The sequence below is a fragment of the Amblyomma americanum genome, chromosome 2, assembly GCF_052857255.1.
Source record: "Amblyomma americanum isolate KBUSLIRL-KWMA chromosome 2, ASM5285725v1, whole genome shotgun sequence".
NCBI lineage: Eukaryota > Metazoa > Arthropoda > Arachnida > Ixodida > Ixodidae > Amblyomma > Amblyomma americanum.
Window position 1 is genome coordinate 54509958 of NC_135498.1, and position 72089 is coordinate 54582046.

The following is a 72089-nucleotide window of genomic DNA, read 5'->3' on the forward strand; positions in this document are numbered from 1 at the left end:
CAGGAGGCGGCGCCAGCCCTGCGCGGCTTTCCTGGTTGCACGCCCTCAATCATGGCTCCAGCGCGGCGCTTTGCAAACAAGCCACCCGCCCGCTGACAATTATTTATTTCCCTCCGGGAGGCCTCCACTAGCCGGCGTGCGTTGTGCAGCCGCTCGCTTCGTTAGGTGCCACTGTGCACCGGCCTGATTAGGGAGTCCCGGATTTGGCCGGCAACGGGACCCCGCGGGACAGCGGGCGTGCATGCTCCTGTAAACGCTGTTCTCCTATTTCCCCCTTCCAGATGCCTTTGTTGTGTGTCCTTTTGATGACCGCCGTTTTCCTTTTCCTCCCCTTTTCCTCCTCCCTGATCATGCACCCTTTCTTACCGGCGCCTTCTTCGTAGCTCCCTCTTCCAGCCCTTCTCCACCCGTCAAACAATTCAGCGCACGCCACGGGCAATCCATGACTGAGTGCTCGTTAACGATGGCGGAAGTCAACGAGCACCTGCCTCTGCTCAGTTTACAGAAAGAAGAATTGAAAGATTGCTTCTTCAGGCCGCGCTCGCGTTTAATTTGGGAACTGAGGCTGTACAGCGGGATTTCTGCGGGTTAAGAAAAGAGGTGCCGGCGTCGTAATATGTAAGGAGTACAACCGCTTGTCCCTTAGTAGGCTAATAATATAATAGGAATCTTGGCTAGGGAGGGTGGGAATTGGATGCCCTGGTGAATCTGGCTCTTGGGTCACGTGGCCCGAGAAGACTTTGGCCGTGTAGGCCTTAATGTGTGCACTTACATTAAGCAAAGGGAGAATGGAAGTGCTGTTCCGGGACATACAACGCCACAATACGCATACTACGCTTCTGGCTGAACTGCAGCGCACTCCTGTTATCATTCACTGTACAATCAACTGCCAAATCCAATGCTTTAAGGAAGAGTCCAGGATTGTATACTTGTGTGTACGTATGAAGATTAAAGACGCCTAGGAAAAAGGATTAGAGTTATGGCATGGACGACAGAATCGGCGCACTCTTCGACACAGGCGTGCGGTGAATGCCGGGCTCTCAAGGTTGGGAGTAGCTCGTAGCCCCCGCATAGAGACAGTTTAACTTAGCATTGCGTTCGTGCTGTGAAATCATGTATTCGCTTAAAAACTGCAAAGCGTAACCATCTCAGCACGAGCCTCCCGTTTTCTCTTTGCAAACTTTCAACCTATCTACGTCACCACACCTTTGCGGAACCATAGCAGTGAGGCTATCTCCTTATCAGTAGAAGCTTTAGTTTCCGGCGTATGTTTTTGAGTTCGACAGTACTTCAGAGCCAACCTCTCAACAACGCTTTCTGTGATACTTCAATAAATAACTACCTATATCGTGTCCTGAGGCCCAAGGCACAATGAATAATGCTCTCTTTTTACTGGATACCTTTTCTTTATTACCTTTTGGATGCCGCTCTCCTCCTTCCCGCGCTGTTTGAGCTATTCGCATTCTCCCTCTTGAGGCTAATTGTACCACATTGAATACTGGGCTTCGAGTTCTCGCAATCTGTTTTCTCATCCTCACCGGAAGTTTCCCCCGGTGTCACCGCTAGCAATTTTCCAGCAAAGTAATCTGTCTGGAACCAAACCCTCTATATTGAAACAGCAGTGGTTGCATTTCGTCACAGCCCGATTTTCTCTAATTAAAGCAAACCGCGAGGATGAGACTCGGGATAAAAAAAGGCGCTTATGCCGTTCTAATTTACTGTTTTACAAAATTGTGAGTTTATAGCGTGTTGTGGGTTGTTTCGTAAGCGATCCAATCGTTGGCATGCTGCCAGGAACATAACGCACTGACACAATGCGAAAGTCGCATTTAGTGACGGAAAAGAGCAGGGCTGAAATCAGCGAAGTGATAGAAATAAACGTAGAGAAAAGGGCTGACTCCCATGTAGGAGACAATGGTGTCTCTGATTGAGGCTGGCCTCTAATTAGACATTGACAGCTACATTTCAATATCGCAAGACCGCGTTTTCTTCCCCCGCATAACAAAAATGCCGGCTGCGGTGTGAATAGTTGTTTCTATAACTTGAAAGCGGAAGTATAAACAAAATTAAAAAAGTTTGTATTTGAGAAAGAGAACTTCGTGTCGCTAAGACGAACATACAAATGAAATAAGCGCAAGTGAGAAAAGCAAAAAGAAAATAGTAATCACCACGCAGGCTGATCAGGTAGAGAGTAACATGCGTCCGTGCTCTTAGTACAATGTGGGCGCTAATTAAATTAGAAGAGAATAACATGGTTTGCAATTAGTCTTTCGGTGGTGTTCAGTTTTTTTTTTCTAATTTTCGAGGCTTAACGGAATAGTCGCGTATTGAGCTGCCAATTTTGAGACTTATCACAAAGATGTTGGGCAAGCAGGGTCTGTTCATATTCATGAGCATTCTTCGCATAATTTCATTCTCCATTGTCAGGAAGGCGGTACCAGCGCTGTTACAGGGGCTTTGCGATTTGGCTTTAGAAAATAAGAGCTTCAAACGAAACGAAATATGCAGGACAAGAATTTTTGGCGCCGTCTGGAGCCCTTCGGGGGTGGGACGCCGTTTTCCGTGATATTTGGAACAAACTCCTTTATCTCGCTTTGTCAGCTTCTCTTATTTCTTGCTGCATGAGAAAAACAAGGGATATGAGTCGGACTCAAATTAAATATTCGCTTTTAAGTTCCTGTCTACCTCTTCTCTCCCTAACTTGGCTGGTATGCGCATGTGGCAGCCCTCTTAAATTCACTTGTAAGTCTTAGTTAAGGATTGACGTCATGAAAAGCATAGTTCACTAGAAGTGTTCAGGTAGAAAATCGTGTGACGCCAACGATTTACACAAAAAGCTTTTTCCTTTTTTGGTCTGGAGGCAGATGCGTCAATTGATTCAGGAAGAAAACTAAAGTCTGAGAGAGAAAGAATTAAAACAGATACATAACCCACCGAATACTCCAGTGACTGAGCCATGCCTAAATTAGCTATCCTGAAGAGTTTTTGCTTTGCCTCATGCGCTCTTTGGTGCGTAACTGGAACAACAAATGAGGAGGCAAAAACCTAGCCTCGAGAATTATTATTACCACATAGCTTAGGCAAAATAGGAAATAAAAAGTGTTATAAATTATTGTTAATAAGAAATTTTTCAATTATTTTTATTACCGAACTGCAAGCCACTCATTTTAGCGCAGTGGCAGGCTTTCAGGAGTCTTAAAGTAGGGCCACCGAAACTCAGAGCGGGAAAGAGGTATGCATGAAAACAAAATCAGTCGAATAAAACATTCAGACAGGCAGATGATAAATAACCAAATAAACAAAACCCTAGCCTTAGCCAAAATTTCAGAAGACATAAGAAAGTCAACGTTTCACTTTTATGTCTGCTTCTTTCATTTCGGTCCCAGAACGCTTACATTCTTGGATTCCTCGACAAAACCACACACCTCCGTGCTTTTACGACCTCGTCTCTCTCTACTACATGTCGTGGGCTATTGGGTACGGCGACAGCAAAGAGATGAGCGCCAAACAAGGTTCCCGTGGTGCAATTGGGGTGGAGACAACTCCCCAACAACTTAGTTATTTTGTGGACAAGGGGAGAAAGCGGCAGCAAACAGCGCATGTGGCAGTCTGCCAGGTAAAAGAAAATTCGGGATATTCATTTATCTCTACTTGGCTCAAAAGTAAAAATGAAAAGAAGTGAGAGGAAAAGGCCACGGTCCCGAGAGACGCCGGGATCTCTCGTAATCAGCCCATGGACGCGTCGACACTGGGTGCGCCACGCGTCACGAAAGCTCCTCGCAGGATCGGTGTTCAGGTGTCTTGCATGTTATTCTTCTTTCAGATGCGTGTGATTTCTGAAGTTCTCTAGCGTCATATTTTGGATGAGCGTTTTGCACTTAATGTCTGCGTAAAAAAAATTGATAAAGAAAATTTTGTATTTTGCCTTTTTCGATTTTCGTGATGTGAAAAGGCGTATTGCACTGCTCAAACTCCAATGAGCAATAACTAAAGATACTGTACTGTGGGATAGTTATGAGATACCTTCATGCGCGCATCATTTTGAGTTGTTTCTCGTATAATTAGAGTATTTGGTACGCGGGTAGTACTGTTCGAGCATAACATCTCTATGGTTTTCGTCAGCGCTTTTCGCTATAGAACGAGGCGTTTTTGTCTCCACAGAGTCCTTTGAAATACATGAAATTAAAGCAATTCCACTTTCTATGCAATCGTATTCAAGAGCGCTTTAACCACTATTGGAATACCTGGAAATTTTTGCGAAGCCCTGCTCGAAAAATGCGCATTTGGCAGCGGGAACATAGCTGACTGTTGATTCAGGCAGCCAGATATCCTAAACAGCACGTATTAATAAAAGGAAAGTATTGATATTGCTGCAATAAATGAGCTTGAAAGATATTTGAGGAGGTTTTTTATTCTTATACACATATCTGTGCATCCTTTGTTCAGGAAACAAATTCTTGTAAAGCACACATTCTTACTTCTTTTATGCATTTTTCGAGAGTAAACATTTTGTATTAGATATAGTTACAATGCGACACGCTGATTTTTTTTTCTTCAGCGAGAACTAGTGTGCGTGCAGTCGAGTACAGATTTTTGGGAAATTACTAGGCATATAAAATCCCGCTCTCGATGAAGAATCGCTGCGCCAGTTTTCTCTGTGTAACTGCATGGATCTTTGTGAAGGTTATCTTAACCTCCCATCTACATTCAGGATGTTTATTTCCTTATATGTCTCTTTCTCCTATTTTGTACTCTAAGAGTGGAGTCACGCTTCTTCTAGCTTACCTTCTCAAGAAATTTTGCAATAAAATTTATCTCTCTATTTCGCTGTTTCATATTATGCTGTATCGTCTCTCTTCCTACTGTAACTGGACATCTCTCGCAGCGGCGTTTTGAGGAGCGCAGGCCTGAGTGTATAATAAAAGGAAGAGCAAGGAATTTAAATGTTGGAAAGGAACACGAGGGGTCACCTTAGCAGAAATTATTTGCCTGGCTCCTGACATCACAGCCACAACTTCTTTTTGCTGTCCTCCGCGGCCTCACTGATACACCGCTGGCACTAGTCGTCTACTGCTCATACACACAGAAAGATAAAATGTTAGAAGGTGAGCTCATAAAACAGTGGCTTTCACAAATAGAGGCTGCTATTTCATTGCATGTCGCCCAAAGGGTTGTGTAAAACTTGTGGTTAAATAATAAAATAAGTACTGTCATTTGAGGAGATCCTATAATAATTCCTGGCTTATAGACTGATTAAAATGGCATATTTTATAGGTTCAATACTCAAAGGTTAGCCACCACATCAGTGGGTGGGACCTTTCCTGTAGCGGACTTAAAAGTGAGATCCGTGCCGAAGAGGGCATGCACTGGGTAAAAAAAAAAAAAACTACGAGAAAACATCAATGAAAGCGTTTTAAGAGTATATTATAAAAGCACAAAGTTTACTTCAGTACTACACAGAAAAGTAGGAAATGTAACCCACACAACTCAAACTGCCAACACACTTAGTGAACAAGATATCTAGAGTTCAAGTAACGAAAACGGAGTTTGTTGTCGGTTTTGGCGAGTGATGATGAAAACGTGGAAACGACTATCAATCATGCAAATTTTTATCATGTACTAGGCGGCGGAAATGAATTTCTGGACAGCGAGTTTTTTTCTTTAGCCACTTCTATAAGCTGGCCCCTCTACAACCTCTTCTTCAAGAATCATTGCTTTTTCTCTTTGTAAGTCCTTTTCTTACTCTAACCTTGTTGGTTTGCTTTAATTAATTCCTCATGAAAAATATTCCTCGCTGTAAGAAAGCCAGGATAGATCCGCCTCCTTTAATGACTCTAAACGAAGTAGAGATACCTTATTAGCAAAGTGACTGTTTCGTGGTCTCATTAAAAAACGGTCGGCGGAATGATGGTTGCAAGAACAAATTATGTGCAGGAGCAAAAAAAAAACCAAAAAATCCAGAACCTTATGGTAATTCGAAACAAAAAAATAACCTGCTTTCTCGAGGACGTACGTCAAGAAATTTAGCGGCGTCTACGACAATACATTGATAAAATAGAAGCAGTTCAATTAAAGTCAGCTTAACATAAAGAACAAAAACTAACGTGTTGGAAGGAGCAAAAAACGGAGTTCGTTCGCTGTTTGCACCGGAGGTCAAAGGCGCAAAAGTAATGGCAATGGGCGAACGAGAAAGATAAAAAAAAAGCCTAATAGAATATCCGCACTTTATATTTTTTTTGTCAAGGCATAGAAAAGCGCTCAAACGGCTCAATATCGGGGTAGAAGAGATTCTTTATTTTAGTAGCGAAGAAAAGAATTCGTTTCGAAGACCGAAGACAAGAGATTTGTCAAGCGGAAACGCCTTTTTTAGCCCTTTTTCTACCAACGTCTTTAAGTCTTTTCGTATAGTGAGGATTGTGACACGTCTTCGGAGTGCGTCTTTGTGACCCTCATGCGTTCTTGTTTACATGGAGCTTTTATGTGCGCTCTCAATGGCATTCGCGGGACGAATAGATTACTGTAGATGACTGATATTTGAAAGCGAATGAAAGTAAAACTAGGCAAAACAATTCTGGTGAAGCGGGTTTTATTGGGGATACGAAAAAAATTGTATCAGCGTCGGCTAAACTGATGCCTAATGAACAGTTGGCTGCATTTCACGGAGAATATTGGCTGTAGGGTCTCCTGAAGAGGAGCAATCGCAAACTATCTTTGTAATACCAATAACCACTAGGCCTATCTAACATTATTCACTTTTGTTTGATACTGCAGAAGATGAAAGGATTATTTACGGGCGAACTTCATGTGAAAAAAAAAAACAGATGGAAGGAATACAGCAAAACAAACCGGACACAGCATGTGATCTCGGTTTGCATGTCTTCCCGAGATCCGTATTTTTGTGGTCTTCTTCACGTGAACTCGCACCAACTCGAATATTATCTTGAAGGCCCACTTCTTTATGGGAAGAGAGCATCGGTAGACGAGTTGTATGTAATACTAAGACAAACCCACCCTCGTGATGCGCCACACAGGCGGAAAATTAAAAAAAACTGTGCTGTTTATTTTCGTAGCAGAAATGAAAATGGGAGCTCTTTATGCACGGCAGTAAAAGTCCTTTTATGCGCTTTAAGAACGCCCAGTGAAGTCCATCATTCTATAGTTGGGAAAATTTCGTTATATAAAACGGTCACGTGACACTTCTCACTGGCGCACAAACCACCCACCACTTCACGCGTTGAAACGTCTGAAAGAGGGTAGATGCACGTGTCGTTTATCTTAATTGTCATGCCATTCATAACGCATTCATGTCAAGACCGTTCTTGCCCGGTCATGACAGGTGAAGGCTTATGGCTCACAATAATAATAATAATAATAATAATAATAATAATAATAATAATAATAATAATAATAATAATAATAATAATAATAATAATAATAATAATAATAATAATAATAATAATAATAATAATAATACTAATAATAATAATAATAATAATAATAATAATAATAATTGGTTTTGGGGAAAGGAAATGGCGCAGTATCTGTCTCATATATCGTTGGACACCTGAACCGCGCCGTAAGGGAAGAGATGAAGAAGAGAGTGAACAGCAATGCCATTTTTTGTGTGTAGAAACAGAATAATAGTAATAATTGGTTTTTGGGGAAAGGAAATGGCGCCGTATCTGTCTCATATATCGTTGGACATCTGAACCACGCCGTAAGGGAAGGGATAAAGGAGGGAGTGAAAGAAGAAAGGAAGAAGAGGTGCAGAATTTCTCAGAATTGCCTCCGGGTTTCTCAAAATGCTCAAGACGAGAATCCGAGATTATTTTTCGGTGTAGCAATGGAGAAACTTGTAGACGGTAACACAATGAACACAAATGTCCCGCGGGCTGCCTCCACGTGTCCCCTGGGGCGCAGCTGGCCCTACAGCTGCTACCTCCGCTTCTGGAAAGGAATGGTTAGGCCACTGTTGACTTTCCGCTACTTATCCGAAGATCGTCTTCTTACTAAACCTAACCCGCCGTTTTCTCCGGGTCGCCTCTCACCAATCCACACAAGTCTGGACTATCACTCCGAACGTACTGCTGATATCTTGGCATTTTCTTGAAGACATGACGTGGGGAATGTTTTCTTAGGCTGTCCAAACACAGAATCGGCATGAACAAACTCTGACGACTGTAAATATTTTTATCTTCGTGCATGCTTCAAGCTGCATAACACAAAACCTAAATGCAATCTAAGGTACTTTATCAAAGTAAACAGTGAGGCTGGTTGGTGCATGATCTTTATTGGTGAAAACAGCGCTTACACGAGACCGAGCTGACGTAAGAACGCAACACGACACTAATAACCATGTTTTATTGCATGGTCGGGACTTGAATACGCGCCGGTTGCGCAAGGAATGAAAGAAACCAAATGTAAATATGAAAGAAAATACAGGTGATCAAACCGTATCTCACAGATGTTTAATTTTTTTTTGACTAAGGGCATGCTTCGCCCTGGTGCTTATTGTTGATTGCTTCGCTTATTTCTCTGGTACGCTTATCGATGTTTGAAGAGTTGGAATAATTAATGATGAGTTTGGGAGCACTTTTCGTTAGATGCTAGACACTAGATGTCTGCTGATGGCACTGTTAAGAAATTCTTTTGTGTCATTGGAGCTGGTCGTTCAAAATTCGACCGGTTTGACCGACGTAACACTGGGCGCATAACGACGGTATTTATTAAACAACATTTGTTTCATTATTTCATTTACTGGGCTTTTCATTTCATTTCGCGTGGGCATTACGGTATTCACTGCTCACTTTTGCGCGCAATTTGTTTGGTACTGACATGAGCACTTTCACGCGAGCTCTTGTAGTAGTCTGCGTGAAATGCCGTGAATATATGGTGGGATGCATATTGGGTGGAACCGCGCTGGGTAACGAAAGACAGACGCAAGGAAACAGCACAGGAGAGCGCTGACTCGTAACTACATTTTTTATTAAAAAACCATATATTTACAGCAACAGTCAAACAAGACGCAAAAAATCCCGCGCACATGCTCAGGGTACAATCTTATACTCTCGTTATACCAACTCGCTCAAGTTTCTCTCATACTACTAACAGCGTAATGCGATCTTTTGCCAGGTCTTTTTTCCGATGTCGGCTGTTCTTGTTTTATGACTACAAGTACTTGCAGTAGCCCATCTGCTACTCTGGATATCAGCCGCATTGGGGCGTTAGCAAATACCTTCTAGGCGATGGCGGGATTTTTCTGTAGTTTTTCAAGTCCATAATGTCTCCGTATTCATAGAACTGAGATTAAAGAGAGTTTCAGAACAGGAGAATCTAACGAATGGGGCTCCCAAGAAAATAACAGACCCCTAGATGAGTACGTGTGCACCCGTGACTTTTGTAATAGGGGTTTTCTCTACGAAGCAGCGCCAGGCTTGGGCGCACTGTTTTCAGCGTCCTTGCAGCGAAGATGAGAAAAATTCAACGAAAAAACAGGCATTACAATGTTGTTTTTTTTCAGGAAGCTGCTTGCTTTTCTGCAGCACTAAAAGATGAGGTTTCCTCTTGTCCATCTTTGTCTTGTGCACAAAGCAGCGCCAGCCTCTTTCGGCAGCCGACGTGTAACTGCTCATTTTTACTTTTGCGCCGCTCTGTCTGCGCAGTCCTTATGAGCGCTGACAGAGAGGGATTATTATTAATAATAATAATTGGTTTTTGGGGAAAGGAAATGGCGCATTATCTGTCTAATATATCGTTGGACACCTGAACCGCGCAGTAAGGGAAGGGATGAGGGAGGGAGTGAAAGAAGAAAGAGAAATAGGTGCCGTAGTGGAGGGCTCCGGCATAATTTCGACCACCTGGGGATCTTTAACGTGCACTGGCATCGCACAGCACACGGGCGCCTTAGCGTTAGAAGAGGACCGATTGGGCGTGCAACGCCTAAATGGAACAGCACTCTGTAATTAACCACCGGGGAACACAAGCTGGATGTGCCTGAGGGGCGTTTCTCCTGCATTTGATACAACCGTAGATAATAATATTAATAATTGGTTTTGGGGGAAAGGAAATGGCGCGGTATCTGTCTCATATATCGTTGGACACCTGAACCGCGCCGTAAGGGAAGGGAGAAAGGAGGGAGTGAAAGAGGAAAGGAAGAAGAAGGTGCCGTAGTGGAGGGCTCCGGACTAATTTCGACCACCTGGGGATCTTTAACGTGCACTGACATCGCACAGCACACGGGCGCCTTAGCGTTTTTCCTCCATAAAAACGCAGCCGCCGCTGTCGGGTTCGAACCCGGGAACTCCGGATCAGTAGTCGGGCGCCCTAACCACTGAGCCACCGCGGCGGGTCAACCGTAGAGCAGTATACGCTGAAATGGGCACTAAAAAACGGCGAACGACAGATCGTGGAAATGACGTTTCATAGCAACCTCTCCCCCTCCTCCCCCTCCTCCTAAGAAAAAAAAAACGTCCCAGCAACAAAACAGCATAGGGAAAAAATAGCGCGGGGACAAAGCAGCACACGCAGAGAACAGCACTTGTCAAAACGGCGTGCTGAAAGAAAACTTCGAAGTGAATGGAGAGCACTGCATGAAAACTGCCACGAAACAGCATAGCGCACAACTGTGCAGCGTTGAGGGATAGTTTACGAGCGTATATGTGATACCTGCACAGCGAAACAGACTAACGGGTAATTTGATTCATAAAAGGCAACAAATCTGTGGCGAAGTTTGGTCTTCCGTATACACTAATACAGGACTGTTGAATGCATACAGCACTCTAACGAATCGTTTTGCCTTTTATGTATTGCAAGCTACCTATGCCTTCCTTGGCGTAGCTTGTGGCATTGCACATTTCCAGAGGCAAAGGCGCTGCTAGTGTCCGCGCAACCTGCCGTTAGGGTTAGTTTGCGATTGCATCAATGCCAATAATGACGTAACGATAGTGTAAGTTCTTATATGTGCTGTTCTGATGCGTGGTGTTTGTTGTGCGCTTGTGCTTCATGGTCCTCATTGGGGACACGATGGGTGAGGGCGTGGGGGAGCGAAGCCAAGACGATAAAAAGAGCGCGGATCAAAACCAGGTACAGGGTATCCAAGAACGCTAAGGCGCCCGTGTGCTGTGCGATGTCAGTGCACGTTAAAGATCCCCAGGTGGTCGAAATTATTCCGGAGCCCTCCACTACGGCACCCCTTCTTCCTTTCTTCTTTCACTCCCTCCTTTATCCCTTCCCTTACGGCGCGGTTCAGGTGTCCAACGATATATGAGACAGATACTGCGTTATTTCCTTTCCCCAAAAACCAATTATTATTAATATTATTATTCAAGAACAAAATGACAGCGCCGTACGACTGCGTTTGTGCAATTTCTTTGGTATTTCTTGTTTTCATCGTCCGAACATCATTTGAGGGAATTGTGGCTTTCAAAAAACTTGCTTTAAGAGCACAATATGAGAGCGTATAGCATAAGATAGGATAGGAGATAATAAGTAAGAATTAGTCAAGACCAGTTACAGGGCACCCAAGAACGAAATGACAGCGCCGTACGACTTCGTTTGTGCAATTTCTTTGGTATTTCTTGTTTTCATCGTCCGAACATCATTTGAGGAAATTGTGGCTTTCAAAAAGCTTGCTTTAAGAGCACGATATGAGAGCGCATGGCATAAGATAGGATAGGAGGTAATAAGTAAGAATTAGTCGCCTGAAAGAAGGGAAGCGAGCGGTGGAGAGAAACTTGTCATAAGCCGCATTTAATGAGACTTCACCCCTGACAAGGGATTCATCGCAAGTTAGCTGGTCGCCGGCGCTCTTTAAGTTCGCAGATTGTTCGCGCCGTCGCGCCTCTTCGCACTTCAGCCCGAACTAAGACAGAAAATTCCGACTTCCCTTGTTGGAGGCGTGTACTTGGCACATAGACCCAAGCTGGCGACACCAGTGGCTGTTCTTCGACGCTGCAGTCTCGATTTATTTTTTCTTGGGCGTTTCGCAGCGCCTTTGTCGCCAAGAAAGCTGTATGAACATTAACAAGGAGGGACGGGGGGGATAAGAGGAGGATGGGAAGTTAATCACGACGCCTCCGCACAAGCTTCCCTTGCAGAGTCAGCGGCGCTCGGCTCTTTTCCTTATTAAAGCCTTTGCTCTTCGTAACCTGCAGTAATTGTTTTTTGCCCCCTTACGTCGGATGGAACTTCTTGCAAAGCCCCAAGCCGCAGACCTTTGGAGAGGGTCTTGAGAAACTGTTCCTGTCTGCGACCAAGACTCGTGCTTGAAACACATTAACGCGAGCGCAAAACTCGAAGGATTCTCGAGACTTCATTTGTCGTAAACTGCTGTGTGTACGTCTGGAAGATGCCATCCGTTTGCGCCATTGAGACACAAATGGAATCTGGCAAATACAATTACTAGCGGAATATTACGCGACTTGCATGAGTGTGCGTGAATACAATTACAGAAGCTTAACTGCATTGTCAGAGGCCGAGATTCATAAGGTGACACCTGGCGATAATAAGAAGAGCATATGTACTTCTCGGTCGCATCTTCATTAACAGTTGTTTTGTGCGATATTTTTTCTTTATTTATTCTCTTTGATGCTGCCACGCGGCCGTCGACTTAATACGTTCCTTTTCTCTTATTAGTGCCTGTTCTGCTGAAAACAGAATGGAGTGACTAACAGTGCCTTACCTTCGTCTCAAAGAAAGGAGAAATTGGAAATAAGCTTAGCCCTTATTTTTGATGATGGTGATGATGATGATGACGATGATGATGATGATCGGGATGATGGATTTTTGTGTCGCAAGGGCATCTGTGGCCAAAGAGTGCCATGGCACAAAGTATTTTCCTCTACTCAAGGGGGGGGGGGGGTCAAAGATTCATTTCCCAAGCATTTCGCCCTAAATAAGCAGACTACCCGACCAGGGGAAATCTTGCAACCATTGTATCACCGGCGGGTACCCGGCAGCACAGAGGATTACAAATTGTTCCACAAGTCTCTTTTTAACCGACATTTCTAAATATCAAGCATTTTCTTTATGGACCTGACCTGCAATTTCGCTTTTCAGCTCTTGTTTGGTCGGTTACCTAGACCAATATAGGTCATCGTAATGTCGTTTAACGCCATGAAAAAACCGCCTCCATACGGATGGGCAATTAGAGCCGCTCCAAGGGGATACTTTATGGGGATCAAGTGTTTTTATGGAGAGCAGAGCCGAACGTTGGGCCAGTTAATAAAGTTCATGATGAAAAAATAGAGCAAAAGAAACATGAGGGACGGAAAGGGAACGACGTATAGAAGCGCGAGTCCATATAAGAAAGTCCATTTAAGTATGTAACTAGAGTCACTAAATAAAGACTTAGAGTACCGTCACTGCAGCACAGCAGTAAGCAGGGGCGGCCATTTTGTTGTTTATCATTGTTGCCAGATTGCCGCTTCGGCGACCTCGCCGCTAACTTTGGCCCGGCCATTTTGTAAACAACGCTGTTAGCCACCCGGCGCTGCGGCGGGGATCGTAGCCGTACGGCATGGAGCCGCTCAGATGGAAACGGTACAGCTGTTGCCTTCAGTTTATGCTTTCGTCGTGCGGAGACACCCCTTGTATTATGAACTTAAATATTCCAGGATATTGTTGATTATTCTGGGCAATTTTTTCTTGACTCTGCGCAATCAGCGTTGCGCTGTTCGTATGTTTTATTATATATTGCGATAGGCGATCGCCTCCTCAGTAGGTGCTGTTGCTATAACACTTCAGGCGTTGTCTTTTAAACTTGCTTTTATTTTGTAGGAGCTAATGTGCCAACACCGCGGGAGTATTGCTAATGGCTCATAGTAGGCAGTGGTCGAATACAATGCTACTACGGGTATCGTCGCGGTTACTCCACACTTTTACTGCAGAAATATACGAGCGCTCCGGCTGAGCAATTCACGGTGATTAAGGCAAGGGTAACCCCGCTGGAGGTAAAATAACGCTCGGCGCACTAGCGACTGCTTCAAACAGCGGCTTAATCTGGAAGCGAGCGGCAGCGAGCCGTTTGCACGCGTATTCGCAACTTGTACCTGATGCAACTCGATCGTCAGCACGCTTCCGGAGTACAGTAATCACTATAATTCCGTGAAACTTTGGGGACTGGTTACAGGGAATGGCATAATCTTGCGATACACTAACACAGACATTCGATATGCAGCGTCGGTTTTCGTGCACGCAGCTGCTCGCCGGCTGATTTTCGGGAAACATACATTTAGCCGCTTCAGGAGACGCGTTGGGCGTTCGCATGTGGACGGACGCACTCCACATAGGCTCCGTGTCTTTTCGAAGATTCCGACCCAATTTTCACGTGGGCCACCGAAAATTTTCGGCTACATCGACGGATAACGTCACCTGGACCACGGCGACACCACTCCTGAGCCGGTAGGCCCATTTTTTGGACTTTTATCGGACTTTCGAGTGGCCACCTGCGGCCGGGAACGCTGTGCCTAGCGTAGGCCTAGCGCGTTCCCGGGGCGGCCCCGTGCGGTGCTTGCGTGTCTAGACATCGGCCAGCATGGAACCCCGGGACGCTGACGACCCTATCATGAATGAACCTACCCGGACCTCGGCCCAAGGTTCGGCGAATATTGAAAGTACGGACGAATCTCCTGCCGCGCCGCCGGTCAATGCGATCCCCGGACTTGGGGACGCAGTGACCGAGGCCATGGAGACCTCGCCACCGCAGCGGGACGACGGGGCCGACATCGACCCACTGCAAGACGAAGACATGGATCGTTGGCAGCTTGTTTCTTACAAACGGCGCCTAAAAAGGAAAGGATCGAAGAAAGGCTCGAAGGGGCCAGGCGATCCCCGGGAAGAAGCAAGCAACAAGATAGCGCCGACAGCCGCAGCTGGCGGAGCAGAAACGCGAGTGAGTGGCGTGCCGCGCTTTCCATTAAAACCACATCTGGCGGGAGCGCAGCGGCAGATCAGGCCACGTCCGCCGCCGCTACCGAAGGATGATATCAAAATCATTTATCGCCCCAAGGGAGGCCTAAAAATCAGCGAAATCCGTGTCGACCAGGCAACGCAAGCCCTCGTCGCGGCCAGCGGAGGAACGATCAAGGAAGAAGACTTCATCATGAGACTCCGGCCCGGATCGAACATCATGATTGCGAGCACGCCCGACCTGGACATCGGCGACGTGCTCAGGAAGATCGAAAAGCTCACGATCAATGACCAGACCTATGCAACCAACACCTATCCAGCCCTACCGGACGACCTGAAGCGTGCGGTAATTCACGGCGTCATGCCGGGGCAATCACCGGCCCTGCTGAAATCGAGGCTGCGGCTTCGATCACAAGGAGTGAAGATCCTGGAAGCGAGAATGCTGGGCAAGTCGGAAACGGCGCTCATCACGTTCGACGGCCCGTATATCCCGCAGTGGGTCATCTACCGATCCGGAGAATTCAAGACCTACCCATATCGTCCTACGAGACAGATCTGCTACGTGTGCGGAGAGCAAGGCCATCGTTCGGACGTCTGTCCAACGCCGAACACCAAGCTCTGCAGGACGTGCGGCACACACGACCCACCAGAAGGCCACCCGTGCAAGGCCAAATGCATGGTGTGCGAAGGCGACCACGTTACCACGGAGTGCCGTCGACGCCTCAAGACTACTGAGGAGCTCCGGGGCAGCACGACCGGCGGCCGGCAGTCCCGGAAACAACAATGGCAGCAGCAGCAGCACCAACTGCCGCAGCAGCAACAACCGCAGCAGCAGCAGCAGAACCCGCACCTGAGTCGAGAGCGCCGACCCAGGTGGCTTAGCTCGGAGCGGGACCATGGCCGCTCCTCGAGCCGAGGCCGTAGCACCGTGCGAGATCACAGCCAGAGCCGATCCAGGGATGACTCTTTCCCGCCGCTAAACCGGTCAACGGCCAAGCCGAAGCAGCAGCAGCAGCAGCCGCCGCAGAAACAACAGAAGAAGGGCGGCGTCAAGGTGAGCTGGGGAGCGGGCTCTCCGAACCCACTGATTCCGTACTCGGATCAAGATAATATTACGCGTAACTCGAAGGAAATTAAAGCTCTAAGAGAGGAGAATGCACATCTCCGAAAAAAAATCGATGACCTCATTAAAGAGATGCAGGCTCAGAGAACAGGGCACGTACCGCGGCCCCCGACTCCGGCGGCCGAAGTGCAACGATCTCCAACCCCCTTAGAAGTGAGCCCCGAAGAATTCAGAACTTTCATGCAGCGCATGGAGGATTTCATGATTCGCACCGAAGGACAGTTCCGACAAACTCATGCAAGATTAGATGCCATGCAGGTCCAACTCAACCTGTCAGAACAGAACATCACATTACTACAGCAAAAAGTTGCGTTGCAGGACCAAAGTTTCCGCAGCCACGTCAAAAGTCAAAATACGCAACGAATAACAAACGAGGCCCGGGACAGGCTCATACACGAGCGCCGTTTCGGAACTGAAGGCTCCAATCAGAACAATGCCCAAAACAATGGCTAAACAAACTCCACTAGAAATCTGGCAATGGAACTGCAGGGGGTACCGCCAAAAGCAGGGACTCCTAATGCAGTTTTTACATACGCAAGGTTCAACACCCGATATAATAGCTTTACAGGAAACTAACACGACACCGTCACTCAGGGGATATACGTGCTACGATAGCGGACGCACGGCAACCTTGGTCAGCAAAAAGTTGGTAGCCATAGCCCATGACCCAATTCCCAACACCAAAATTGAACACTTAGTGACGGAAATTATTCCCAAAAAGAAGCGTAAGGAAAAGAGTGTCTTTCTAGTAAACCTCTATAGCCCGCCTCGCCAGCGGGACGCGAATTTTGATATACTCTTTCTAGGGGCCAGCAAACTTGCGAAAAGCAACTCGTTGCTCATTGTAGGCGACTTCAACGCTCGCGGACAGCAATGGGGATACCCCACTAATAATCACAAAGGTATACAGGTCGAGGACGCGGCGGAAGCGATCCAATGTACCCTCTTAACAGACCAACTTCATCCCACGCGCCTTGGCACTTCGATCTGCCCGGATACGTGTCCGGACTTAACGTTTGTCAGGGGAGTGAAGCACGCAACGTGGGAGAATCTGCTGGAGAATCTAGGCAGTGACCACTATATCCTGAAGACCACGATAGCAGCCACCAACATCAAGCGCAAGCTCGGCACGGCCAAGATCACCAACTGGCCGGCTTTCCGCAAGTCTTGCGCGGACCTGGAAGGGGGGATTACTTCCATAGATGATTGGTGTCAACAACTTAAAGACATCCAGAAGCGGTACACTCAGGAAGTGGATCGCACCGAGCAAACACCTGAGGTGGACCCTCGGCTCATCAGGCTGTGGGAGGCACGTCGAGGACTCACCAAGCGCTGGAAGAAGCAGCGCTTTAACAGGAAGCTCAAGCTCAAGATCGCAGAAGTCACCAAGATAGCGGAGGAGTACGCGACTCAACTGGCCAGGCAGAGCTGGCAGCAGTTCAGTAGCTCGCTGGACGGCACCCTCAGCACGGCCAAAACGTGGCGTATACTCAAGACCCTCCTCGACCCTACCCAAACCAGGGCCGAAAGCGGGAAAGCTATCCGCAGACTCGTCCACACCTTCGAGGGTACGGAAGAGGAACTGCTAGATAAGGCCAAAGAGAAATGCTACGGCACGACCTTGCCTGCGGCATACGCGAAACCATACCTGGGGAAACCGAACAGCCACTTAGACAGGCCGATCACCAGGGAAGAAGTGTTCGCTACCATAAAGGCATGCACGCGCAACACTGCGGCGGGAGCAGACAAGATCCAGAACGCACTCATACGCAACCTCTGCGACGAGGCGGTCGACCAACTGACCACCTTCCTCAACGGGCACTGGGCCGCAGGAACGGTTCCTGAAGAGTGGAAGCATGCAGAGGTCGTAATGATCCCCAAACCGGGTAAGAAACTCCAGATCGAAAATCTCCGACCTATCTCACTCACCTCCTCCTGCCTAGGCAAGCTCTACGAGCGAGTTGTTACTCGGAGGCTCCAAAGCTACATGGAAGACGAAGACCTGTACCCCCACAGTATGTTCGGCTTCCGAGCCCACCTCTCCACCCAGGACATCCTCTTACAACTCAAAGAGGAAGTCCTCACCAACGTCCCGAGCGTAGGCGAGAACGTGGTTATGACCCTCGACATCAAAGGAGCCTTTGACAACGTTAGCCACACGGCTGTAATGGAAGGACTCGACAACCTCCACTGCGGCGAGAAAATTCACAGCTACGTGAAGGCCTTTCTCTCCAACCGCACTGCAACGGTTGGGCTCGGAGACCTTCGTAGCGCTAAATTTTCGACCCCAAACAAAGGCACACCTCAAGGGTCCGTCATTTCGCCACTACTTTTCAACGTGGCCATGATCGGCCTCGCAAGACAACTCGAGAAGATCGAAGGCATACAGCACGCAATATACGCTGACGACGTCACGGTCTGGGTTACCACTGGGTCGCTCGGCCAGAAAGAAGAACGACTGCAAGCAGCGGCTACCTGCGTGGAAGAATATGCCAGTGCACGAGGCCTCGCCTGCTCCACCGAAAAATCAGAACTCCTGCGAGTCCACAAAGGGAAACACAAGGAAGGGTCCCTCAATGTCTCCCTCGAAGGACAGCTAATTCCCGAACGAGACAAGATACGCGTGTTGGGAATGTGGCTGCAGAGCAACCAGCGATGCGGCCATACGCTCGGCCTTCTCAAGCAATCGACCACTCAGGTCGCCAGAATGATCACGCGCGTGTCGCAGAAGCGGAGCGGCATGCGAGAGGGGGATACCCTGCGCCTGGTTCAGAGCCTGGTGGTTAGTCGCGTGGGTTACGCCCTCCCGTACTTCAACCTCAACAAAGGAGAAGTGGATAGTGCAGACACCATACTCCGCAAAGCTTACAAGACAGCCCTGCATCTACCAATGAACACCTCCAACGAAAAACTATTGGCTCTTGGAATTCACAACACCTTCGAAGAGATCAAAGAAGCCCAACTGGTCACGCAGTTAGCTAGGCTCCAGCAGACTCCTACGGGGCGCTCGCTCCTTAGCCGACTGGGGCTAGGCGGAACTGCGGAATTCGAGAATCGTACTGCGAGCATACCGGACGCAATCCGCCAGACGCTAAAGGTTCGCTCCCTTCCCCGGAACATGGACCCCAACTTGCATGCGGCCCGTAGGGCAGCCCGGGCGAGGTATGTACAACAACATCTAGCTACAAAATCCACAACGGTATACACGGACGCGGCTCCGTATACAAGAAGCTCACATAACAGCACAGTGGCGGTAGTTATTGATTCGAACTTAAAGGAATTAGCTAGCGCCTCAGTGAGGGATTGCACGGTAACCGAAGGGGAGGAGCTGGCCGTAGCTCTAGCGGCGGTAGCCGGTTATCGAAGCAACATGTCCCTTACCATCCTTACAGATTCGAGAGAAGCGTGCCGTAACTACATGAACGGCCGCATAGGTCGCGCCGCGCTCCGGCTCCTCCAGAGCGCGACCCCACCAAAAGTCATACATAGCATTTACTGGGTGCCAGGACACACCAACATAGCGGGGAACGAACGCGCCGACGAGGTAGCTCGAGGGTATACGAGCCGAGCTTCCTCCCAATCGGACGATCTACCCGACCGAGTCAGTCCTACGTACTCAGACATTCTCAACTACTATAAGGGGGTACGGATCCGCTATCCGCCGCCTCATCCTGATCTAAATCAACTAGAGGCAGTGTATTGGCGAAGATTGCAGACAGGAACATTCCCAAACCTGCATATCCTTAGCAAGATTTACCCGACGCAATATCGGGACACTTGCCCGTGGTGTGGCAGCAAACCATCGTTGTACCACATCACGTGGGAATGCAGTAAAAACGACAGCTTTCGCAAAGACCCGAGTGCGGAACAGTGGGAGAGCCGGCTCTCCAGCGGCGATCTGGGTTGCCAACAAGGTCTGATCCAGCACGCCCAACGAGCAGCGAAGCTCAGCGGAGCCCTGGAATAGGGGCACCGACCCTGTGAGAAGAAGGGAGATGGACCTCTTCTTTCTCGTCTGCTACTAGCACCTTTCTAGAGCATTAAAAGTCTTTCCTACCTACCTACCTACTTAGCCGCTTCAGCAAGCAATAACATAAAAAAACCTTGCCACCCAGACGCAAATGCTTTCTAATTTATGGAAAATTGCTTATTGAAAACAGAAAGGAGCACAGCTCAGCACGTCGGTCACCGGCAGCACTCGCAGCGTCGCAGCACTAGGACTACCACAGTTGCCCGACTGAAAACGCATAAGCCACAAAATGGCAGCCCCCATGAACCGTCGCAGTGTAAACAAATATCACGTGATGCAAACTGACCAATGATCGTGGCGGCGGCACAGAACAATAGGAGAAGAGAGTGCCGGTACTCTAAGTCTTTATTTAGTGACTCTATATGTAACTTTCATGAACAGCGTTGCCTTCGTAAATAAGTAAGCCCGAGAAGAGAGTCTCACCTCAGAAATTGATCGCCATAATAATTAGAGGCGCCTGTATCGTTACCGCCTGGCTCAAAACTGCGCCGCATTTCAACAAAATCTTTGGGCTGGGGGCATCGACCGTATCAGACTTCTCACTACGCTTGTCAGTAAGGAGTGCGAATAGACACGCGCAAAACAATCAAAGTGCAGCCAACTTTGAATTAGAATTGCAGTCAGTGGAGCAGGCCGTTCGTGACGCCAATACAGCGAACGCGGCATTCGATAGATAGCGTAACGAAAGCACAAATGCCGAGGTAGGAATATTAATTAAAGAAAAAAAACATTAACATGGCGTTTTGTCGACACTATTTCGGAAGGCGAGGATATAAGATGTGGCTCGGAGGTGCTGGCAAGAAGAAAAGAATGTCTCATCAATGCCTTACTATGCGACTCATTGCCGATATTCAGTCGGTGCTTCGTGGAGGACACCGTCACATTCAGTGCGTAAAAACGTGCGTCTGCAGTCGTTCGGTGGGAACACCTCTGAAACAGGGCAGATTACAAGGTGCGCGAAAAGTGATGCCAGTCCAGAGGCAAAAGAGTTGAGTGAAGATCGTTTCTAATTTTTCAACGCTATGGAAGGCATACTATCGCCTTTACTCGCTGTGTGGCCAGCCTGCCCTTGCAATAAGTTTTGGGAGCGCAGTGAGGTTTAAATACTGCTATCACTATTCGTGTGAACTTGTAGGTCTAAGTGCGTAGGGAAGCTGCTGGGTCGAAGACACAGCACTGGTAATTCGTGCTGGACATTTGTTTGACCCACGGTGCAAGAATATATTCTTACACCGTGGCTTGACCGCAGAGACCTTGCTAACCTCTTGTACATGCAAGAGCTTCCAGGATACTACTCCTGCGTTATACGCATAGGAAATATTAATTCGTGAAGGCAAGCCACTGTACACAAAGATCGCTTGCTTTAAGAGGAATTTGGCGCGATTACGCTTGTACCTACAAGGAACTGGCAGACATGTGTAAGCTGTAGCAGCGCGCGGTGTTCGCTTGTAAAATGCTGGCTACGCCTGCAGCGTAGTGTTCAGGAGGAATACGAACGGCCACGTTAACAGCGGCCCCGTGAGTACCCTTCTTTCCAGGAGCTTCCAGTATAGTTCCTGGCACGACTCTCCATCCGCGCGCGCTCTGCCGCTCCCGTTTCCTTCACCTGGACCTCCCCTGCAGTTCCTTCTACAATTCCTTTACCAGTCTCCCGTCCTATTCTCTAGTATGACATTATTTATTCCCCCTACCTAGAGCAGCCCAGTTGTGGTGACCCCTACAACTTAGAGGCAGTTACCGGGCTGCGCTCTCCCCATGCTTCGTCCTCCCATACCTGCCACACTACTTCAAAATTAAAAATTGGCAGTGGTTTAGCTCTGGTTAAACCTGGAGTGACGCGAGAGCTAAAGCTGGCCGAGTGGAACTTGCTCAGTTGAATTGCAAAGTCAGTCTTTAGCCGCTCAGTTTCTCTGGGCGTTCCTTCCTCATCTTCGTCCCACTTGACACGGCGCCTGCGCACAGATATGAAGTACGCAGAAAGCGTAATGGCGCTAAAAGACGGAGACGGCACACACAAGACAGGACTGGCGCCAACTTCCAACTCATTGCGTAAACCAACTTCTAACTTTTTGCGTAAACCACGTCACGCTACAACGAACTAGCTCAAATCAAAGTCTTGCTGGTGGACACGGATGTTGCAGCTCGGTTTCGCCGACGCGCCGCGCCGCCGGCAGCAGCAGCTGCTCCACATCACGTGACCAGCCACCAGCCACGTGGTTGGTCACGTGACCAACCACGGCGCCGCGCCGCCAGCAGCTGCTCCTCACCACGTGGCCAACCCCGTGACAGCGTGGCGGTGCCGCCGCCACCGCCACGGCTTTGACACTCTGAAGGCTCGAAATTCTACCGTAATGTAGCTATCGCTATAATAATCACACGGCGCTGAGAAAGTGCCTTGGGTCATGTTTCGGTTACCGCGTACAATACTGTCCTCTCTCGCGTTCCTCTACGAGGCAATCAAGAAAGAAAACTAAACCCTTTTTCTTCCTGTGCGAAGCGATGTGAGAAGATGCTGATGTTGGGCTGGAGTGAGCATCCCCTGATACCAATGGTAAAAATAATAATAAGACGCAAGGTTATCTGCGCCAAGGACAAAGAAGGTTCTGCAGACCACACTCCTCTACGCAGATGGGAGGAGCACGAAGAGGTTACTGACAAGGGGGCATAGAACTGATGCTGACATCCTGCTGAAAGCACAGGGAAGAGGATTAGAAACCCGAGATAAATATTCACCGACGAAGCCCTAATCGGGTTAGTGCGGTAGCTTTCAAAGAGACGTAGAGTTCTCATTACAGGGTACGGGTATAACTTTCACCTGCTATTGCAGCACATCGCACGTCTGCAAATTTGACCTTTTCCTTTTTTTCTTTGTCTTGCCTGTTTCTGTTCTGCCAAGACTCACCACGACTAGTGATTACCACGGTGGAGTTGCCGGGCATGCCTGATACCAGTGGTAAAAAAAATAATAATAAGACGCAAGATTATCTGCGCCAAGGACAAAGAAGGTTCTACAGACCACACTTCTCAACGTAGATGGGGGAGCACGAAGAGGTTACTGACAAGGGGGCATAGAACTGATGCTGACATCCTGCTGAAAGCACAGGGAAGGGGATTAGAAGCCCGAGAAGCCCTAATCGGGTTAGTGCGCTAGCTCTCAAGGGGACGGAGAGTTCTCTTTACAGGGTACGGGTATAACTTTCACCTGCTATTGCAGCGCATCGCACGTCTGTAAATTTGACCCTTTTATTTTTTTCTTTATCTTGCGTGTTTCTGTTCTGCCAAGACTCGCTACTACTGGTGATTACCACAGTGGAGTTGCCGCGCAAGCAAAAAGGGAGGTTGCTAACATATTGGCTGTATTCAGTGAGCGACCGAAATACGGATGCTCTCGGACGTGTAGAACTCAATTTGGAATTAGAATGGACACACTTAGCGATGTATTAGAATGACCACCTATTTGTTCCTCTCTTCTTTCACTCCCTCCTTTATCCCTTCCCTTACGGCGCGGTTCAGGTGTCCAACGATATATGAGACAGATACTGCGCCATTTCCTTTCCACCAAAAACCAATTATTATTATTAATATTAGCGAAAATTAAGTAATGACCCGTTTTTGGAAGTCATCTGCGATTGAGAAAATGGAATGTCCGACTGAGCAGCGATTGTGTTCAGAATGAAAACAAACTTTAGAACGAAAGGTTCCATGCAAGATGACCGAGGTACAAAGCTGTACGAAGCTGTGCCTCCAAAATGTGCTGAGGGTATGAGCTGATTTGTGAGTTCGAACTGGTAGTAGTGTTGATTGATTGAAAACATCTTTATTTACTGAATATTCGTGGAACACGTTGGTGGGCCGCCTAGTACTGTAGTCCACTGGTTATTGCTGCTGCGCTGGCCCTCCCCACCAGCCAGTACTGACGGTCAGGATCATCGCTGAGCAGAATAGCCTCCCACTGCTCCTCTGAAGGTAATTAACAAACACTGCGTGAAGGTCTTGGGGGGGGGGGGGGGGGCTTCAATTCTACCTGCAGAGTGTATCAGTCCGTTAAGGGTGGATTACGCTATGTCGGACACCGTTTATTCTTAAAGAATTTACAAGCACGAATAAAATAAGTTTTTCAACGAATATTTCGCAGCGAGTTTATTTTTTACGGCGCTAATGAAAGTACTTTATTTTGAAAACAGCAAAATTTAGAACGATAAGTTTCTCGAAAAATGACCAGACAATCGTGGAAGAGTCTGTGAATTTACAGTTTTGGCAAAAGTCACTGAGGCTTTAGGTTGATTACTTCAATTCTTCGAACCAATGGTGAATAATAACGAAATTCTCTGTCAAGCAAATTCGCGGGAACTATAACACCTATTTCTTTGTTTATCTATGGCTGCGTATTGTTACTTCCAGGCTGCCGCACTACTCGTCGCACACCATCCATCGTAAGAGCATTCGCGGCTTGTAGCGGGCGCTCTTTTTATACTCTTCCGTGCCCTGGTATCCGAGTGGGACCATCCCCTCTTGGCACAGCCAGTGCAGCCAATGTGGAGGAAGACACATGGGCAAACATTACGCGAGGAAGTGCAACACGCTGTTTCCTCCAACACTCACGCACCAATGCGATGCGCCTTTATTTTCTGTGTTTATCGATAAGACACAACGTAGCTTACTGGACCGCCTCGATTCTTGCCCTTTCACAGAGGACAAGGTCCTCGGTCCGTGGCCAAAACAGTCGACTGCCGTCAAGGCTTACAAGGCACCGTGTGGTGGTAGTGGTTTTATTAAAAATAATAGTAAAAAGGAAGGAAAAGATTTTTTGCTGGCCCCGGCATCTGCCATCGATACTGCAGCACCTGAGCTGGGGCAGCGGAAATAAAGGATAGCAGGCAGAATAGAGAAATGAAATGAAAGAGGTGAGGGGACAGGAAGAGAGGATAGGGGGAGAAGTAATATGTACAAACTATTTACACAAGGCACTGTGTTGTTTCTTACGAACGACTGCCTTGATTGATAGATTGTGACTGTGTTTCCCGTTCCTTCTCTCTTGCCTTTTTAATCCCCTCATTTCCTTCCCCAGCGCAGGGTAGCCAACTGAAAGCCTTTCTGGTTAATATCCCTGCCTTTCCCCCTCTCTCTTTATCTATCTATCGATAAGACGGCGAATGGCCATGTTTTTTGTTTTTGCTTTCCTCTTTACGGAAGAAATTTCAGCAATGAGCAGCATCCTATGGGGAACTTGCGCTGAACTTTGGGGTGCCGATTGCAGCGCCATAACACACTGCCTAGCGAGAAGAGCAAGCAGTTTTTTGTAGTACTCTTAGTACTTTTTCGCGCCACCTTCAGGCGCTTATTGGCGTGAGCCTCCGCGCTCTGCCGAAGGCGCACGTGCCGTGCGTGAGCTATCTGGGCTACGCCGAGAGAACCTAGGCAATGAATGCTGTCAGCCAAACACGGGTATCTAATCGCGCAGAATGTGCAGCAGCCCAAGCGGCTGACAAAAGCAGTTTTGAGTCACCGAATGGAGCAATTGCAGTGCCACTTTGGCAGCGCAGGTTCCTCATTGAGCATGAAACCCGATTACACCCGTCACACCAGTTGTGCTAGGAGCATTGCCGGACGGAATATACGGCAAGAAGGTTCACCCTCACGCTGGCTTCACCCTCAGCCTCGCTTTATCCGGTTTTCTTGCTCAGCACCTATTGAGGGCCCGGCACTGCGAACCGGGCACTAACAACGCTGTTAGAAAAAATGCATGAATTCCGGCCTTTAGTATTTCGCTAGCACCAATGATTGTAAATAATTTTTTTGGAGACTACGCAAGACTAATGTTTTATTAAAGAAATGTGTTCATTTCACTAAACGTATGCGTAAAGTCTATCAGTGCATGCCGTCTTTCCCTATGGATAGCCCTGAATGAAAAGAAACTGTAGTGACATAACAGATACCATAATTCATTGCACATCGATAGCGATGCCTGTGTAGCATTCGAAGTATGCGCTTTTAGAGGAAAGGTGTATAGGAGTATCTGTTTTTAAAGCGTAGACATCGCTTAGTACATATGCCTGTAGAATTTCGATGAAGGCGAAATTCCAGAGGCCCGTGTACTGTGCAATGTCAGTGCACATTAAAGAACCCGCGGTGGTCGAAATTTCCGGAGCCCTTCACTAAGGCGTCCCTCACAACCCGAGTCGCTTTGGGACGTTAAACCCCCATAAACCAAACCTAAACCAAACACTAACGCCGAGCATTTCAAGACCTTCACGAAACAAAGCATCATTCGCTGAAGCCGGCCACACTTCATGTTAAACCCGCGCCCGTAGATGCCGTAAAAGGCGGGAAGATGGGCTAAGATTGGAACACTTCGTACCTTTAAACGAACGCTTCCTCGTTCTAAAGAGTAATTATTAGAGACGGAATGCTTATGTTGAAGTTACTGTGAAGGAAAAGACGTTATTCGTCATTAAAAATGTTGAATTACCGAAGGCCGAACAAATGCCGATTAACGCAGGCAGTATTGTCCTGATATTGGCATCCGTAACGCTGGACCTGAATCAAGACAGCGTTTATTTCATCTCCTTTAATATGTTTGCGCAGTAATCAAGGACATTGCAGCTGCTTATAACTAGAAATTCTGCCTTCAGCAAAGTGCCGGCCACGAAATGCCGCTCAAAGTTGGCTAATCAAAGAGATGCTCCCTGAGGGGTCTTTCTTCACTTATATTACCACCGTACTTTCAATCAGGACCGGCTGCCATCCGTTCCGAAGCTCACATAAAAATCTCTAGGGCATATGGAAGAAAAAAAAAACATCCGAAAGAATTCGGCTTAAGCGGCCAGTGTTCATCACGGTTCTCGTTTTGAGGTAATTGTTTTTGAGCAGATTTCAATTTAGAGTTGAGCCCGCCGGAAAATTGCCTGCTACCGTCGGCTGGAGCGCGGGCACCGAAAGAGGTCCGCATAGAGCACACAGCCTTCTAATCAAACGTTGAGAATGAGATTACATTTTTTCCTTTCTTTCTTAACATTGCGAAAGACACTCTCGGTTTCAGTAACGTAGATTTTAATGCCAAATACTTACGGGAGATGCGAAGAAGAGGTGGAAAATGCGCATTCATGCTTTTCTGAGCACGTTGCCGAGAGACACTCACAACGCGGCGCTGGAGCAGTGGGAAGTGACGCTGGCCAGCGGCACGCTGGAAGACCAGGAGGCGCTAGTCGCCATCGCCAAAGCGTCGGCGGAAGCCACTGGAGTCTTGGACTGAGGACCCCACCCACAATCCTCCCCGGTCTTCTTTTTACAATTAAATGTTTACTCTCTGTCTCTCTGTCTCGCGTCGACAACCCAGCTTGAGTAATATGAGTGTAACTATACCAGAAAATAAATTCATTGATTTGGGGTTTGGTGCGGATCTGTGCAGTGACCGAATCCTGATCAACGAGGGAAGTGCAGATAAGTTCTGGCAGGAAGCCCGACAGTAGCTGTCATGTGTTTTTATGGATTTTGACAAGTGCTAGCTAGCGCCACTACGCCCTGCGGCCGATGCCTCTTCAATGAAAGAAGTCGTGTTTTTTTGGTATAACGAGTCGTACAGATAACGGATTAAGCTTTGCAACAGGATTTAGGCGCAGGGTGGTCTCTCGCACATGTCAAAAATAGCGACGTCTGAGTGCCTCACCTAAATTTCTTTTCAGAGCCATTCAAACTGTAAAGATATTCGCTTATATGGAAACGAAATGAATTAAAAGCATTTCTGAATGACAAGGGAAACCATGATAGGTGGTCATGCAATCTAATGCAAACTTTCAATTTTGCATGATATCATTTGTTGCTGCGTGGGAGCCGCTGTTGCTCCGCTTGCTGAGCACGCCGTACTCCCATACCACAGTCAAGTTGTACAGCGCCTTTGAGGTGTACACTAAGTGAGACAGTTACTATGCCTTTCGCCTCCTTGAAAGCAATCTTCCTCTTAGCGGACTTTGCTTCGCCTCAGCTATTGGTCGCAGGTTTGAATCCCGGTCACAATGGCCGCATTTCGACAGAGGCGAAGAACAAAAACGTCCGTGTTCTGTGCAATGTCAGCGCACGTAAAGAAGTCCAGCTGGCGTAAATTAATGCGGAGCCCTCCGTTACGGCCTCCCTCGTAGCCCAAGTGTCGCTGCGTTACCTCGAGGCACACACATACGATTAGCAATGTCCCCCTGACAGAATATTTTTGAAACGCTACTATGATCTATAAGCAACTGAGTCCACTGCAGGACAAAGCCATTATGCAATGGACTCAAATTATTCCTGTCTTGAGGCAGCCACGAGCAGATTATTCATCAGGATATTGTGCTTGTCACCCAGTTTTAGTCCATCCTAGCCGCCCTTCACTGCATTCTTTTCTTTTCATATTTTCTTCGTTGATGATTTTATTGACAGCCGGCAGTGGCCATGGCAGTTGCCAATTATTGCAAAAAAATATTGTCTTAATTGAGTGCTTGCAACAACAACAACAATGGTGGGCCAGGGGACTAATTGTCAGAAAAAAGTGCTTGAGTGAACCAAGACGCTCTAGACTCCTGAACCGCTGGCGCATGGTAGCGCCACGTGCCGCAAACCTTAACTCTTGATAGGAAGCTGTGATCCAAAAATGTGACCTCGTTTTCTGCTGGACTGTATATTCACTGAGCCGCCGCTTTCCTCCAGGTTTATACGAGTTAGGTGATGGTGGTTCAGTAAGTTCAGTTGCACCGGGCCGAATGTTTCCGTTTCCCAGGTACACTCTGAAATTATATCTAGAGCCGCACAGAGGGCTTTGAGATATACTATAAATCATGCCCCGTGGAGTCATGCGACATAAATTGTTACCATCTGCTTTCCATAAAAGAGCGTAGATCCCACTCCTGGTAAGCTAATAAGCCGGCTTCGGCGCGAGATAGAGCTCTTCGCACACTCATGTTGACAGCAAGCTTGCCTCCGAGCTAGCCTCGCGCGTGCGTGCACGCAAAGAACCAGCGCAGGCTGCTAATTGCATCAACGCGGAAGAAGAGTGCTCCCCGCGGCGGCGGGAATGCACGCCCGGTTCGTGATCGATGGCCGACGGGAGTGACCACGGACTTTCTTTTCTTTTCCTTTCTTTCTTTCTTTCTTTCTTTCTTTCTTTCTTTCTTTCTTTCGCTCCCTCTTTCTCTCTTTCTTCCTTTCTTTCTTTGTTTTTTGAAGAAACGTTTTGTCAACATGTACTTCGAGCATGGAAGTACATGTTCGTGTGTGTTCTCGCCCTCAATGAAACCTAGAAAAGCAATATATATATATATATATATATATATATATATATATATATATATATATATATATATATATATATATATATATATATATATATATATATATATATATATATATATATATATATATATATATATTCATGATTCACTGACTATTCACTTGTTTTGCTTCTATAATAAGGCCCATGAATTCTCGGAGTATGGTGTTAAATGTGTAAGTAGGGGAGAAGAACAGGAAATGCAAATGAATTTTAAATCAAGGATGCGATTTTGATTTTACGTGGCCTTCCACATTACCAATTTGCACGCTGGGCAACACTGCTCAGCGTTTACAAGGCTGTAGCAATCCGCTCTCATTTAATATAAAAGGCGCTTTTAGAAGGAGCAAGTTTAGTCCTGATAGATGCCACTGATCCTGACAAACTTTCCACAATAAAAGGCACGCACATGCATTACGACACAGGCAGGGGAAACGTACCTAGCTCTTGCATTTGTCTTCCATGCACTCCTTCTCAGTGATGCTAAGCTTTTTAACATTGTCACGCCTGTCTCTTGGTGCATGTTGACCAGGGGTCTCAAACACGCGACCTCTAGGCAGTATGCGGGCCGCCGTTCTCTCAAACGGCCCGCTGGTCGTAACGATTTCATTCTTTTTTGCGAAAGAACCTCACTGATTCCTCATTTTCCTTCTGATGTGTACCGCAGCGGTGGTCTAGTCGTCTGAGCATCCGCCTTGTATGCGGGAGGTGCGGGGATCGATCCCCAGTGCCACCGGGTACCACCGGTGCCGGTGGTACAATGGGCACAAGCTTTTCCCAGGTCTGGTGCTCGGCTTAATTAGGGTGAAACGCTTGAGAAATGGGTCTCTGACCCCACCTTGAGTAGACGAAAAGTGCTTTGTACCATGCGCTCTTTGGCCAAAGATGCCCCTGCCCCATAAAAACCAATCATCATCGTCATCATTTCCCTTCTGATAACATATGGCCGTAAAGAGTTTCTCATAGCCTGGTCGTTACAGCCTACTTCAGTAGTTAGAATTTCTTGATAAGGGACAAGAAATTTGAATAGAAAAAGGTTTTGGTGGACGAGTGGCCTTCCTCGCCAAAACTTCTTGTTCATATTGGATCCTACATCGAGAGCTGTTATATTTACGTTTTTCAGGATCAACTGGGCTGTCTGTGGGTCGGATATGGTGGCTTGGCTTCAGGGCTTCAACCGATCGTAACACCAGAGCCGACATCGCGGCCGGAGTGCGCAGCCGGTGTTTTTTTTTTCTTTGCATCACGTACTCATAAGAATGCAAATAAAGGTATTCGACAAATTATCACGTTATTTTACTAGAACCTGTTCTGCCGCTTATCCATCGAAATGGGCTCAATATTTAACGTGAGTTCCACGGAAAGCTTGTGTGCCTTTCTGCATTCTTTTGAATGGCATGTTGGTAAAGCAGCACCTTTGTGGTTGTGCCGAGCGCATCGCAGGTCGGTTCGGCAGAGCCATCTTGAGGGCCCGTCTTGGCGTCCAGCAAGCAACTGCCCGGTTGGGCGTGGCAGGACATGATGATGATGATCGTGATGAATTTTTATGGTGCAAGGGCAGCTTTGGCCAAAGAGCGCCATGGCACAAGGTAGTTTTCATTGTACCAGGTGCGGCCAAAGACCCATTTCCCAAGCATTTCACGCTAAAGAATCCGAGCACCAGGCACGGGAAAGCTTGTACCCATTGAATCACCGGTGGGTACCTGGCGGCACAAGGGGTCGAACCCCGCATCTGCCGCGTGCGAGGGGGATGCGCAAGCCAGTGGGCCATCGCTGCGCTCCGGACAGTGGTAAGGTGCCACCTGCGAAAAGGTGCCGCAGCTATTTTCGTTGAGGTTCTGGCCCGAGCCTTTGAGGGCCCGAGTGAGGGGGAAGTTGGTCGCACCGGAGATTGGAATGGGTCGACTGGGCCCGTAACAGGAGCCGCTTGGGCAGCCGTGAGACGCTCCGGAAGTTCACGACTTTGCGGAGTGGGTCGCGTCGTTGATGTGAGCGCCATACTCTGAAGGTGGCGTGGGGGTATGAGCAGAGCCGCCGCCTGCGTTCCCGGCCTAGCTGCGGACCACCGTGAGGCGGCCGCACCGGGGTCTTCTGCCATTCCAGAGCACTCAGCCTCTCTTGCCAATCAGCTGTCGCAGATCAATACGCTAAGCCACTAAGCTTAGCTTTATTAATTTTTATTTGCACTAGTCTTTCTCCTCTCCCTTCTCCAGCTATTGGCTTACGTGAGACGAAAGCTTTATAACGTGGCCTTCATGGTAAAATGAGTTGGAGAAACCTGACGTAGGCCGTTCAGCGCCTCTGGGCAAACTTCATGTCTCATTGCACGTCTTTTGTTCTTCTTCAGGCAGACATTACTATCTCTTGTTTACCTTGTCGGAGACCCTCCAAGAAGAAAGGAAAAGTGAAAAAATAAAATTGGAGGGAGCCGGAACCTGAGGGGGTTATAGCGTTCTTAAAGGTGCACTAAAGAGGAATCTGAACGCGTCTTTTTACCGCGGGAATTCGATCTAAACGTTCCGGGCATTCTTAGAAACCTCGAATTATTGTCTTGGGCGGGCGATTGCCCTAATTAAATCAGATTAAACGTCCCGGCTACCGCCTTTTTTTTTTAAACTCAACGCGGTAGGTAGGCGCAGACAACCAACGCGTGGAGTGCCTTTCAACCAGCCCAGTGGCGGCTTCGCTTTCGCTTTTATTTTGATTTTTAGAATTCCGAGAATAAACAATTTCAGTCACAAGCAATATAGCCGCAAATTACGCGCACGGAAATAAAAATACACGTGGCCTCTTTGATTTACGTATCACTCCGCCGATAACAGAGCGGCAATCCGCCACGGGACTGGCTGACGCGTTGAGATTAAAAAAAAGGCGGGAGCCGGGACGTTTAATCTGATTTATTTAGGGCAATCGGCTGCACAGGACAATAATCCGAAGTTTCTAAGAATGCCCGGAACGTGTAGATAGAGTTCTTCAGTACACCTTTAAGCCAAGGAAATATGAGGGAATCAGGGCTTGAAACTTGTGAAAGCAGAAAATTTAGTGGTAAAGCCAACTATAATAACAAAAAAAACTGGAGGATGGCAGAGAGGCTGACTGCCCTCAGTAAAAAAAAGAATGTGTTGAAAGCTATGGTACGGAAACGAAGAAGAAGGAATAGTTTCAGTGATGAATGTACAATCTAAAAAAAAAATTGAAGGTCGTTTTGCGTTGTTAGGCCAAATGTAAATTAGTAGCGCTAGTACTCCTGGGAACTATACATGTTTAGCGTTTTCTACATTTCGTTTTCATTTCGGTGTGCATGCTTCACATTTAGTGTTTTCTTTTGATCGCGCATAGCGCTAGAGGGGGAGGAGGGAGATGACTCTATAGCGGAGCTGGTAATGTCACCAGCCCCGTCGACGAAGAGGATAAAGCTGGTAGCGTGAGACTAAGCGCCCGTGACTCTCAGAACACCCTGGGCCAATACCCACCGTGGGTATGTGCCATTGCTTCTGAGGCAACAACACTCTCGGATCTGCGCTTCGGCCGGACGCTGCCGCTGTCGCTTCCTCGGCTTTACTTCGATAAGCTTTTTAATAAATATGACCACGGTCGTCTTCTTGGCGACCTCCACGATGCCATGCGTACTAAGCCAGGGTGACCTGTGTATAGGGAGAATGAATCACACATATGCACAGTCGTAGAAAAGAACCTTTAGGCTGCGGATTCGCTGAAAAGAATTTAGCCCTGCGTTGCCTCTCTACCCAGTCAGCTGAGAATTTTGTTTAAGCGGATCTACACTCAAGACACAAAAGGAGTCTATATGAAGTAAGCTGTCCCTTAACGCACTCCATTTAAGGGGCAGGGTATGCTGTCCCAGCGCTGAGGTACACGTCCAGCACAAAAAATGCGGAACAATATCGGTTGGCAACGGAAACAGATTCCCTCTTCAAAACATGCGAATTTCCAGCAGTTGAGAAAATTTTAACCGAGGTTTCAGTCTCGTCTATTTGCTAACCTCAGGACCTCCGGCGTCATGCTTAAAAGCCTCCTCCTATTGCTAACTGCATCAACTTACTGTGCTTTACAGTGGGGAATATGCCTCCGTTGTCAAGAGTAAGCATTACATATATTTAATGATCGAAGCCTACTCCGGAGCTTGCGTAGCATGCCCCGCCCCTAAAATTGAGTGCGCTAGATGTCAGCTTACTCTTTTTACTCCCAAATAGGCTTATTAGTGTTAGTGTTTAGCAGGTATATTCCTTCATGCCGGTATGCTTTTCAGTAAGCTCATTATTGAAAACCGCGGAGAAGTAATTTTTTTTTCGCGAATCATTAGCCAACAAGGTAATTTCTTTTGCTGTACACACACAGTCAAGGTGGTTACAACCAAAAGTTGTTGGAAGGCTATAGAGGCGAAAAACACTGATTTCATCGGCGTCTTTGCAAGCATCCTAGAAAAGATATATGCATCTAATTGGGATTGCGTGTATTGCGCAGTGCGTCAGTAAATCCCAAGCAGTATGCCTTTGAAGCAGGGAGAATAAATTTCTTCGGCAGAGTTGCCTTTCACTAATTCTGCGGGTGGTGCACACAGCTACTGGACACGATGTGTCTTGCTGTTGTAGAATCTGAAAACAACTGGAACATGACTGTGCGCAGGAAGAACAAGTGAGCGAGAAATTATTTCGCAGCGAATGAATGTTTCTCCTTGTTGCCTGTTTACCAGCGACTATTTAGATGGTAGTACTTTCTTCGCTTTATATATTTGTTTGCTTTTGGAGCGCGTGCTTACTGTTTCTTTCTGCTTTCAGGAAGTCGTCACAGATATATTGGGTCTGAGCCCTTACATGCCTGGCCATTTTTTCTCATAATCTTACTGAAAAATAAAACTGCGGTTAAATATTGCCGATAGCCTGGAATAAGAATCACGAACATGGTGAAGTTCCAAAACGCCATAGCCATGACGCGTTCTTATAGGCGGCGGTACCGTAAAATCAAGGCGCCATTAAAAGCATACGTTTCGTATTATACAGCACGGGACGTGGTGCTCGAGAGCGGTATTTTGTACGAACTACAGCGCCATAACCTCTTGGGCAACGCTGGCGAAAGTGTTTTCTACGCCTATTTCAGCTGCACAGCTTCACACGAGGGCCGGAAAGAGGCCACTACTGCCAGCGTCATTAAGACGACGGATTCCCCGAAAGCCTGCGAGAACTGGCTACCGGTGAACAACCAATCAGGGAAACGGTAGCTTTGCAATGCAAGGTCCCGTCTGCCCTTCGTCTATTATGAGACCCAGGCCGCCGGCCTGACTCCCCGAAGTGAGCCAGAGGGTCCGTTTAATCTAGGACACGTGCGAAGCAAGTCCATTTGCGAATCTAATCGAGATGCCTAAGGAGGCCATTTCTAAACGTAACGTGCTCCAAATAAATAACGTGCTCCAAATAGAACTGCGGAGTTCAAACCGCCCAGTGAACTTCTCTTGCGACGTGGAAAGTTTCTTCTATATACGTGGTAGATCAAGATGACGAAGTATAACTGCTATTGTAGTTGATGAAAATTCCTACGCGGTTTGATTTACATTGAAAAATTTGTTTCTGAGCACAAAAGCGCCCAAGTGCTTAAAAAAGTTCAAACCCGTGTGAATCCGACGTACGGAGAATGTCAACTCAGACACCATCTCTCATGAGTCCTAAGAGAAATACAGCATGTTCATTCTTTCTGAAGAACAAGCATTTAACATCACTTCGACAATGTCATGCGATAGTAATGAGCTATGAAAAAACATTGCTTCATACGTTCATATTTCCACTCTATAATGAGACAAACGAAGCTGATTCCTTAAGCTTGAGGTTTTTGTTTATGGATGCAGCTGGTACTTACCATTCAGACATGTCTTTCACGAACTTCTCTTGAGAGTTGCCGCGTTCCCTTCCAAGAAAAATTTGCACGCGTTGGGGCATGCGGGTTATTGGAAATTGAAGGTACACGTCCCCGGAGTGGCATCCCAGAGGAGCTCAAACTTAAAGCGCGTAACAGGTCAGCTTTCAGTGCCCTCCTCATCCGCGTCGTGCCTGTGCAGTCTTGAAGGTATGTAGGGGGCGCACACGAATGATAAGGTCGTGATGACGATTTGCCCTCAACCACTGCTTCAGATTAATTTGAAAAATGAAAACACGTAGAAGGTATAGTGACGCGCACAAACAGTCTTTTCTTTCAGACGGAGTAAACACTTGCCAGCTAAAAATGTCCAAGGCTTTGAAGACGGCCGTCCTGGCCGCCGCGGTGGCTCAGTGGTTATGGCGCTCGCCTGCAGACCCGAACGACGCGGGTTCGATCCCGGACGTGGCGGTCGAATATCGATGCAGGCAAAATTCTAGAGGCCCGTGTACTGTGCGATGTCAGTGCACGTTAAATAACCCCAGGTGGTCGAAATTTCCGGAGCCCTTCACTACGGCGTTCCTCATAGCCTGAGCTGCTTTGGGACGTTAAACCATATAAACCTTAAAGCATAAGACTCCCGTCCTACTAGGGTGTGACCAAATGAGAGCATTTGGGAGGAGCTTTTAGGAGGTGCTTTGCTTAGTTTTTACCCAGTGCTTCTTTATATTCTGCGTCGCTAACGGTTTTGTTGAGAATCATTAGCTAACTTTTCAATTGGCTTCAGAATAAAACAGTCAGTTAGAAAGCTGCACATAACTAAAAAAAATTCCAGCTGTAGAGTGTTTGCAAGCAGGTAACTAATATGCAGCTCTTTCACCCGGCTTTAAAAGAAGCATCTAAAGATGGCAAACCTACCAAGTTACAGCATCACACTTTCAGGCCTGCAACAGCGCTAAAGCGAACAGAGACAGTCTTAAAACCGCGGTCCCCGACGGTGTCTGGAGATTGCGGTAACCGCGAGATATGGGCCACAAACTGCTGACGGCACGTGGAAAACGAGCGCCGGCTAATTTTAAAGCACTAAGCTGTGATCATTGCGGCTATTGCAGTTGCCTTAATTCCTCTAAAAACGTTTCGAGGAGCAACAATTCTTCAGTTCCTTAGCTTTCTTTGCATCCTTCTAGTTCACGTTTGATGTCATCTGCTGAGTATGTCACTAATAGGAATGATATGATTTATGACATGAAATAGAAGCCTGACGCCACCGTCATTTCCACCTCTAGTTCTGAGCAGCTGACAGTGACGCAATACCAGAGCATGCGGTCCGTGGCAGGTCAGGAGTAGCTGAGGCATATCATGAGGCCTTGGAAAGTGCAAAGGTCGTCAGCGATAAAGGTTTCAATTTGAAATAATTTAGGCCCTTCAGAGAGTTTCTCGGAGCGCTGAAATAGCGACCCAGCATGTGGAATGTTTCTATTTCAAATGTTTTTTTTTGAAGCTGGTAAAAAAATAACTTCATACTAGTAAAAGATATTTGTCCACAAGCCCTACTGGCGCCTGTTTATGAAGGTGGTATGCAGCTTTCCAATTGGAACTTTGTTCCTGAAGTTTATTGTTCAATGATATTTTCTGTTAGCTTACTTTTACTTTGTTACATTTAGCTCCCACGGTAGCTCAGTGGTTATAGCGCTCGGCTGGTGATCCGAAAGACGCGGGTTCGATCCCGGCCACGACAGTCAAATTTCAGTGGAGGCAAAATTTTAGGGGCCTTTGTACTGTGCGATGTCAGTGCACGTTAAAGAACCCCAGGTGGTCGAAATTTCCGGAGGCCTTCACTACTGCGTCCCTCATAGCCTGATCCGTTCTGGGAGACTAAACCCCCATAAACCTTTGTTACATTTAGTTATTTGATTAATTCCAACAATGAATTAAACCGAGTAAAGGAACTTTCACAACAACTCGGATTGTTTCACTAGTACATGAGGCTCCGTCTATTTTACAACCTATGTTACTTTCAGGTGGGACGCACCATATTACCATAAGCGCATGTAGAGACGGCCAAGACCTCTTTTTCGCTTTTTCTCTCATGGATTATGTGGAGTTCATACCTAACAGACCACTCAAGAAAGTCGCCTAAATGATAACAAAGACACCTGTAGGTATTCATACTTGCCACATATACCAGAATGAGTTCCGGTGTCCCCCTACATGCTTGTTTAGTTTATGGAGAGAGCGCTCACCAAGGCTGCAATTTGTCCAATTGAAAGCTGCCGTTCGCATAATTTAGGAAGACTGCTATGTAAAATGTTCCGAAAATACAAATTCTGTTCCAGAAACGACCAAACAAAAAAAAAAAACAGCGCTCATTCCGGTTGAGGGCACCCGCATCGGAAGACACCAAGGAAATGAAATTTGTCAGTGGAGTCATGTTAATTTTTGTTTTTTTTTATTCCCTTTATATGCCATTCCGCTTCTGGCTGTGGCTATGGATTCGACTGATAGCCAGGATGCATTTATAATGTTTGGCTGCCGCGTTTGTATGCGTGGAACAGAAGCGCTTCCTGCGTTGAGCTGAGGGCTGTGGAGCAGGCGAAGGGGGGTGCAAAAAAAAAAAGGACATCATTTGGAGAGCCACAGTGCCGCAATTTCGCTCCGCAGGAAATGACGCGCCTGCGGGCAGCTCCAGCCTCACGCGCCTTTTTCATTTCCTAACGAGCTGCAGAAGCGCGGGATAATCGAGGTCGTGCTGCATGGGCTCGCAGTTAACGAAAGTGAAAAAAGGCGTCTCTTCCGCACGTGTGATTACACCTGAGCCTTGACTGATCGGTACCCCTTCTTCTTTCCTTTCTGGGGCTTCTCAAGTTCGATGCACTGCTATAGGTTTAGTGGCTGGTCGCGTACGACAGTTCTGCGAAACAATCAAGATTCTTTGTTCCGCAGGCCTTGGCCAGGCAGAAAAACAGAGCGCTTGTGTACAATTTTAGAAGAGCTAGAAGGCGGGCTAGTTGCTTTCTTTTTTTTGCATGGTGAGGGAACAGAGCAAAGGACGAGACACAAGGAACGTAATATTGAAAGACACACACGCAATATAATAATTAATCTTAGAAGCATCAGTAGCAATTAGTGATATCTACCTGTAAGATGTCATTTGCTGGTTACAAGGAGCACTCTGACTATTCTGTGGAAGTTTCGTCGCCGCATAAGTAGACTGTGTCAAATGGGTAAGGCGTAGAATGCAAAATCAACTGCTTGCTACACTATTCAATTTCTAAAAACTTTCGTATTCGTGAACAATATAATCCGGTATTTTCTGTGCTCTCTATCCTTCCACTTGAAAGATCGCACTCGGCTGGTATGTCACCTTATTTTATATCTGTGTGTTCTTAGACTTTCTCTCCAGAACATAAATAGCGAAGCACTAGCGTGGAGAGCCATCAGTGAGCACTAGAGAACCACAGGGGTCGACAAGATTTTATTATTGCATGGAGTGCATTACACGATTATTTATAGATTTCCTTGAGTCAAGTCGCCAGGTTCCGTGTCGGCTTCCTGTGCCCGTGACCGACCAATAATTCGGCAGTCTACAGCCTGCACTGCATGATATGTCCACGTAGAAACGGCACATGTGTCTGCGTGGCATGGTAACAACAATAACAATAACTGTTGTAGCATACATCAGCTCATACTGAATACTTTCACTTCATGGCACCCACACTTTTTTTATTTTTGCGCTGTAGTACATGGAAAAATGCGCGCAATTTTATCTTGATTTACTGATTAGGCATTTCGATAATTCTAGTTCACCTCGGTGTATGTGTCTGTGACACGAAATAAGCGAATGAATGAATGAATGAATGAATGAATGAATGAATGAATGAATGAATGAATGAATGTTTATTTCAGGCGGACAAGTACAAGAAAAAAAAGTACACATCTGTCTAAGAAGCTGACAAAAAGGCACGGATGCCTGACGAGTGTCAGCCTCTCAATACACACAACACCTCAGCACGGGGTGTGAAGAGAAAAATAATCTGTTGCATGCACTAAAGAGCAGAGAACAATGGTAAAGATAATGTGGGCATTGACAAAAAGCGGCCTTGGAGGGTTAACAAAAAATATATATATACAGCAGGCATTCAAAGCAACCGGACATGATTAGGAAGTCAAATTTCTCCTAAGGTGACAACAAATAAGCATTCAACTTTTTTCTGGAGACTGCTAACGAAAATGATTGATTTTCTAACGTCGTAAAGGCAGGGTGGCGATTTAGAAAATCTGGTATAACAAATGATTGCTGTTGCATGCCGTAATTAGTTCGTATTTTACCCTTGTTGTAAGTTGTGTACCTTGTGTCATATTGATGTTCGTTCGGGAGATATTTTTGAAAAAATTGTCTTTCATTAAGCTTGATTGCGTGGAATATTGTAATCGCTGTTTCCTGTTAATGAGGTTTCTGATTGTTAATATATTGTTCTTCTTGAAACAAACCACTTGTCCTTATGGCTCCAAGAATTTAAAACATAGTCTAAAGCCCCGCCTATTAATTGATTAATAATTATTAATAATATTCAATTAATAAATAATTGTTCTCAGGGCCCGAGGGCATTACAGGGGATAGTGTGTTTTTCATATGAAAGTGGAACACAGAAATTAAGCAGCAAGTATACATATAATTTTAAGCGTATATATGAGGCTCACGAAAACAAAGTCAGAAAAAGGTTACATCAAACCAATGAAACAGAAAACAGCAAATAGCAAGGTCGGAACGATAAGAATAAAAAAAACCGAATAAGCATACAACGCATAACGGCAATTTTTGCAAACATGAAAAAAAAGAAAAAAAAAGAGATATGTGGCTCAAAAAGCCGGAATATGCGCCTTTATAACAAGTAAAACAATCGTTTTAAAGAGATTGGCTGGACCACGAAATTAACTAAAAAAAACACAAATACTTGGAGATGCTGCAATTCCTTGGATTTATTAGCAAGTTAGTTAATACAGATCTGAACTCAGACTTATCAGAAACTTTAACTACAGGTCCTGGAAGCGTAAGCCGAATGGTTCGAAAACTCGTCGACATTGCTGAATTTGTGCTCTGACAGCGGCAGAAAACTTTTAAAACAGTAAGCCACCTTTTCTTGAAGATCGTCTATTGATGCGCCTCAGTGAAAAACCAGAGCTTACTTGAGCCACGCGATTCAAAACGTCTTCTCACGAAGACGAGGCTCGTATGTCCTTTTTTCAAACGTTGCAGTGAGAGGCCTAACCACAACCGTGTGCCACAGTAGGCCCCAGCCTGCGCCTACGCCAAGAGCGACTTGCGAGGGATCGTCGCGTCGTGGAGCGGCGGGTTTAATCTCCAATATCTCCGGGCATCGGCAGCGCTGGCACGACAATACCGTGGATGCAATCCGGCTTAGCTGAGCTCCGCGAGGCTTACGGGACTGGCCCGGCGTTGTGTCGGCAGCCGCGAATCCTACCGTGCCGCGTGTTCGAATAAACTAGGCTGACAGAGGGTGGCAGGGGAGCTTTTTTGCATATCCTCCACGCTCCCCCACGGTGCTTGCAGAGTCTCGAAACTGCCGAGTGATCGGGCGAGATTGTTCGACGAGAGCCTGCAACATCACTGCAATACTATGGCTCATATAGTTCCCCGTTTCGCTCTTGCGTAGCAGCACACCCTCTCCTAAGCTGAAAAGCCGATGGTGAGCACTAGGTTTTGGCTCCAGGCCACTGCCGCCAGGTGCGAGCGGATGGAAATTGTGAGTGCGCTATATCATTTTTGAAACTGGTGATTTTGCGGCGAAATCGGGGTGTTATTTTTCTCTTCCCAGTGTTTTCTCGTTTCGGCTATTGTTTTTGCCCTTCACGCCTTGCTGTTGATGCATTTTGCTTTCATGACATGCGGGCATTTCTTGTTGGGCTATAGCATACGCTGCCACGTGTGATCCACTGGCTCTAGGCATCGCCACATTGTGCATCCGAGAATCTATTTGTGGAGGCATCTGTGAGATGGCCGGCGCAGGCTGCATTCTCTATAGTCTCCTCTCCAGGTTCCTTTACGACCGAAAATGGACTGTGTGTTGGTACGGGGCGTATTGTATTAAAAAAAAACAGCAAGGTTCAGTGCGTACTTGGCCATCGGTATGGCTGTAATAGCTGAGCTCTTTTGTGATGCACTAAAGCCACGGTGAGGGCCAGAGCTTAAAGATAATAGGGTGGATGCCAAATGTCGAAGAAATTTGGCTATTGGAAACGCTAGGAATGTAATATTTGCGCCGAACCCAGACTAGGAGGAGAGGGTTTTTTCGCCTCCAACCATTCTTTTCACTGGCCGATTCCTGCACCTTCAGTTTGATGGCGGCTGCAACAATGAGGGTGTCGCGGCCGATCAAGGGCAGCACCGAGTGTGAGAGGAATCTAGGCGTGGATGCTTGGGAGTTTTTAATGAAATCCTCCGCTGGATTCTGAGAAAAGTCTGCAACACAATCTTTTTTTCTTCGCAAGAATAGCGGAATGGATAGAAACTGGCTACCTGTATGACTGGCGTTGACGTTTCCCCCTGAGGCTCACGTACAGCTTAAAGGCTATGTGTACCAAAAGGTTAGGCAATTCAACATCTGTAGAAGGCTAGAGGAAACAACCTTTAACAATCTTGTGAAGAACCTAAAACGCTGTTTATATCGCCTTCGGACGATCATGCAACATGGACGATAGGGACTTTTCAGCCCCTCCCATTTGAGCCAATCAGCTACACTCACCTACTGGCACGCGCATGTGCCCGAAATGGCTAAGACACGACGCGTTTTAGTATAACGTCGTAAGTGGCAATGCTAAGAGGTTCGGCTAGTGAGATCAGTGGCAGGATGAATATCAAAGTTTGCGGATGATACAAAGTTCAGAAATTGCGCAAACCAGCAAATATTGGACATCATGTCAACTAACGAAAGGTCTTCTTTTTATGGGTACCAAATTCTACTAAGCAGGCACCATAGACTGCCAGCACAAGAAATTTAGATCTGCCCATTGGCTCATACACATGGGTCGAAACTGCAGTAAGCAGCCACTGCTAGAGTGAACCACTGTCGCGCACTGGTACCCTCAACGGCGGTGGCGAAACAGTGTTCAGCGAACGGCGCAGCTGCAATGGAATGCGAGTAGTCATTATAGCGTGGGTCAAATAAAGTCAGCAACAGCTGCTGCCTGGTGGAGTGTAAGCACTCGACGCAATGAACTGACCACACAGTCCTAAAAGTTCATTTCACGCTACAGTTTACTTGCGCCATTTTTACAGCCCAAACACGAGATAGAGCGTGTGTTTTAGCACTTGGTATCACCAAAAGCGCGAGGACTTAAGTCGGAGCCCGCGTAAGTGTTTTTCGCAATAATAAAATAGAGCACCAAACTGTCGAGTATGCTGAAGGGCACCGTATTCTATCATCTCGCATGGTTGGGCAACTTCTCTAGGCACATCAAAACGCGCAAAGCCCACTGAGGCGAGCGCCCTTAATAGTTATGAAGAGTGGTACAAGTTATATGGAGCTAGCCTGTACAATATCTGCAAAGGCTGTGGAAGAAGACTACCCAAATAATCCCACGATTCAATAAAAAATCTGTGCGACGCCCTTGTAACGCCGCATGGGAGCCAATAACATCAATCATAGAAATCGGTTGTGTTTCGTACTCTGTTTCGTGCACATGAGACCGTTCTGCTGCTTCAAGATATATTATTGTCATAGGGTTTGGAGTGCGTTGCGTAGTTTCCTCACATACAAATCTTGCCGCAGAAGCTTGGAAATAAAACGCTAAGGCAAAACGGTACTCCCGCGAACAGCTAACCGCTCCTGGAATGAGGCCTTGTTATCTGTGAAAACTCTGCAAAGTAAAGTTTAGCCCTGTAAACTAACCTTCACGGCCGCTTTTCGTCGGATGCCAACAGCGATTAAATTGTTGACACTGTTCATGACTGTGTAAAAGGAAGGTCTGATTGTGTCACGTTCGGAGCCATATTTCTGTGTACCGTTGAAATCTTGTTGACATGTTACGGGGCTAAGACGCAGAACTTTTGAATGGAGAAACCGCGGCGTCTGCGACAGGAATTGCGCCCTCTATTTCAGTGGGTACACCCTAGCGCTACCCAAGGAGCGCACATAATCGGCCTAATACTGGAAATAGATGGTTGTACTCTGGTCTTTTGTAAGACAGGCGTTTGACAATACATTTCCAAATATTGGAACGACTACCTGTGCTGTTTGGGTACCGGTCAAGCTGCCTGTTTTGGGCGATCAAGTAAGAGGTGACGAACGTAATGTCGAATGTTGCGGGTTATGCCCATATGATGCTGCGTAGGTCCTGTCACACTTGGCTAGATTGCGCTGGTTTTATTTCCCAAGATCAAGAAACTATTCCGCGCATATCTGTTGCGACATATGTGCATGTCGATGAGAAATGAAGACAGGAGCACGTAGAACTATACAACCGACTGTGGAATGCATAAACTTTTACCAACCAGCAAGAATGCGGGTGAACACGAAGAAAATCTGCTCGTTAAAGCACCTCGAACCATGTGCAGTTGAAAACCACGTCCTGTTATAGGACTCTGCCACGCATCGCCCATCATTACCTCCACTCATGCCCCACAACACTTTAATATGCATGGCGTGGCAAGTAGTACATAGCAGAGAACCCCATAGCCACATGCGTGCATACGTGCGAGTAGCCATGGCGACGTGCTTCGCTGCGTATAGAGCTGAACCAGAAGGGCGAAAAAAAATTAATGCATAGGTGAACGCAAAATCCGGATAGGATCGACAACGTGAACATGGCCCCGAAGTGTCAGGAGTGGAAAGCAGCAGCTAGCTCGGTTCATGGGTGTTTACCGTCCCAAAGCGATTCAGGCTATGAGGGACGCCGTAGTGAAGGGGTTCTTTAACGTACTTTGACATCGCACGGTATCCAGGCATCTAAAGTTTCTCCTGCCTCTAAACTCGACTGCCACGGCGTGGTTATCGAACCCGCGTATTTCGGGAAAGCAGTCGAGCGCCATGACCACTGAGCCAGCACTGCGGCCTTTTTTTTTTTTTGAAAGCAGCGGTTGTAACTATTGAAATGAAGGTTCCTGCTCCGCCCTGCAGACCTGAAGGCAACCTTGCGCTGTCCAGTAGATAAGCCGAGGCGAGGAGCGAGATGACAACGGAGTGCTGCGATCAGGAGTGCTGCGCCCACGGAGAAGAGGAAGGAACAGGTCGACGACGTCCGCACTGTTTTTTACCAACATCAACATATCTGTGTACATCTTTTCATCATCCTTGGACGCGCAAAAAGGCGGGGGCCGAGATGCATTGTTGAGAAATTTGGGGGTTAAAAGAGCGGACGCCCCAGCAGCTGGAGATAAGTTCTTCGACGGTTGAAATGATTCTCCCTCAGCCATTTCCGGAGTCAATTCGGATCGTTACCGCGCCTCCGAACGACCGCATAGATATATAGCCTCTGCGAGAAACGCGTCTCACGCGAAGAAAATAAAAATGCCAGAGCTGACGGGGCGGCAAAATCCGGGAAGCGCACCTCTCTGGTGGCGCCTTTTAAAAATGGCGCGATTTTGACTTGGTTGCTTTATTTCTAAGCATGCTATAGGGCTCCAAATGGTGGTGCGATTAAAGTTACCAGATGATAAGCAATAAAGTGCGTCATCACCATCAAAGCACAGCGTATGTCATACTTAAATGGCAAGGGTATGGGGGATTTATTATTATTTGCTTACTTGCAGGGTCGTAAAACAAGCATCAACATTTTGCATTTTCGTGGTGGCCTTAATTGCCCATATTTCCTAATCTCGTGCGCACCTCTTGGGGATTTAAACCATACAGAGCTGTTCTATCAAGTGTTATTGAGATGCTTACTTTAATGTTTTTCCTTGTTAACTTAGTAAAATAATGCCAGGCAAAAACAAATTTGTATGCATCCGAAGCCAGCGTTTTTTGTTATCTTACATACATTCTGTTCGGCCTTAGAGAAGCATACAGCACTGCATGTGGCACGGTCCCGAACTTGGAGGTGGGGGAAAGTTAGTTTTATCCTATGTAGTATTTTATATCGTAGTGTTTTTTATTCCGTCAGAAATTGGTTCAAGAGTGATAATTTTTTTTTGATAGGCATACACGAACTGGCTCTAAAATATGAAATGCCCCGCTCAGTGGATAGCAGAGGCAAACGTTACTGCGTGGTCGCCGCAAAGACGAAGTCTAATTTCTCGTGTTTTATATTCGATGCATCTCTCCGGAGCTTTTCGGAAACATCGAAAGCCATGAAAGGGGCGGGGGGTGGGGGGGGGGGGGGATAAGGTTTGGAACATTAAGTGGACTCCATTACTTGCGTCAACATTAAGCGACTGCGCCTGGTATCGGCGAAATTGCATTGCTCATGCACGTGCCTACACTGCGGCGAAAAACAACGACCAAAGTCTACACTCCCGCACTCATTAAAGTAGGCCGCACGGAAGCTACACTGGCTTTGACGCCAGAGCTTCGGCGAAGCGGCTAATGAATCGCCTCACCGAACGCCAGTGGGACAATACTATTAAGCGATGTTCTCGAGGGAACTTCATTTTTCGTCAACCTATTTTTTTGCTCCACTCGTAATTACTGTTTCTTTTTTTTTTCCAATCGTCCAAGAAAGAGGCCCTATCCTTCACTGGCCGGCTGCCGGCGCCGCGTAGTCACTCGTGGCCTGATTGGATACGTGAGGGGCCCATTGAAAAGACGGCGCCTGGGACTACGTCCAACCGACGTTGTTTTAGCTTTGGCCCACCACCAACAATTGCAGTACCTCGATCACGTCGGCTTTGACCACGGCGCGGGATCTGTTCCACTTCTGACTTTTTAGTTCTGACTGTCCAATTGTCCGAGGCCAGTCACGCATCGTGGGCGACGTGACCCCGATTCTGGACTTCAAATCAGTAGGCGAGCAGCAAGGCCACTCATTTTCAACGCTGTCTAATCAATGTCCTCTCTTCCTTTCTCACCTTCTGTCCTGTTTTTACACTGGTAAATCAAAACGTTTAAGCAATAATTGTCGTTATTGGCACCTGGCTGTTGCTGCTTTCTCCCTCTATCTCTCCTTCCTTTTTTGATGCTGTTAATGCGGATTTCCAAACAAAGCTTGTTCCACATGTTAGCTAGGGTTTCATAGCTTGATGTCCGTAACTCTAAGGTTTTTGTTTGCTGTACAAGAAACATTTACAGTAGGGTTTAGACTCGCCCTTTTTGAGGTACTTGCTTGCCACGGTGGCATCTGTCCGAAAGCTCCACGTGTGCTACCTTGGACAATTACCAGCTGGACGCCCCACTCCAGCTGTAGTGTATACAGTGTGTTGTGTGCGCGCTCTCCCTTTCTTTGATTATGGACATCACACGCGCCCGACCTGCACACATATCTTATTGTGTAAATAGAATACTTGTATGTAGTACCTCTATCCACCTATCCTTTCTGCCAGTCCCCTCAGCTTTTTCATTGCATTCCTCCTGTCTGCCTGCTATTCCTTTATCTTCCTCCCAGCTCAGGCGCTTCCCGTAGTGGCGGCAGATGTCAGGGCTAGCAAAAACCTTTTCCTTCCTTTTTATTATTATTATTAATAAACCACAACTACTACGGTGGCATACAATGGCATGGATTCACTACGTGTCTCGCAGCGTTTCCATGCGCTCAAGGTTTTTGCTCTCAGTTAATGTAGGTGAAAAGAGCCGCCTTCGTGTTAACACGAAAGTTGGCAGTCACTCCCTCTGCCAAGTACTAAGACGCACAAACAAAAGCATATTTTCTTACGTCGCACCGTCGTTCATGTAGTGAGAGGCGTTTGTGTATTGGCCGATGTGTTTTTGCAATGGGCGTGTGTTCTTCTTTTTGCCGCACAAAGATAGGGGTCCCTTATGTTGTGTATGACACATACAAAGAAAGACTCTCTCAGCGCCTCATCAGCTGTCGCGTTCCGACCGCCCTTTCCCTCGCTGATCTCAGCCCAACTGGCGTGTACGTTTCGCTCTTTCGTGTACGCAAAGCAAGCCGAGGACTGAAGTCGACCTCGTGAGGTGTCCTTGCATACCTGAGTGCACGCACACCGCGAAAAAGCAGTTGCTGAGATCTGCCCGAGCATTTGATGATGCCTCCATTCTATGAGTTCAAGAGTGCCTCTTTTAGGTGGCGCAGGTACCACTAGAACATGATTATACCGTGTGTTTCACCTCAAATTGTCTGCAATTTTAATAATAGGTCGTTTGAGTTTTAAGAGTGCTTCTTTCGGCCTAGCAATGTCAGCGGTGTAGCGCATCAAAATACGGCTAAGGCGTGCTGGCAAGTAATTCCTGAAAGAAAACTTATTCATGCAAAAAAAAAAGCACAAGATAGACTGCTCGTAAAAAATTTAACTGCCGTTATCACTTCACGAGGACGCAAACTAGCGTAGCACAAAATGCACCATTCCAAATTAAATGAAACCCTGTGTACACTTTAGCAGCAAGAAAATTTTGTTCTTTCCTCTTTTCTTCAAGGTTTTTGTTTGAAGCTGTAACGCACCTTATGCAATCAGCTTTTGCCAAAAAAGGGGAATGATCGCTTGTCCAAACACGCTAGGCCCACCTAGCAAGCGTTTTCCCACAATCAATCAATCAATCAATCAATCAATCAATCAATCAATCAATCAATCAATCAATCAATCAATCAATCAATCAATCAATCAATCAATCAATCAATTTACTTCCATCAATATAATTATTTGCATCAATAAATTTGCATCAATCAATTTATTTGCCTCAATCAAAGTGACGCTCCTCAGGAACAAAGCTGTGGAGCAGTCAACGCTTCCTCATTTACCCTCTTCCTCCGTACTGCTACTGTACAAAAGCAGCGCAGGAGATGTGCCCCTTTGAAATCGCCAAGACTCGTGAAGGTCAAAACGGTTTCAAGATTTATTTCTCTGATTATTTTTGACTTGCCTGGTCTCCCTTCGGTGCATGCTGTTCGTGTCTTTTCTGCTGCTGATTAGCAGTTCAAATTTTATATATCGGGACACGCTTTGCAAGAATACGCGTTCCTCTCACCCGGAACGGGACATTGTGCGGTTTTCAAGGCGCTCCGCGTTATTGGAGTGTACTGGACAAGAACGAGGCCCCGACATGCGTTTCGACGTGCCCGTCTTCGTCTAGCACACATAGAATTCTCTCTCATGGGTCACGCGCAAAGAGATAAAAGCCGTCGTTCGCGCTAGTCATTCCATATTAACATTTGTTTTCTTCTGTGCAGTGCAGGCGAGGTATTCTTCTGCTGACATCAACGTACAGTCTGTTTGTCTGGAGAGATACATATGAAATCAGGTTGCAACCACAGCCCAACAGTGAGGAGCAAAAAACGCGAACAGATAGGGTCATTGTTTATTTCGCGCAACAGTTTACGGCATACATGTTGTTTGATTACTATGAACGCGCCACATTAAGAGGTGGAAATACAGGACGAAGGGCTCGCAGATTTAATGAACGCGGAAAATATATATGAAAAAAAATTACCGACAATTAATGAAATTCAGGCGGTGGTGTATGCATAATAATTGAGTCCGCAGGGTGTGTGCGCCTCCTGTACTCGGCTACAGCTGCCAGAAGAAGCTGCTTGTCGTCTTCCCTCTCCGGTTCTCGCTTCTGACGCTTTGCCCTCGTAGTGACATTCTTGTTCTGATTCAGCTGAATTGGCGGCATCCCTAGCAAGATCTTGCGGTTCCCTTCTAAGTCGCTGAAGCTCAGCCCACCGTGCTGGGCGGGTTTATCAGCTTTATTAAACAAACGTACACTTTGCCAGTTAAGAAATGGAACCAAAAGTTTGACAGAGTCAGTGTCGCTAAAATATCACAAAATATAATAAAAATATTCACAGCGCCTGGATGTAGAAGGCAGGGGTTTTCTGATCTTTTCTGCCTCCGTAGTTTCGTGCTCTTCATTGCGAAAATGTTACCAGCTACTTCAACACGCCTTCTGCATTTCAAGTATTCACCTTTTCGTATTAAGCGCACAAAATTTGCGGTGAGAGCTCGGCTGCTTTATAGGACAGCAAAAACGTTTTTTCAGCGAGAGTTGCGTGGTTCATTAAAACGTGCTCCAATATTCAGGAATACATAAGTTCTTCCATTTTTTTTAACTTAGTCACATTTTCTTCGCACAAAGCACAGTAAATGATAATACATAATTTAACATATACCACATGCTCCAAGGTCGCGTGACTAGTAAGTGGATTTGAAAGTACTGACCAGCACGGCGACGGCAAGCTGTCAGTTTTAGTGAAACAGCACTACTTCACAAGGTCTACCCAGCTCACTGAGTTTGTGTGAAGCTTTACCTTGGAAGTGACGTTGGCCAAACATAGCATAGCAACAATACATGCAGAAATGTATTGTTGCTAACGGTAACATAAAATAAATGTTACCGTTACTGGCACTATGCTATCGCCACAGCCGATGGCGCCTGGTGTTAAACTGCCGCACGCTCTCGCAGTGTGCACTCCACATCGTCGTCTTCATCAAGCTCTATCTGCAGCGCGAATAGATCAGATCAGCTTAACCTCGTTCAGAGCTTCACTCGAATCTAATATCGTCGCCAGACGTGCCGATGACCCAGCAAAGCAAAACCATAAGCCAACCAGGCTAAACACATGCTGTGGCACGTCTACTGGGTTTAGCTACGTTAAAACTCTACCACTTTTTCGCCGTCGAGAAGTGTTCGAAGTCTCCGCGTTTCATTGAAACAAGCGCAGAAAAGTTGCTGCATGCTGACGGCTTACTGTGTTTGCAGGACGGGCGATAAAGGAATAAATAGGTGAATCAAGAGGCGATTAATTATCCTCCGTTTTACTGCCTGCGCGCTGAGCGTCAGCACATATACCAGGTAGTCTTGCCGGGACAGGGTGAAGTAATGAAGGCAAATTGCCGACCTTAAATGCCAAGCGTCGAATTAAAAATTAGTTTATTTTTATTATCCGCTTTATGAAGAGTAATTTGCACGTATAACTTCCGGAAGAAATTTATAGCAGAGCAGCACTTGTTCGTCAAGAGAAGAAAGCAAATGAGACCACAAAACTGCATGGGGTCCTGCAGGTTTCAGAAAGTTTAATCTTCTAAATGCATGCCAAAAATAAAAATAAACGTTCTAATTTGTGCGAAAGGCAACACAATAACGAATAAATTTATTAACCTAGTAAAGAAAAACACAGATAATTTAATTTCGAAACTGCGTGCAACCCCAAGTCTGGCATTAGGATATTTCTGTTTTCGTTAATGAAGACATCTTTGTTGACGCGCGTTCGCCGGAGTGTTTCCAGCAACGCAACCGTGATGAGAATAAAAAGCTGAGAAGAGGAGGACACTGATTAGAGTAATCCTCAGGCAACAGCGTAGGGCGAGATTGGAACGCGTTCCGACCATCTATATTCATCAGCGGCGGCGTAATTTGATTGTTCAGAGGAGCAAAACCTCGGTCGGTGCTCAGGGCTCACGTTTGGAGCTCGTCGCCTGTCCAGAAGGAAATGCAAGAGGGAGACAGAGGGCGTACAGTGCACAGCCGCTTTCAGTACATCATCAAAGCCGCTGCTGTGATTCAGTGGTTGTGGCGCTTGGCTGCTGGCCCTCAGGATGCGGGTTCGATCCCGGCCGCGGATGTCGAATTTCGATGGAGGCGAAATTTTAGAGGCCCGTGTGCTGTGCGGTGGCAGTGCACGTTAAAGACATCCAGGTGGTCGAAATTGCGGGAGCCCTTCTCTACAGCGTCCCTCATAACCTGAAAATAAACCGTCGACTGGGGCTAGTTGGTATAGCATTTTTGGAGTGTGTAGCACTAACTATGACGAAACGACTTGGGAAGGGACCAAGAGACGACGAACCGAATGAGCGCTTAACTTTTAACCGTTTTATTTTTCAGACGGGACAGTCTTTAAAATAAAAACGGAAATGGTTATCGCACACAGTCATAATTGCTTTGATACCAGATAGGCGTATTCTTTTGTGGCGAGTTTGAAGCACTGTCTGCTCACAGATTCCTCTTCTGTCGTTCTCATCGTCGTGAAGGCAGCCCGTCCGTCAAACGCACCAGGAAATAATACGTTTATCTGGCATCAAAGTAATCATGACCGTGTGTGACAGCTCCTTCCCCTTTTCTTTTAAAGGCGGTTCCGCCTGAAAAATAAAAGAGTTGAAAGCTTAGTGCTTGTTCTGAGTGACGTCTCTCTGTCACTGTCACAAGTCGTTTCATCAGTTAGCGCTATCCACTGCAAAAATGCTCATAGCCTGAGTCGCTTGGGACGTTAAACTCCCATAAACCATAATCATCATGAGTCTGTATGCATTGCTTCCAGACAAGAGAGAAGTCATCAGAAATGATGTACGGACCGGTTGTAGTTTTCAGGTAATCACATGGAGTAAGAGAGAGACGTCTCTGGTTCTTGCTGGTGTGCAAGACTTTCTGTGCAGGCGGTTTCTATGGCAACAGCATAGATGGCGCCCACCTAAATTCTTATTCTTTTTTGGGACTCCGATTGTGGCAGCGAAGGTGGAAAGGATGATTTTGTTCGTGATGCGTTATATGCAGCCAAAAAAATTCGAATTCCCGGAAGGAGACAGGCATCGTCAAGAGCGTAGATCTTCAATCCTCAGTCAACGCAGTGCTACGTAGACACAGGGAGACTTAGCAGGGACAGGCAAAGCATATTTCGGTGCCATATTCCTCCACACGGCAGTACGCTAAGCAGCGTTGTGTTGACCCGGTTCCATGCCCTGCGTGCCGTCGCATTCCGCCCGGCATGCCCACATAAGTACCTCGAGGCTGTTTCCAATTATTTTAGTTCGCATTTACTCTTAACTTTTCTTATCTATCGCATTTATGAGTTCGTCATCCCGACAGGTGCCTCTGAGCCTAGATGAGTTTCATGTGGAGGAGTATGTATGGAGCTCGGCAATAACACATTGGCGCTTTTTTTTTTGTTTACAGCCAATTTGGCCGCCTCCTTGCTAAGCCAGTTTGCTGCCGGTCGTTTCTATCCGTGTCTGTTGTTGTCCTTCCCAGACCTTCGCACGCCAAGTTTGCTTCGAGCTAAGCATTTTGTGATCGTTTCTTCTGTCTTTTTTCTTATTCGTTCTTGTGCTTGACGGGAAAAAGGGTAAGGCTGACAAGCGCCAATAAAACTAGCGCTCGCACAAGATCCGTAACTTCAGAGAAGCAACGTCGCTGTCAGTAAATGTACTCTGCTGATAGTCGGGCTGGCCCTCAGTTACGAATTTTTTTATCCAGTGTAAAATCTCTGCATCTGTGTACAGCTTTTTTATATTAGCGTTTCCTAGACTGCACAACTGTTCTTGACTAATAAACTTATAATACGCCAAATCTTGCGAATATAATGCGAAATCCTGCAAAAAAAATGCCCAAAAAGAAGTCCTTAATGATCATTATTTACAACTAGCGGAATACAGCTGAAAGTTTTTTTCATATAATGCGGAGTTTGGGATTATGTTTAATACGTTGCATATTTGTTTACCTGTAGTACATGTTATATCATGCGGTAGGATTTCTGCATACCTCTTGCCTTACTTCCGTTAGTGTGCAAAACCCTTTTAAGATGCAGATGCTGCGTGGAGATGTTCTGGGACTTTGCATAAGGTGAAGGAGCCACTATTTGTGGGGATCTTGTCATCATGACAGCAAGCATTTTGATGCCCTGAAGTACCACGTGGCTAAGGATTTGCTTTACGAAGTATCAAGTAAACAGCAACTTGCTTTCTTTGGACACGTAACTTCGCACTCCGAAACATATAACCACGTCATTGCTCGAAATCACAACAGGCACACGTAACTGTGTCGAGTATCTCTTTCCGCTGCGCGATTCCTGTGGCGATAATTCTTCTGAAGTTTTCCCAAGAAAGTGATAGTGCAATTAAAAAAATTAAACTAAAATGAAACTCCAGGAGAGGTCATCTTGAATTCCACATGACACTTCAAGGAAAGGGGCGGGTCAGAGTAAGCAAATAAATTCCTTGGAGTGCGGATTCTTGGTTTCGGTGCTACCACTGCAGCGCCGATATCATTCCTCACCACTAGAAGCAAACCGATGTCTCTCCAGCAGCATCAACTTCATTACGCATTGCACGCAGTGGTTTCAGAAAAGTTCCTTCAGTCAACGGTGCATCTTAAGGGTGGAAACGCAGTGCAATGATCGTTCAAGAAATAATGAGGTATACGTAAGAATCTGTAGGCGAAGCTGGTTTAAATGGCGAAAAGACGAAACGCTTACGGAGGGGATCCAGTGGCATATTCTGACAATCGGCCGCCTTTTGTTATGTAGTCGGATGCAGCTCGAGAACGCAGCGACTTTTCCCCGTCAAAACACCCCCTTCCAGCCAATGGCGTCGGCGGATTCTCATGACCCTGCTAGTGTGACAAAGCAGGGAGTGGTAGATTAAAAGGAAATAATCCTTTTCCTATAAGGCTGGAGAAAGACCCCTCTCTCAATTGTGGCACTGCTTCCTGCATTGTCACGCTAGCAGGGTCATGAGAATTGGTGGACGCCATTGGCTGGAAGGGTGTTTTTTGACGGAGAAGAGCCGCTTCGTTCTTAAGTTGTATCCGACTACAGATTCCCAGAGGCCAGCAGACGTGAGTCTGTTTTGTAGGCAATAATGAGACAAACATATACTGATTCATCCTTTCCCTCCACGGGTGCTGGTCGAAAAGAGTTTAGTTCTATAGTCTTTCTACCACATTTTGACGGTCCGCAAACCATCTCATAAATCCGTGCTTTGAAATGTGCCATGTATGGGGTAGTCAACCTGATTGTCAGAAAAAAAGATTTGTTCCTATCGCCATAGTGGCTTAGCACAAGGCCGATAATGCGAATCAGAGGGAACTTCCAAGGTGACCAAAAATATAAGAAAACGCCACAGAAATGAGCTTAGAAGGAGAGAGATTACGGCAGCTCAAAATACCCTGATTGAATCCAGAATTCTTAAAATTGTAAAATACATGCGAGGGCGGGTGTCTCGCGGTTATTCGGATAGAGAGTTCATTAGGCAATTGGTGAGAGTGAACCGCTGAACTGAGAGACTGGTTGCGCATGCAGAAGGTTCGTATCCATGCGACATTTTTTTCAGAGCTAAATGCACTCTGGGGATAATTCTGTGAAATTTTTGTTCTCTTCAAAAATTTATCCCGTGACTATTTTTGAATATGTTCATGGTTTTGCTGCTGCAAACGGTGAACTTTCTCTGTGAAAATTGGATTAAAAAGTGTCAACTCCCTAGAATCAAATTTTCGCCGTCTACACATTGCGCGTCGCAAATAGAAATAAAAATGAGAACACGTGCTTTATATGCGACACGTCCCATTACCAATTTTAACCTGAAGGTTTTCTTCTTCTTTCGTTCGGCTCGTACGTTGTGGACTGCTAATCCCGCATTCTTAATATTACTGCAATAGCAGAACCGAGCCATGACTTACCAAAGTTTTGTGCGAGGATAACTGAATTGTCCTGCTCCGGAAGAACATCGACAGCTGAAGAAGTCACAATAACAGATGCGACGCCACTAAAACCAGCAATATCGAAACGAGACAAACATTTACTCTTGCGGAGTCTGAGAGGCCAGACTTGTGGAAGGAATGGAGCTGGAGTCTAAGGGAAAGCTCTCCGTGTAGCGCATTAAGGCGCACACTAAAAACATGTAGCACGCCCGGAGGCACGTTATTTGTCCATGGCAGTCGAAGAGGGGGCATTAGAGGCCTCCGAACTACTTTCGCCCACTCATCATGTCCTGCTTTCACTGGCGCTCGCACCCAGGAGCCTCCTCGTAGGAGACACGGCTATGCTGGCGAGTATCGGGGCGCCTACATGTACTTCCAGCTCGGGTGTATTATAGATGACTGGAGATCTGGTCCGGTACAGTACGGCTTGGCCGGTCACCGTCATCGTGTCATTCCACTCAGACTGCTGAAAGGCAGCAGGCCGACAGTCGCGAGCACATAAAAGCTAGCCGGAGAACAGACCTCTTTTTCCTCTCGGTTCAGCTAGCCTACGATAGGACTTCAATCTCACAGTGCAACCGGCCGGGCTTCTATAGTGCTCGCTTAGCTGTGTTCGCTTTTTATCATGTCTTTGCGTTGGTGTTGTTTTTTTGCTACTTTCAGAGCTCTCAATGTGTATCTCTTCTTAGTTATCGAGGAGGGGGGTGGGGGAGAGGGAAATGCATAAAGGGACCCTTGTTTGAGGTTTCCATCATGTTCTGTGTATTATGATTGTAAATACTAAACTGAGACTGAAATGAGACAGCAGCAGAATTTCGAAATTTCCGTACCGTAACCTGCCCCCTGAAAGCCAGACACAAAATGAAGGCCTTTTCTCTAACCAAGATAATGCTTCTGCAGCTCCCTTGAACGACGCCTCCAGTTACCTCGTGTGCTCTTCTGTATTTCAAGCGTGCACCAGAGAGCATACGTATCGCTGCGTTCATTGGGAGTGACTGCAGGCCGACATGTATACCGACTCTCGCCTAATCCCATTGACGCCACCAGACAGCGCACTTGAAAAAGGGCCTCTCGGCGCTAACACGGTTATTGACTGGCCCCCTAATGATCACTGAGCGACGGATATGAATCCATGGCTCGCGTGCCATTTGTCACCACCCGTGCTTGCCGACAGGCAACAGCGGTGGCGGTGAAGCGTGATCGCACAACGCGACGGAGCGTCGGAAGGAAAGGAGCGGAGGGGATCTGTAGAGAGAGAGAGAGAGAGAGAGAGGAGGACACTTTCGGATTTACCCTTTTCCAGCGAGGCGACCGCAGTCGCCCGTTAATCATCGCGGAATGATATCGGCGGCTTCACTGGCGCTCCCTAGCAGTTGCGTGTGCTGCAGGTTAATAGAACACGGTATAGCCCGGCGGCGGCTCAGCCATGCAAGACTCTGCCTGTAGGGCTGACGTCGCCTTCGCTATAACGCGTAGCCGCAGCGACGGCATTCGTTCTAAGCCGCGCTCCCTTCGTCACGTCCGGAATGACTTATCAAGGAGCCTCGTCGGTCCTACGTGCCGCGCCGATGCAAAGTGATGTCCGCTAACGACACCCGCACGCCTAACCGCTTGCCCCCTGGGAAGCCGAAGTGTTAGCTAGTGCTTGCCCCAATCTATACGGCACCCACGGGTTGCCGATGCTGGGAAGCATGGGGAGCAAAGCAGGAGTCGGCGAGTTTCCTTACGTTCCGTACGATAGCTCGCTATGCTAACGTTGTTTTACTAGCGTTGAGTGGCCCACGTCCAAAACAGCAGCGGGATAAACAGGTCGAGGCTTGGAATCCTATCCCCGCTGATTTCCGCCCGCAAAGTGCAACTGAAGGGAAGGAAGGGATCCAGGAAGCACAAAAGCGCAATATGACACACCGTTTGCAAGGAGACGCCACGCACTTAACTGTTGGTCCAGGACATCGCGCCGGTCTAGAGGCGACCAGATCTGTTAGAAATGCAACACAGCCGGGTAAAACTTTGCTGTCACCGCTTTTTTTATTTTTGAAGCAAAGCCGCACCCTAAGCCATGAACGCTAGTGTTACGCACACATGAATTTGCTTCCCTACAGCCGAGCTGACGCGTGTAGCAGGATAGTTTATCCGAGTTATCCTGGGGAGCTTAGAAAAATATGAAAATAAAAAAAGGCCGAATACATGACGACAAAGATAACCTGGATTCAATACACAGGTTTGTCACATGCTACCGGCCAAAATTCATAGGCTCCTTTCTAAAATCCAAACAGGAGGGCGAAAGCCGCCGCAGCGTCTGACTGGTTTGAAAGTCTGATGTTTGTATATCTCGCACTAACGCGGTGAGCTTACAAAGAACACGAACGTTGAGCCTTGGCCGGCGTATTATAATTCGTCAGGGGTTAAAAATACTCCCAATGATGTCGTATTACAAGAACAACTATAGTTACTGTGTTTTCTCATTATCAACTTGGCACTCCATGCCACAGTTGCTAGAGTGGGGTACGAAGTAGCGCTTAGCCAATCTCCTGTCTCTTCAGCGCCTGAAAGCTTGGGTACCTATGGGAACGAGGGTAGCACTCACGGGTTCACAATAAAAAACAGCGCAAAAGATGGCGCACCAGAGAAAGGAGAAAATAGGACAAGCACTGTCCTGTGTTCTCCTTTCTCTGGTCCTTTGTCTTTAGCGCAGTTTTTTTTATTATGAATCAATACCAACTAGCCCAACTCAACGTTTTGCTGAGCACTCAGGGGCTTGCCATTTCTGCTTCGCTGAACATCACTGCCCATGAAATATTCCACAAGTCTCTTGCTCCTTGTGCAATGTCTGTTGTACTAGTCGCGAGCGACGGCCCGGTAGCACGCGAAGCGCTCGATAACCACCACTAACCCTTCAACGAAGTATTCGCCTTGTTGCTTGCCTTCGCGAGTTCCTGGCTGTTTATTTTCTCGGCCGCTATCACTACCCGAAAGTTCCTACAGAGAGAAGCTGATCGTACATACCGAGTGCTTTTCGAAATCCCACAGGACACAGTGTGCGCAGTCTGCGGTGTTTTTCCTTCGCCGGCACAAACACACAGTGGTGGAACACGTGCCCCGTATAAACATAGGCCCCGATGCATATTGTGCGTTCGCATCGCAGATGGGAGTGCAGGCAAACCAAACTTTGTTCGCGTCATGCCGGCGAGCCTGCCGTCATTCTTTCTGCAGCCGATATTATTAGCACCGAGGGTTGTGTTGGTGAAATCGATTGTTATGTACAGTTCTTTGACTCCTCCCCTCCCCCCCCCCCTCTATTACACACATTGCCTCGTCTGGAGTAGGCGATCACTGACCATTGGTAACATCTCTGCATCCCGGATAGCAAATTTAAATACCTATAAAAGACAGCGTCCACTGTCCGCAAAATGATGTCAGGCCTCAGAATTAGGGGTACCGTTTCGTGTTCCTATTATCTTTGCATATTGCTTGATAATGTGGTTTTCGGTTATAATTAATCGCAAATATAAAGGTCGTGATACTTGTGATAAAATTTTCATTTATCCGAGTAGTCCGCATTATCAGCATTCATCATTTATCCGAGTAGCTCGGCAGGTGCGAAGAACTCCGAGGGAGAGAGTCCTGGAGAGACGCGCGACAAACAAGAAACAGCGAAGAGAGACGCGTGCAGTGAAGACTGACCGTACCCTGACCGAGAAGACATTCCATCTGCAATCGTACATACATTATGTGCCAAAATAAAATCTGTGTTCTGCAATTGCAGACTTCGGTACGGGTTCATCAAAAGGTGGAGAGGAAAGAGAGAAAGAAGAACCTCTGTTCAACTGGGATCTTGAAATAAAATATAAGAGCCCGATGAGAATTTTACACGCCATGACTGTGCTCTCAAAGAGCACGAGAAAAAAATTTCAGTCCTGTTCACTGTTTTCTTACAACAGACGCAAGAAAGCCGTACGTGTCTGGTATCTTAGCATCGAGAACATCTTCCACGGAGGTCCGCCTGATCGAGTTTTTGAAACAAAAGTTCAGAAATGCTGACACCAGCCATTAATTAATTTTTGTATTTTCAACCCAACGTTTCGGCATCAACTGGGTCCCTTCTTCCGGGGTGACTGAAATGCGAGCCAGCAGTGACTGAAATGCGAGCCAGCAGCAGCTCGCACTTCAGCTCGCATTCTTTAGTTTTATTGCATTTTATTCACCGCACTGACTAAGCATTGCACGAACGGCCGCATCCGATCCACTAATGAGCGGCGATAGGAACAGAGGTGAGAAGTGTTTGCAATGCAATCATTTTCGATATCCCACTGGAAAGTTTCCCGCAAATGACTTTTTTTTCCTGTAAAGATTGCACCACAAAATAACTCATGGTATTGTGGTGAAGCTTTATTAAGGCAGGAAGGCGACTGCAATGGTTGCGGGGTCTTTTTTCACAAAACTACAGAAAACGAAAGTGAGAACTGAAAAAAAATGAAAGATAAAATAAGAACACACATGAAAAACAATGTACAACAAAAGTTGGGAATTGTCAGGCAGGCTGCGTAATTGTTGCGTGTCGTGGTTTTAACCCGCAAACAGGAGGCGCCTCGTGGTGCTGTTCAAGACACTCAGATAAACTCTTGCTAGACGAGAGTCGCGAAAATGCCCTCTCAAATTCGTTTTTTCTTGGTTCTTAAAATGGACGTCTTAGGCGCACCCTTTCCAATGGACGCATCTGGTCGCGAAGCAGAACTCTCTCTCCCTCCATTGCCTTTCACCTTTCACCCTATGTCCAAGGCTTTCAACACTCCAACTTCCGTTTGCGCAACGTAGGCAGTTGAGCGCGCTCCGAACTGGCGCTGCGCTGTTCCCAGGAAATTCGGGGTTCAAATTTCCGCCGACAAACGTGCGTGACCGCTCATTTTCGGCGAGGCTTTGCTCCTGCAGCATGATGGCGTTGGCACTCTCATCTATTCACGCACGCACGCACTTACGCACGCATTCACACATGCACTTATGCACGCATGATCGCTTCGATGCTGCCTGAAACTGAGGACTTCTACAGCGCAAGCCTCTCGGGAGGAGGCAACAGAATAAGAGAGCTCATCCTCCTAAACTGCAAGTGGAACGATCGGTAAGTGGTTTGACAACTAGGACAGGCGAGAAAGAAAAGCGGCTGTGCTATAACGTGCGCTGTTTAAGATGTGGTACTGAACGCTGGGCTGCGATCTAACAAATCGATTTCGAAACACGCTGGCAGCTCAGAAACCAGATTTTGTCTTCGTGCTATAACAGTGCAAAAAAGGAAGATATAAGTGGAACTTAACTCGAAGTTGCATTTATAGTTAATAATTCTTCGTCATCAGTCGCCACCGACCAATCTTTCTTTGATAGCTCCAGATGAACATCGCTCTTTACAGGTGCAGGCCTCTGTCTTTTGCACATTCACATCATGCGTGTACTTGTGAATAGTGCTATACCATCGGTAATTATTGATGACCATTCATCATAATGTATTAAACATTTGCGCGAATTCATCTTAGAACCTCTTTGCGGCGCACTCATCTCGGCCTTGCCCGTCATCCTTCCATCCAACAATGAAAGAAAAATATCTTCTACACCAAAACAGTAGCATTCCGGCTGGGATATGGTATAAGTGGAGTTTTATAAAGAGTACGTCCAGACAACAAAAAAAATACTTAGAAGGTCTGCAAGGTCTCCCCCAAAGCACGACGCGTAGGCTCAGGGAAGTTTTAAAAAAACGCGCAGAAACAAATAATATAACGGTGCAGATACGCAAGAAAACAAAAATAACTGAGAATAAGCGGCTGCATACATGACAAAACATCGAGGCTGTTCAGAAATGTTAAAAGCACTTACGCAGCCATCTCTCCTACTCCTTTACCTCCCGATATGTCCTTATCAAAACGGTTGGTTCGAGGGTGTCAAGCATTGTTCGCCCTTCCGCCCCTCTTAAAATTCGACAGATAGGTTCTCCAAGTTCCCAATTCCTTTTCGGGGACGTGACGGCGAGATTTATTTTCTCCTTATCTTAAAGTGGCGCTCTCCAAGACCTCTGGCCCGCTCGCGAACTGTTACCGAGGATCCAGCGTCGTATAATACAGTGAGTGTAGTGCAGGCTCAGAGATATTTCCGTATTACGCGCTCTATCATCTTAGACAGCCCGATCAGTATGCACCACACGCTGCCTACCCGCCAAGCTCGGGACACTGCTTCCCCGCTCCCTCTTCCTCTTTTCTTCCCCTCCTTCGCGCATCTCATCACGCAATAAAGTGTAAAGCGAAGGTTCTTACAACTGTTAAGAAGAAAAAGGAGCAAGGATGGGAATTTATAACGTTGGACTCTTTTTTTTTTCCGAAAGTACCGCGCCATCCTGATGACGCATGGACCGAACTGCCATGGTTCTGCATAGTGGCGTGCGCAATAAACAAAAGTGACAGCTCTGTCGCTGCTGCTCCTACAGTTCCTGACAACGTATCAGCGACACAGAGCTATCTATACACATACTCTTGTTTCTGAATAGGCTTCTCGATCATCCTCAGTCACGTCTGAGATCCGCATCCGTCGGCTCCAAGCAGGATCCGCCGCTCCATCCTTCCCTTCCCGTGCGCGAACTGCGGGGATGCATTGCCAAAGAAACGAAGGGTCTTCGCCGCACCTACGATGGCGTAGTACGTCTCTCTCTCTCTCACCCTCTCACTGACTCTAGCTTTGTACCCGCGGTGCAGAACCAGGGCCTCGTTTTCGTATTCATAAGCTGCACTCCTCCTCCACCGCGATCCCCTGTGTCACAATGTGTGATACGGACGAAGGCCTTGTGTCTGAGCACGCGTCAGGGGCCCGTGTACACGCTCTGTTCTTAACCGAGTACGCGTCTTCTACCAGTACACGTAAAAAATCAGTATTGATAGGCACATCGATAGTGGTAAGGGTGCTAGCGCGTACAAGGGCGCTAGCGTGCTGCATACGCGTCGCCGAACCCTATAATGCGGGACTCTATTCGAGAACACAGTTTCACCATCCCGTTCAGATTTACACCTGCGCAACGGGACGACTGTGCTATGTACTAGAAATGGAAGCGCGGGTTCTGTATGCGATACAGTTTCTGCTTCTGGTGCTGAACTGTTTGCTTACATCTGTTTATCGGTCATTGTTACTTGTGTTCCTGGTAACTTCTAAATGAAGCGTCGGTTTTTGAGATTGCACGATGATGAGCAATGAAGCTCTCGCTTTCGGTCGATTGATTATTGAATACAAGACGTGGGCTTCACAATGCCACGAGTGACGTCATGGCAACGCACCACGGTCGCACTCGTCAGGCATGGTCGTGGTGACGCATCGCACTTCCACCCCCTGACTGGTTACTACACCCGGTTACTCCAGCACTCTGAGCACAGGCATTCTTTAGAGCTTACCCTTCGCGGTGATGAGTGTTGGGCCGTAAATGCAAAAGACGTCCTCTGCTACTGCCCAGAGTTACTAAACACTCTTCTTGTCATCAGCATTTAACACTGCCCCAGCTGACTCTGAAGTTTGCATTACAGCAGCTGTAAATGTCCTGTGACATATTTTTTTTTAAATTTGCACTACGACCATGCTTCTAGTGTCCTAAAGAGTTCTTACGATTAGCCTCTTGAGTGACCTTCTGCGTTCTGGCTGCGCAGTTTGTTATAACAAAGCTTTTCTGAGTTTATCAAAAATAAAAGAAATAAAGAACCAAGAGCCGTGGTACTGATTAAGCTTGGCCTGGAGACTGTTAGAGGGTATTACTGGGTTTATATAGCGGGTGTTACGTTGAAGGTAACACCCCACTAATACATCACCCGTCAAATTTTGGTTTCTTCATTCTTTGTGTCTTCGTATTTCTTGTGCATACATTGCTGTTTTTTGCGAGTAAACGCTCGGTTGCGAGTGAGCGCTTGTGTCGTGTTGTCTTTTTCTCTGGGTCTTCGTCTGTTTTGCGCTGTTAACTATGGGGGTCATCATCATACGTACCAACTAGCCCAACTTCTCACGTGAACGAAATTTTGAAGGCAATTTCTATGCCTTCCGAGTTGGGGTTCATGGTAAAATAATTTAGATAGTTATGCTCGAACAAACTTGGTGTTGTATATAATGTTTCATTTTCACCTGAATCTGGCATCCGGTGTGTCAGGGAAACCACAAACCGCAGTAAACTTTAGTGTATACCTATAGGACTCCGATGGGTCTTACTCGCAAGCCCCCGGCCGATGTAAAAGATTTCAGGCTTTTGCGAGGTGGAAATCTAACCGCAAATGATGTTCGGGATTACTAGACACTTTTCATTTAGCATTGTGTTATTGTCCTGCCTATTTCTTCTATTGTTAACCCCGCGTGAGCAGTGGAACCATCACAACGAATCGTATAATGTAGATTAACACGAAGGATAAGACGCATACGAAATTTATTTTCAGAAGGTTTCAGTGCGCGTGGTTTAACAACAGGAAAGGAAAAATTCAGCGCACACTGGCATCCCACGTACGCGATGCCCGCAAAGGCGCCCGTGTGCTGTGCGATGTCAGTGCACGTTAAAAATCCCCAGGCGGTTGAAATAAATTATTCCGGAGCCCTCTACTACGGCACCTCTTCCTTTCTTCTCTTAGTCCCTCCTTTATCCCTTCCTTTACCGCGCGGTTCAGGTGTCCGCCGATATGTGAGGCAGATACTGCACCATTTCCTTTCCACAGAAACCATATTGCAATTTTTTTTTCTAAAGCATAAATAACGAAAATGGGCGCCGTGCTTTGTGGGTTGCGAATGTAACGCGCTGAAAGAGAAAAGAAAGAAAAAGCACGAAAAAGTAAAATAAATTAGTTAGGGTGGCAATTAGAACGCCTCTATTATTTCAGAGTGCAGCTCTTAGGCGCCTGTTTCTGGCTTCCGCGTCGTAGTCTTCGGAGCCGGCGTTGTCGGCGTAACCGGTTGTTCATTCCTCCGCTTTCGCCGTGGCAGATAGTAACTGAGCGAAGCGCCACCTGGAAGACGCCTGCCACGCGGAGATCCCGGACGGCGGCTAGCAGCGTAACGCGCCAGCTGCCAGATGTTAAGAGCTGCGCGCTCAAATTTCGCATTACCGATTATAAATACCTCTGCCAATTTTTTAGAACTTTATTTTTAAACTGAGAGTCGTAAAAAGGCGCCCCCGCGCGTGGTTTGAAGTTAAATGATGAACCCGTAAAGATGTTCCGGGTGATATTTAAAGCAACAGAGATTCGAAACTACAGCTTTAGGGCTTTTTCATACGCGACATACGCGCTATACTTGTATTAGGGTAGGGGAGGAAACAACCCTCTATTAAAAACGTACAATTTTACTGGAACGCTGTAAATTGTGATATGCGACGTTTCCCTTTTCGGTGTCGTGCCGGGGCCTGAGAGCAACGCGTTAACTTTATCCAGTTAGAGACGGAAAAACCATAAGGAAAATGCATGCGTGGATGGAAGCGAGGGATGCGAGACTCCTTTAACGACGGGAGTGTGCACATCTGGACGCCGGCGAGCACAAGTGTTTCTTCTTTCGATGAGATGCCCTTTCTCATCTCGTTGTGTTCCTAGCAACGGCATGAAAGAGTCTTGTGAACTACATACCGCTTCCTTGTCGTCCTCATTTCAGTATGGATTCCACGCACAAGCTCACTCCGCGGACGGTGGCGGTAGCAAAAACAGGCAAATCGATCCGTCTCGGCCATTTCACGAGTGTAGTGTACGAGACACCATTTACAACCTTGGGGAAAGAGACGGCAGTAAATCGGACAGCGACACCAGAAATTCATGACAAGAAAATCCTGTCTTCCTCCTCTCTCTCAGTCCTCGGGTTTCTTCGTTTCTGTGGTCCATTTAGGGGGCGGGGGGGGGCAGTATTGGTAGGTGGTACCCGTGGTCTCGTGGGAGACAACGCTCGCGAACACAGACATTGCCAAAGCTGCACGGTGGTCGAACCGAATCGAGCCGCCAACTTTCTTCACATGCCGTCGGGAACCCATGTAATGCACACTGCTGCTGGCGCTGCTACTGCTGCTTCTGCTGTGACCAGGACGCGTACACGATCCGTTCCTGCTATTCAATGCAGGCTACCCGGTGGCCTGACCAGATTGGAAATACGTGAAGCTCGGCGTCTCGTTCCTCGAGATATCCCGGTTTCTCGCGAGAGAGTGTCACTGCCGGCAGAGCAGGGAGGTGAAATACGAGCTCGAATCTCGCTAGCAGAGACACAGAAACGTCCTCCAAGGGAGATAGCGGCGCATACCGGCAGCTCCTTACTTGCTTATGTCGAGACGGAGCCCCACGTCGAAGGGCCAGGCCCACTATTCTGTCTGAGAACGACCCAAAGACAGTTCTCAGCTGTTTCTTTTTTTATTTTCGTGCGCACCGTCTCTTGGTTCGGTGCAAGCAGCCTAGTTTGGTACTTCATTTTTTTATCAACTAGTACTCTTCCGACTCTTGCGCCTGCAAAAAGTAGAAAAAAAGCTGACGCAAACGGCACATGTCCTGCGAGGTACACTTGGCAAAGAACGGGCAGCTGCAAACCTGTTGTAGCAGTCGTTGATTGCCTGTCATGATCTGAACGTTCCCTTTGATGCCTGCTACCATCGAGTGTCTGTTCGCCGTCTCATCTCATTTCAAATAATTCTTCGGTCAGAATTCTAGTCTGCCTTCTCCACACTAAAGTCCTTCATTGCCGTAAATGGGGGCAAAACAATAGTTGCGATAGCAACTGCGAATCAGTGGAGACGTCATTTATTCGTACTGCCATCAAGCGCAGTTAGGAATAGTAATTCAGAAGCAAAAAAAAAAGCAACTTTTGCCTCTTCTACGCCAGTCGCCCTCACGTGGCAGAGAGAAACCGCAGCGCTCCACCTCCACTTGCTGATGCCCGCTTAGGCATTCTGCTCAAGCCGCGTACTCGTGATCCTGCAATGTGGAGCGGAGAGAGAGAGTGAGAGAGGGGGGGGGGGGTCATTCATGATTCACGGAGCCATTACGAACGACTATGACGCGGACGAGAAAAGGCGCGAGACCATGAATCGTGACGCCGATCGACGAGGAGAGAGTGGGAAGGCTCCACTAAGTCAGTCGAGCAAGAAGACAACAGCTTCTCGGCTTCTTTCTCTTCCGTTCTTTGATTCCGTGTCGGTCCCGCGTGTCCCCTTTTTTCTTCGCACGTTGCAGCCGCTGTCACGACTGCGTTAGGCGCGGAGGGATATTGCATTTTCATTGCCGTTATGGATGCCCCTGACAGCGGCTCCGGAAAAAGTCCCCGATGGGTAATTCATAAAAGCATAATGCGCTCCACGCTGTCGCAGCCGCAGCCAGCGATGCTCGACTGCCACGCAGACAGCGGGGCTGACACAACAAAAGGGGCCGATGCTGCACGAAGCGGAAAGAAATCAAAGCTGCCAGGGAGGGGGGGGGGGGGGGGAGAGAAGATTCGGCCTTCTGTGTTCACCGCCTACGTTTTGCTGCAGGGCGTGTCTCCCACCGCGACTAGTCTAACGTCACCGATGCGTCTTCAGGGGCTGCCGCGCAAGATTAGCGCCGCGGGGGTCGCTGTTTGCTTCCTGTGTTCGTAGGCGCAGTGCAGCGCTACCTGAGCGATGGCGGTTCGGGCTCCTGTCTCCTACAGCGTAGTGGCGCTGGGGAAGAAACATTCGGCAACAAGCGTACTGGTGTTCGCACTCGGCCGCCAGTGCATGGTGAAGACGTAAAACGGTCGGAGATCAGAAGGATGTAATCAGGTGCCGCGCAAAACGATTCAGCGCACGACACCGGATATCGACCAGGGAAAACCGACTAGTTCACCGAATGTCAAGTCAAAACATCAATGAGGGCTGAATCATCGGCAAGAAGGTAGACCCTAAACCTACTTAATTTCTCATCGAATTGAAATGTCAGGAGGTGGATTCGTGACACGTTCGCGCTGTGCGCGGAATTAGCTGCTCTTAGCTAGCAAGAAGCCGGCCAGTCGACACGAGGCAAATTGAACTTGGAGTTTCTGTTGCAAATTGTCCCACCACATTCTTCCTGCTCGCATCCTGGGCTCCTGCTCCGAGGTAAAATATGCGATAAAAAACATGGAACAAAAGAGGACGAGTCAATGAGCGTTTGAGGAAAAGAAGGTGGCGGGAGGGAGGTGTGGACTGGGAACCGTAATCTGATGGAAACTCAGCCTAATCCGGTCACTACACGCGTACAGGCGCCTTGCGTTGCAGTAGCCTTCATTTGCGCGGTGAGGAGCCATTAGGCAGAACAGCCTCTGGTCTCCTCCTTCGTCTGCGAGCGCCGCGTCGTCTTGGGACATCACGAAAAAAAGCGGCGGGCCGACGACCGGCTACGATTGGGAAAGCACCGCCGAATAGGTCTGCACAGGGCTGTTCTCTATGTGACAGTTGCGCCTTTATGTGTTCGTTCATGGTCGACCAGATGTGGGAGAAAGGAACGGTCGTGGCAAGAAGATTCTGCTCGGGTCTCTCTTCCTGCGTCGGTCTTGAAAGAAGAAAATGCTGCGCGCCCCATGGTGTGTGAGGACTAATATGATGGCGCTCTCCGCGGACGACACGACGTATCGACTTGAGGTGAAATGTAAGCGCAATGTGGCCGAAAGAACAAAGAGGAAGCTAGAAATCAAGATGAATAGTCTGTCGTTCTAGCACTGCTGTCATTTTGCTGAAAAAAAAAAAGCGTTTGTAGGTTCTGAGAGGAGAAAGAAAGAGGGGATTAAATTCAGTTAACTTCGTGTCAGCGACGAATTTGGCTGTTCCTGTATATTAAACATCTCACGAATGAGTTTTAGCGTAGCTGCGTCTCGAAGTCCGCATCTGAGTCACGAATAAAAAGGAAAAACTTTTGAAAGCGTTCGCGGGGGGGGGGGGGGGGGGTGGGGGGGGTGTTCACCTGAAAACGAGAGGTACGTAGAAGATAAAGTGCAAAATTTGTTATTTGAATTGTAATATCAAGTATTTGAAAGTCAGCTGTGAAACCATGCTAAAGGAAAAAAAAACAATGAAACGGAGGTTATCAATCCTATCGAATAGAAATAACACAATCACGGTTAAACCGAACTTTCCGAGTTAATCGAAGTTTGTTGCTGCAACTTTCCGAGTGAACCACGCGCGGACTGGCGACGCAGCATGATATGCTGCTGCTTTGTATTACCTTGTAAAACTGGCTGTTAGCATGTCCGAAAGACGGTGCGTCTAATCTTGCTCAATATTCACGGCATTGCTTTGGAAAATATTGCATTTGCATTGCTTAAAATGAGCGCGCTGCGCGCGTTTATTGGGAGTTGGGTGCGCAGTGGGAAGGTAAAGGAACGGTGAAAAGTTCCAAGGCCACATGGTGTATTTTTTAGCAGTATAGTCGGCAGTTACGATGCCCTCGAAGCTCAAAATATCTGTAAAGGGCAGAAGAAGCATCGCTCTAATCTCTTACAACCTTGATAGCTTTAACGGCATGTGATGTGCTAGGATATACCGATGAAAAGCAGACCCTGTCGCCTGGGAACTTCTAACTCAACCTGTACGTATTTGTAGCTTGTTAAGTAGAATGATCTGGTTAAAAGGTACAGTTACTCCATGGCTCCGGATGACAATCGTACAGCTCTTTATGACAAGGCGCTCCGGCTTTTGCTCCATTTTCTCAACCAAAACCATGAATAAACATCCATCCTGTAGCACCTTCACGTGATAACGTAATTGTTCGCGCAGAAATTTATTTGCGTGAGCAGGGCACACGCCAAGTAGAATGCTAGGAAAAAACAAACATAGCAGGACAGAACGTAAGATAACAGGAGATGGAAACAAAATGCTGAACTAAGACAAAATTTATCGTCCGCGCGTTGCGTGCGTATATCGCCGAAACCGATGAAAATGGAGAAAAAACAATGCATAAAAGAGTGTTGTCACAGGTAAGATACACACGCGTGCAAGGTATGCTAGCTCTATCAGGTGGAGCGCAATCAACCGGACGCTAAAACTTTCATCATGTTTTTGATGCGATGGCATTAGGAGTGTCATGAAGCGACAACTCTCCGGCGTTGGCGCCGTCGTCGTCTGTGTGAAACCTCCACCTGCTAACAGTGGCAGGTGGTGTTTAAGTGCAGGTGGCAGGTGCAGAGCGGGATACCACACTCTCCACTTGTGGGAGAGCAGAAGGTGACGCCGGAATTAATAATGAATTAAACAAGATAAACAAGATTAAATGTAAGTAAACAAAAATTATTTTCCAAGTGGAGTGAAAGCAACAGAGTCCCGCGCACAAACGCGTTGGTTAAAAATTAGGGGGCAATTTGGTGGCCTAAAGTGCGATGAGGCGAAAGCCTTTTGCGCCGTGTTGCTGCCCCTGTCGCCGTCTGTGCGGAAACTACTAATCAGACTATGCGATTGTTATCAACCTTTGCACTCACTTTATAGGAGTGAATCGTCTTCGGTTAGATCCATTTCTACTTCTACGCGGTCTTATTCAACGTGCCCCGAGTTTTCGGTTACGGCATACTACATCAAAATAATTAATTATAACACATTACTAATTATTTGTTATTATTAGTTTATTATTGGTTGAGTGGTAAGTAATATTTAATACTAATTAAGTGCCTAAAGTAATTTCTAATTAATTGACTGATTACCTAAGACCTATTATAAGCAAACTAGCTGATTAAATAATTAACTGAACTGTTACTATATATATTCTGATGATTTAGTGGTACTTCATACTACACCATTGATGACGTCATCGATGACGTTATCAGTTTCATTGACAGCTATTGTGTGACAGAAGCGCGACCGGACAAGCTGGCGAGTCATGAGCCTATAAAGGCTTTCGCCTTAAAAGCGCCGTTCTTTATTGTGCAGTGTGCAAGAACACATAATTCGTATCTCATCAGTGTCCAAAACAGGTGACTGATGGTATTGCTTCCCTGTGCGGCTTCACGCTCGTACGATAAATCAAATCCTCGCAAACGCAACGCACCCTGAGACAAATTAGTTCTACACACGCAAGTGACAGATTTCGATGCTCGCTCTAGAAACACTTTTGCAAGATGCGGTCGGCAGACTCTGCAACATGTTTTCAAAGAGGTTTTTGCGTAGAGGCAGCTTCCTTTAAGAAAACAAAGTGCAGCACAAGGAAGGCCTGTCGAGAATCCCAGACTCGGACTAACACACACAGGTATCGTTTAGACGGCTGCTTTTCAAGCTCGCTTGGGCCGTAATCTCGTTTAGGTCTTTTCCTGTCTGTAGCGTGTCACTCCGTTTCGAGCCGTGGGCTCATTTTTTCGTTCACTTTTTTCCTCGGTGAGTCTATATAGTGCATGCGACGAGAAGAAACTGCGGGTGGCCTCTAGGCAGGCAGTTTGCGCATGGAATTCCACAAATGAATCGGGTTAAAAAAAAAAAGGAACGCCCCTCACTCGCGCGATGTCTTCGGGGTCGTGGCACTTGAGAGAGGAACAGGCGCTGCTCCCTGGTGTCGTGAGCTCGGCTTTCAATCGCATCTACAAACCCGCAGGGTAGAGTAGATGGCTGCGTTCTGTCTTCGGAAGACGACAGAGACGGGCATCAGAAAAACCTGCTGCGCTCCGCACCGCGGGACAGGAGTAAAGGGAAATGATACGGATCGCGTGCTCCAAAGTTGAGGAGAAGAAAAAAGAAACAACAAGGAATAAGCCGGGAAAAAATGGACGTGATGTCTGTACGCTTTAGTGAATCTACGACGCTACTGCGTCCGAAACATTGCTTAAGACTTATTTCTCCCTCACCGAGACATTTTGCACTTGTTGAAGAGGTTCCAGAGAACTCGGTTCTCGAACACAAAGCAAGACCCCTTGGCAGGAGCAAGGGAAGCATCGGACAAGGTGGAGCAACCTTGCCGTTTAATATAGTGACGCTTTCAAAGGTCTTCCTTCCAAGCTATGCGAACAAGTGCGCTTGTCCGCAGCTACGCAGTATACAAGCATACGTGTTCGGACAACGCTGACACAAGCACCTGTCAAGCCCTCGGGTGGCGCTCCTCCTAAAGGATGGTTGTCGTCAACAGATTTTTTGCTTTCCGTGTCGCCGCAGAAAAACGCACTTGTTGCTCGAGCCTGTACAAAACTACTGCGTTTAAATTTGCTTCTAGCACCTCTGTCTTTAATTTCTGGGAAACCTTTTGAACTGCTCGCTCAACTAATCTATTCCCAAATATGAGGGATAAAAACTTCTTTCGTTCTTCCGGTCATTCAATGTACTCAACGCATCAAACTGCTCAGGTAGACTGAAAAAAAAGTGAAGTAAAGGATGATAACGATAAGAAATAAAAGCATTATTTGAAATTAGAACATGCCGTTTTGAAGTGTCTTGTTTGCGGAACTTCGGGGCCAATACTTTGGCAAAGCCATTTCATGTTAGAACCGCACTTCACCTGAAGCTTTCGAACAGCAGTGGATAGTGCAGCTGTTGAATGCCCCGAGTGCCACTTATCGACGGCACCATCACTCAGGTTGCAGCTCACAAAGGAGATGCTGCGGAATGGGCTGGTGAAGTTGACACCGTTATAAAGGAGTACAGATACAAAGCTTTTGGATATCTGTTTTTATTTGGCCTTGAAAGAGGCCTGAAAACACCGGTGAGCAGCGTTAATATTTAACTGAAAACGATTAAGCACGGTCTGTTTTGGTCTCGGTCTGCGCCAACGCTGAAGTGCACCTCGACGTCGCAGTCGACCGGCCAACCTGAACTGTACCACAATACTGATAACAACGACGTAGCCGACAAGGACTGGTTGTTCCTGAGAACAATTACTGCACTCTAAAGAGGAAGAAGTAAAAAGAGAGTGAGCTATCCTCCTTTACTACTTTATAAAAAGGAGTGAGCAAAGGAACATAGGCAACATAGGAAAGAGGCATTAACACAACATAGAAGGGTTAGGTGAACAAGCAAAACATGGGAACAAAAGGCACACTCAACTCAAGCATGCAGAGTTGTGTGATACAGGACATTTGTTTATTCTGATGGTATGTCTTGAATCCGACAACTTAGACAGATCAACTTCACTTCACAGAAAGAGGTTTTAGGAGTGGAAGAGAAATTCAATGCACGGTTACGAGTTAACAATATATTCAAAATAAAATTACTTGGAAAAGAAGAAACGCATTCGACTTCTTTAACCGAATATTTGTCGTTCGATTGAAAGAGCGCAGTAAGCTGCAGCTTTTTCTTCATCGCAAAGAAAATATGTAATGAAAAGCTCGTAGCGAAAACATGTTCTCTTCGTGCATTAGCGTTTTCAGGGAGTCGGCAGTGAAACACGGGGATACAAGGTACGATGAGAGACG